At 39.7% G+C, this 72,089-nt stretch overlaps 1 non-coding gene across 1 annotated transcript; it reads left to right on the plus strand.

The window, feature by feature from the left end:
• The first annotated feature begins 40,602 nt into the window (after positions 1-40,602).
• Positions 40,603-40,709, plus strand: LOC141602823 (small nucleolar RNA R71). Its single transcript, XR_012524731.1, has one exon. It is a non-coding gene; the product is annotated as a small nucleolar RNA R71 (small nucleolar RNA).
• Positions 40,710-72,089: the final 31,380 nt, after the last annotated feature.

The following is a 72,089-nucleotide window of genomic DNA, read 5'->3' on the forward strand; positions in this document are numbered from 1 at the left end:
AATGGAAGATAAATCGAATCACTTCCTTTCGTTATCCACTTGATGCGCTTTTCAACCCCCTCAAGGGTTATCCAATGATGATGAATGAGAATAAGGTCTTCATTTATCCTCGTGTTTCCCGAAAGAGGAGCATACTCATTATTCTCATTGAACCTCGGATTGAAATGCTTTGCAAGCCTAGTAATGAGACCTCCATTCACAATGTGTTTCATCCCGTCATCATCACCATTCCTAAACTTTGCCCATTTCTCGAGTAACACTAGAGGTGCATTGAAGTGGTACACACTTCTTCCTTGAATATTGAGGTAGGATTCCATAAACACAAGGTCTAATTGGTTCTCGATCGCCGGATCTCGGCGAGCAAAGAGAGTGCCCGAGAGGAATCGGTAAGTAAGTCTCAAGATCGGATTTTGAATATGAAAAGCGAGACATTCCTTGTTGTGTATGAAATCCCGGCCGGTCATGGCCCTCCACAAAGGTTCAACACTATATTTCTTTGGCTTCGATGTTCGGGTAGGCGAAACATCGAGTCCAAGCACATTTGCGAATTCTACAAGGGTCATCATCCTTGAAACATTTTCTAACCTAAATTCTATGCAAATTGTTTTGTTCAAGGTTGTAATCTTCAAAAAGCTCAAAAACTCAAGCACAAGGGATCGATAAGTTTGCTCATGCATGTGGAAAAAGGTAGAGAGTCCAAATACTTGAAAGAGGGCTTCCACTTGGTGATAAATTCCAAGTTTCCTCAAAGTATCATGACATAAAAACTTAGTAGGGAGAATGTTCTTACTTAGAAGCCGGTGGAAGACTAGTCTTTGCACATCATTGATAAACTCAACATTTGAGAAGTCATCAAGTCTTGTAAGATCCACTATTTCTTCATACTCCCTTCTTAATGTGTTGACATGGGAGGTGGAAGAACTTCTCCTCATCCTTGGTCTCCTCCCATTCCTAAAAGAGGATCTCCTTGGTGCCATTCTTTGATTATTGAGCTGGGATTTTGATTTGTTAAAGAATAAAGATGCTCCTTGTAAATTGAATGTTGCCTTTGGAAACCCTAGAAAATTGGGGTTTTTTGATTTTGTGGGGTTAAAGAGTGATTTGGATATGCTTTGGAGTCATAAGGAGGTGGGTTTTATAATACAAGTGGAAGGAAGGGTGATGTGTCACTAAATGTGTGGTGGGGTGTAATTTAATTAAGAAAAGACGGGTCAAATCACCGCGGGAAGACGGGCAGATTCGAGCAGAAGACGTTCGGATTCAAGTTCCACGGGACGGGCAGATTCTGGGTAAGACGCCCGGATTCTGTCACAGCTAACTTTCCAAAAATATGACGCCACAAAGACGGGCGTCCCGAGCATAAGACGCTCGGATTCTTTTTTATCGGGACGGGCGGATTCCTTTGCAGGGATTTTTCTTGAAATGCACAGGTAGAAAGACGGGCGACTTTCTGCAAAGCCGGCCGGATTCTTCAGGATGAGCGTCTTCCCTTCTGAGACGCTCGGATTCTTCTTCCGTCCCAAAATCTTCAAATTCTCAGCTTAGCAGGACGGACGGATTCTTCCCAGGACGCCCGGATTCCAGCAAGACGGCCGGATTCCAGGGAACACGCACGTGTTCAAGCTGTGAATTCTTCCTTTGACTTCCTTTCCTCTCGTAGATGCTTGCCCATACTTGAAAATTGGTTCCTTCCTTCATTAAAATTCGTTAGTGACCCTCCCTCACTTACTCTCATGAAAAGAGTTTATGCTTATTATTAAAGAAATGCAATAAAATTATAAATACAAGTTAGAGGGTTAGTATATTTACAAGTAGTGGTTTAGGGAGGACTCCACCAAACTCTCCCTTTGTTGGTTCTTTCAAGGATGAGAAGGCTCGAGGTAGGTGACCTCGACCTCTCCAATAAACGCTCCTTCATAGTATGGCTTCAATCTTTGGCCATTGACCTTGAACTTGCTTCCATCTTCCGCCTTGAGTTCAAAATCTCCATATTTTCCAACTTCGGTTATCATATAGGGACCCATCCATCTAGAGTTCAACTTTCCCGGAAAGAGTCGGTAGCGGGATTTGAATTGAAGGACTTTGTCCCCTTTGTGCAAGGCCTTTTATCTAATCCTTTTGTCATGGAGCGATTTCGTCTTTTCTTTGTAGATCTTGGCATTCTCATAGGATTGTAGTCGGAATTCCTCCAACTCTTGAATTTGAATCATCCTCTTTTGATCACTTAACTTGAGATCGAGATTAAGAGCTCGAATTGCCCAAAAAGCTTTCTACTCCAATTCGATTGGCAAATGACATGCTTTTCCATAGACAAGCTTGTAAGGGGAGGCTCCTATGGGAGTCTTATAGGCCGTCCTATAAGCCCAAAGAGCATCATCAAGCTTTGTGCTCCAATCTTTTCGGGTCTTGTTCACAACTTTCTCAAGGATTTGTTTGATCTCTCTATTTGAAACTTCAACTTGACCGCTTGTTTGAGGATGATACCCCAAGCCGGTTCTATGTTGGACACCATACTTGGTCAAAAGAGATGCAAGTTTCTTTTCATGAAAATGCGTTCCTCCATCACTTATGATTGCTCTAGAAACTCCAAATCTTGGGAAGATTATTTTCTTGAAGAGCTTGATGACCGTTTTTGCATCATCATTTGGAGTGGCAATTGCCTCTACCCATTTTGAGACGTAGTCTACGGCCACAAGGATGTACTTATATCCATTGGATGTCACAAAGGGCCCTTGGTAGTCGATTCCCCAAACATCGAAGATCTCTACCTCTAGAATGCCCCTTTGTGGCATTTCGTTCCTCCAAGAGATATTCCACGTTCTTTGACAAGCATCGCAATGAATGATGTATTCTCTTATGTCTTGAAACATTGTAGGCCAATAGAAGCCCGATTGAAGAATTTTTGCATTGGTCCTCCTTGCTCCATGGTGCCCATCGTAGGGTGATGAGTGACATGCTTCCAAGATTCCTTGGACTTCCCATTGAGGGATGCATCTCCGGTAGAGCCCATCACTACACTCTTTGTAAAGGTTTGGGTCATCCCAAAAGTACCTCTTCACTTCAAATAGGAATCTCTTCCTTTGGTTGTGGTTCAAATTTGGAGGGAGTACTCTTCCAACAATATAGTTAGCATAATCGGCAAACCATGGGGTGATGTGCCTTTCAAGTTGTGTTTGAATGGCCATCAAAATATCGTCGGGAAATGAGTCATTGATCGGGGTTTCTCCATTTTCATCATGAAACCGGATCCTTAACAAGTGATCCGCCACTACATTCTCGGCTCCTTTCTTGTCTCTTATTTCCAAGTCAAATTCTTGAAGAAGCAAAATCCATCTTAACAACCTTGGTTTTGCCTCCTTCTTTATCAAGAGATGTCGGAGAGCACGGTGATCCTAAAAGACAATTACTTTGGATCCAAGCAAGTAGGAACGGAATTTGTCCAAAGCATAGACAATGGCAAGAAGCTCTTTCTCGGTGGTATCATAGTTCACTTGGGAGGGATCAAGAGTCTTGCTTATATAATAGATGGCATGAAGAGCTCTTCCTACCCGTTGGCCAAGAACCGCTCCAACGGCGTAGTTACTAGCATCACACATAATCTCGAATGGTAGTTCCCAATTTGGAGGTTGAATGATCGGTGCCGAGATTAGTGCTTCGTTAATTCTATTAAAGGCTTCAACACACTCATCAGTGAAAAGGAATTGGGCATCTTTGAGCAAAAGTTGAGTGAGGGGTTTCGCTATTTTTGAAAAATCCTTTATGAAATGGCGATAAAAACCCGCGTGACCGAGAAAACTTCTCACCCCTCTAACATTCACGGGACGTGAGAGTTTCTCTATCACCTCAACTTTAGCTTTATCGACCTCGATGCCCTTTTCCGAGATTAAATGACCCAAAACAATTCCTTCATTGACCATGAAGTGACACTTTTCCCAATTTAAAACAAGACTAACATCTTCACATTTTTGCAATACAAGAGAAAGATTATGCAAGCATGAGTCAAAGTCCTTTCCATAAACGCTAAAATCATCCATAAAAACTTCTATTATGGTCTCTAGATAATCGGAGAAGACACTCATCATGCATCTTTGGAAAGTGGCGGGGGCATTACATAAACCAAAAGGCATCCTTCTATATGCAAAATTACCATAAGGGCATGTGAAGGTGGTCTTATGTTGGTCACCCGGGGGTATAGGGATTTGGAAGAATCCCGAATACCCGTCAAGGTAATAAAAGAATTTGTTGGAGGCTAACCTCTCAAGCATTTGGTCAATGAATGGTAGGGGGAAATGATCCTTTCTTGTTGAGGAATTTAATTTTCGATAGTCAATGCACATACGCCAACCGGTGATCATCCTTGTGGGTATTAGTTCATTCTTTTCATTTGTCACTACCGTGGTACCTCCTTTCTTAGGTACCACTTGGACGGGGCTAACCCACAAAGAATCCGATATGGGATATATGATTCCCGCATCAAGTAATTTCATAACTTCTCCTTTGACAACTTCTTGCATGTGGGGGTTCAATCTTCTTTGAGGTTGAATGGTAGGTCTATGGTCTTCCTCTAGATGAATTCTATGCATGCAAAAATTCGGACTTATCCCCTTAAGGTCATCTAGACTATAACCTATAGCCTTCTCATGTTGTTTCAACACATCAAGCAATTTTCCCAATTGGTTCTCATCAAGTCTATCATTAACAATCACGGGTTTGGTCTTTGATTCATCAAGGTAAGCATATTTTAAATTTAGGGGAAGGGGTTTTAAAATAGGAGTTTGTACCTCAATTCCCTCCTTTGGAGTTTCATTGAGAATTTGCTTCATCTCCATTAGACATTCCATTCTCATAGCATATTCAACTTGTTCTTCATTCTCATCAACCTCATCATATTCGAATTCCATGATGGATTCCTCTTGCTCTTGAGCTTGTAAGATGTCTTCTAGGATGGATTGCTCATCTTCTATAGGTTGACATGCTTCCACTAGGATGTTATGCACCAATACCAATTGTGCATGGGTGAGTTCTTTGTTCGCAATAGCGGCCTCAAAAAGATCTACCTCCAATTCCCAATACATATTTTTAGCCTCACTTGCTTACAAGGCTTCCAATGCTTGCATGGGATCTTTGAAGAAAGGTATATTTAAGTGGACCTCTACAAAACAATCTATAAGGTCCATCTTGCAAAATATCAAACAACTTGAAAATAATTAGAACAAACCTTGAGGAGTTTTACTTCCTCAAGGTAAAGAAAGACACAACTAATAACAATATAAGAAAATCTAAATCAAGATAACACCGTCCCCGCCAACAGCGCCATTTTTTGGTCGGACTAAATCTTTTCGGTAACTTGTCGTTAGGAGCACCTAGACCAAATCGTTAGCTTACTTCCCTCTGAGTATTCTGTGGGATTTGAGTTGATAATTATATCCTTTGATCCCTATTCAATCTCAAACAATCTTCCTGTGTCAAGCTGTCTGATTCCTTCTGTCAGTCAGATCTATTTAATCAAGTTAAGTACTTAAAGTGTCACAAAAAGCTTGAAATTTTACTCAGAGTTAGTTTAACCATTTAACTAACTTGTCATCAAGTTTCATGATTTTAGCAGCTCATTTAGTAATTTTTATCCATCTCTGAAGTCAATAGCATTCTTGAGAGATTTCAGGAAATCCAGTCCAACTAAAGTTTGAGTCTTTGTGTCAGGCCTGGGGTTTGACATTGCAATTTGAGTTGCATCTTTATTATATCTATCTGCTTTACTTAGCTTAGAACTTAACAAATCTTTCAAAATGCAAGAGGCTGGTAACATGAGGTCGTTCTCCGGGTATACGACCATGATGGAGGCCTTCTAGAATTTGTCGAAGGAGGAGAAGGCTATCATCGATCATGGAGCCTTGGTGAGGGCCTGGCGTGAGATCAAGAGGAAGAAGATTCAGGCCAACATGTGCCTGAATCGAGCCTTCTTGGACCGCTTCTGTGACACGGCCTCGACTTTCCATATGCCTTTTGGATAGATCGGGGACACCTTTGAGGACTACGGCATGATCTCTGTGGGCATGGGCCACGTCTCGATCTGTGGATTTGGGCCACCTACCTGTCCGTAGTCACAAGCCACCTGCACGCCAAGCCAATCTGTGGACATGCAGCGGTCTTTTGAAAGCGACGCTCGGCGGCGTAAAGGTGCTTTCGACCGGATCGTTTTAGATCGGTCGGTTTCGTCTCGGTAAGGGTCTCGAAACGATTAGAGATGTTCGGAGTCGCCACCAAGCATTTGTGGTATGCCTGGAACCCGTTCGAATTCCACTTTATACCTCGGTCAAATCGAAGCACAAAGCAGCGTTTGACATAGGTACTAAAGATAAGGAAATCGTCCCTCTTTAGCATCCTATCTCTAGAATGACTCTCGCACGCCCTGGATAAGGTCATCCACTATCCAAAGTTTCTGAGTAAGAGGTGAAGGTACGTATTGGGAAGCCCTTTAATCAGACACCCAATCCCGCACGCGTTTAGTGGCCGCTACTGATCGATCTTGGTTGGTTGAATGCAAAAATTGATAAAACGGTTTAAATGCATGAATGCGCATCCAATGGTTTAAACCTAACATGTGAGAGCTTTCTAAGTCGGTTGAATTAATCCAAGTATCAAGTATAAGATGTCGAGTTGGATTAATGATTGATTTGCATGCAAGACGGAAATTAAACATCCATTTACTGTTTTGGGTTTAGGGTGCATAACATGATCCATTTGTCTTAGTAAGGCATTTTAAAAATATGGTTTGAATAGTCATCTGATCCGTCCTATATCCGGGTTAACTAGGGTCGAGATCGTCCTACACTAATGCTGGAAGGGAACAGGCCCTGTACAAAAAAGGCTATAAGTGGCGCGAGCCAGCCGGCGCTGTAAGGGGCCTCCCTATGGTTTTGAAAATGAGAAATGAGGAGCCTGCTTGAGGCGCGGGTTAACCAACGGTTGTATGCCGTGTTCTGACTGTTTAGAAAACGTTATAAAACGTGTTGAAAATGGGTGTTTGAACCCGGTTTGATTTTGAAAGGGTCGTTTAGACCGCATTTGTTGATTTGAAGAAATAGACTCGAATAATCATCATTATTTTATAATATTCGGTGTCGGGTTCGATTTGAGAAACTTGACATGAATAGTTTTGAAAAATGATTATGGACTAATTGTTTTAAGTCCATTTTGAATGTAATTAGTCGATACTCCTCATCTTACCCGGGTTAAAATCCGGCATGGTATGTAGAACCAAGGATGATTTTGTGTTGGTGACTAATATGTTTGCTTGAAAATGTAAAGAAATGAAATAAAAGGCTTTAAAATACCTTCTAAATATCATTAACCAAATATTATCACCGAAACACGGATTTAACCGTCATGGTATGAGGAACCAAGGTTGAAAAATGCTTTATGGTTAAAACATGTGAAATGAAACAAAAAGGTTTCGAAAATACTTGAAATGGTAAAAACCGATTACAAATATGAAAAATGGATTAAGGGAAATGACGAGAACAAACACGGTTAATCTCTGGTCTGAGTACCCCATTTAGGCGCGATCCTGTTGGCGACCCAAGCGACGTCGAGGTGGCTCGAAAGGATTCGGGCCAAGGACCTGCCGTCGGGAAGGGCGACGCCAAGGCAACTCGAGGGTACGAGTCAAGGACATGTCGTCGGGAACAGTTTAGAGTCTGTCGACTATTCGTGCGGGTCGTTTAAAGTCCGTTAGACTACGTACGAAGGCTCGCCAGCCATAGGAAGGAGTCATACCTGAGGCATCTTTGGATATGTCCTTGCATGTTTGCGGACAAAGGCTCGCCAGCTGTGGTGCGTATGTGAGGAGGGCTCGCCAGCCGCGATGCGTTGTAAGGCTCGCCAGCCAAGACAAGGAAATGTAACCGAGGCATCTTCGGGATGTGTCCTTGAAAGGTTGCGGACAAAGGCTCGCCAGCCATGGTGCGTATGTGAGGAGGGCTCGCCAGCCGCGATGCGTTGTAAGGCTCGCCAGCCGAGACAAGGAAATGTACCCGAGGCATCTTCGGGATATGTCATTGAAAGGTTGCGGACAAAGGCTCGCCAGCCATGGTGCGTATGTGAGGAGGGCTCGCCAGCCGCGATGCGTTGTAAGGCTCGACAGCCGCGACAAGGAAATGTACCCGAGGCATCTTCGGGATGTGTCCTTGAAAGGTTGCCGACAAAGGCTCGCCGGCCATGGTGCGTATGTGAGGAGGGCTCGCCAGCCGCGATGCGTTGTAAGGCTCGCCAGCCGCGACAAGGAAATGTACCCGAGGCATCTTCGGGATGTGTCTTTGAAAGGTTGCGGACAAAGGGTCGCCAGCCATAGTGCGTATGTGAGGAGGGCTCGCCAGCCACGATGCGTTGTAAGGCTCGCCAGCCGAGACAAGGAAATATACCTGAGGCATCTTTGGGATGTGTCCTTGAAAGGTTGCGGACAAAGGCTCGCCAGCCATGGTGAGGTCGGTTAATGGACCATGGGAGTAGCCGCGTCGATTGGGCTTGTTTTGAGAGTAGCGAACTCGTGATGTCGCTGGGGAAATAGTGAGTATGGATTCTCACTATCACTATTTTTGGAATGAGCGGGTTCCGCGAGGAAGCCCCCTGCTAATATTTGAAGGAATAGTGAATTTGGAATTTTCACCATTCGTCGGCTTGCATTTGCAGTGGCGGTTTTGATCGCCGTTTATTTTAATTTTGAAGGAAAAATAGCAAATTTTGAGTTTGCTATTGCGTTTGAAGTGACGGTTTATGTGCCGCCGTTGACATTTGAAAGAAATAGTGAATTTGGAATATTCACTATTGATTGAAGTGACGGTTTATGTGCCGCCGTTGCTATTTGAAAGAAATAGTGAATTTGGAATCTTCACTATTGATTGAAGTGACGGTTTATGTGGCGCCATTGACATTTGTTGAAAATAGTGAATTTGGAATCTTCACTATTGATTGAAGTGACGGTTTATGTGCCGCCGTTGACATTTGATGAAAATAGTGAATTTGGAATCTTCACTATTGATTGAAGTGACGGTTTATGTGCCGCCGTCTAAAATTTGGAGAAATAGCGGTTTTTTAATTTTCGCCATTATTTTTGAAATTGGAGGAAAATGGCGATTTTGAATTTTCGTTATTATTTTTGAAGTTGGCGGTTTTGATCGCCGTTTGCTTGAAATTTTTGAAAATAGCAGTTTTTGAATTTTCGCCGTTTGGTTTTGTTTGTTTTTGAGGAAATGACGACATTCAATATCGTCAACGAAAACTTTGGAGTTTGTTATGGGAAATTGGGCGAAAGCCCAAATTTCGCTGAAAAAGCAAAGGGGAGGCCTGGTTTACGCGCGAGCCATCTGGCGATGGAAGCCGGCTTCCCTATTTTCTGTTAAAAAGACGCGAGGTTGAGCTGCGGATGATTATTCATCTTCAACCTCAAAAACCTCGCAAAATCGCCATTGAAGGACCTTCTTGCGTGCTCGAGTTCTTGCCTTTCATCAACAATGTCATCTCAAGGTAAGCATTTCCACTTGAATCCATTTAAATTTGTTGATCCTTAGCTTGAATGAATTAGGGCGAATTTTACCCTAGAAAATCGAATTGGGCGTTTTTTATTGAGCCTATTTCGAGTGAAATTGATGTTAGCATAAGGTTAGAAACCTGTTTAAGAGTATAGGGGTGCTTTTAGTTTGCATTTTGGTCCCCGTTCCCGCTCCCTATGCTCGAAAAACGTGAATGAGGCGAGAAACCGTCTCATTTCACAATGCCAAGTTTATTTGCTTAGGTAGTGGGTCCCACTAGGTTGCATTGTAGTTGGGAAAACCCGTATTTGCCATCTAAGGACCTTCGTTGGATGTTCGTGGGCAAAATTGGATTTTTGCCTTTTGCGACGGTCTTATGTCTGACGAAATAAGCGCCTGTTTGGGCTTGAATTGAGTCAGTTTGCCTTGAAATGGACCTTATTGGTATCTTAGGTCACCTTGAGGCGTGATAAATTCACGTTTGCCTTTTTGCGGTCGTTTTTGAATTTCTGACCGGTTTGGGCTCAAATTAGCGTATGAATTGCCTTTTTTGAACCGTAGAAAAATCCCCATTGTGTTGGGAATGTAAAATCCCCATTGTGTCGGGAATGCATTTTGGGTTGTAGGCGGACCTTGTATGGGTCTTGAAATGCCGTTTTTGGGGTTTTGACTCGTCTTTTGCTTGAAAAGAGGGGCGAGTCGTTTTTGTGTTTTTTTTTTTTTGTAAATGGTTTGGGGCGGGGTTGCCCCTTGTTTTTTGTATTGCAAGTTGTGTTTTTTTGTTTTTATGATTTATCCATTTCATGCCGTCGTAATGCCGAAGTTTCGGCTGACGTTTTTTTGTTTGTTGTTTTTTTTATCACAGGGTACTGTTTGGGACCTATGGGGTCCGTCGTTGAGGCTTTGGAGGAGGAAGTCGATCTCGGGGGGGCTGTAGCGGCCTAGGAGGCTGCCGTATTCGAGGCGGTGGTGGAGGATGCTTCCGTGAGGAGGATAGGCGGCTGATATGGCCAGTTTGTCCTTTTCGTTGTGGCTCATAGACAGGGCGGCTGATGAGTGGGGTTCAGTATCGGAATGGTGCATCGCATCATGGTCCTTGGCCTCCTCATCATCCAAAGTCTGCAAGGCACTGTCTTCTTTTTTGTTATGGAGCAGGAGCGGAGGGTTATCCTCATGGTAACCTCCTCCTCTTTGTTGCTCTCTCTGTTTCCCCTGTTGCTCTCTTTCTTTTCCGTTTGAGAGGATAGAGAGTGCTTAGTTCGGTAGGTGGCGGATAGCCCCCAGTTCGTTGTCTTAGGCCAGTGTCTGTATGATAGACGTTTGTTTTAGGCCAGTGTCTGTATGATAGACGTTTGTTTTAGGCCAGTGTTTGTATGATAGACGTTTGTTTTAGGCCAGTGCCTGTATAATAGACGTTCGTTGATGTATTTCACGTAAGGCGGTTTGTATATATGTGTTTTTGGATTGTGGTTTATTTTGTGATTTTTGGCCTTTTTTGTGTTGTGTTTCGGAGGAGCGTTGTCGGCTGTTGATTCTCCTTTTGCTTTGCACCGGTTCTTGCATCGTTAGTGTAGAAAACAGGCAACAGATAGCACATACGCAAAAACGTTAGCACGTAGAAGCATTTGGTTGAAAACAAGTAAAGCATTTGTTTGAAATTAAAAATTAACCAAGATAACTTGAAGTTAAAATTTGAAATTTTGAAAATTCCGTGACAAATCGTCGCGTTTGGAATTCAAAAGGAATTGATTTGTAAATTTGAGCAGTTAACTCATGTCGTGAATTAAATTGCATCGAAATTTTGAAAATGACTCGAAAAATATAAAATTCAAACCGTCAGGAAAGAATTTTAGAAAAGGATTTTTGCGAGTATGTTTGATTTTTGATATCAAGACTCGAATTTGTGAGCGCATGAATTTTTGAGGAAAATTGATGTCGTGTTATCAATTTTCGATTTTGATTTTTGTTGGAAAATTGCGAAAAGGCGAAAAATTTTCGGAATTCGACTGACATGGAAATGATCCATCGCGGATCGGGGCGACTAGCCCTTCTCCCCTTAAAAAAAGAAAGAAAAATCCGTATGCTTAAAGCTGCGTCATGGAAACCGTGTCGGATTTCGTAAAACGCGAAAACAAGGAAATGTGAGTGTGAGGAAACACAAAATTTCCTGAATCATCCCGAAGAGGCGCGAGGTTCCTGGCGGGAGGTTTGAGGTTTCAGGACAAAACACATGTTGAAAGAGACAAGTCAACAGCGGGAATCCTGGGAAAGCCTCAAAGAGGCGCGAGCGTCTTGGCGATGGAAGCCGGCTCTCCTCTTTTCCTGAAAAATGCGCTGATCATTTTGTATAAATAGGGACATTTGCGCTTCATTGGTTCATCATCCGAAACACAAAAACATCTCTACAAAACCTCTTCTTCCACAAAAATATTGCATGGATGCTTTTGAGAATGCATTGCGACAATGGTGTCGTGATTTGTCGCTTCCCGAGAAGTATCAACTCGATTGCATGGCAGTTGGTCAATTGTTGGTGCTTCGTGAAGTCAAGGTGCAACCTTCGTTTCTTGACGCGTGTTCTCGGTTTTGGGATTCGAAACATCAAGTTTTTGTTTTCCCGAAAGGTGAGCTTTGTCCTCTTGCCGAAGAAATTGGAGTCATTGGTGGGTGGCCGGGTTGTGTTCCGGTGCTTCCTCCGACTCGGTTGTGCTACAAGGAGAAATTCCGTTCCATGTTGGGCTTGTCAACAAGCCAAGTCATCTTCCTTCTTGTTCCACATGGTGTGGATATGTTGGCTCTTATCAACATCTTCTCGAATCGGTTAGATGCTAATGTCTCGGAGGTTGCTAGGAGAAGGGCTCTTGCATTTTGCCTTGTCCATGTATACCTCTTTGTTGATGTCTTGAAGAAGGAGGGGCCGAGATGCCATGGTAGCATGACCCTTATCCATGTGATTGAGCAAATGGAGCATGGTAGAGATCCATCATGGTTGGTGCTTGGAGAGATTATCCAAGCTTTGGACAAGGAAGGCTCTTGTGGAGAAGCTCCCTCTTTTGGATCGCCAAGGATCCTCCAAGTATGGCTATTGGAGAGGCTAAGGTATGTAGAGCCTCCGGTTAATTCTTCTTCTTATTCCTTCCGTCACCTTACCATGAGAAAGAAGTTGTACCCGGATAGTTTTGCTTCCACCGAGGCCTATTGAGCCGCAAGATTGGCGGAGGAGGGTGGTCCTCATATTCGTTGGTTGGTGCCGTGGTGGCACTTGAGGTCCTTCACGGGGTTGCCCGCTTCGGGTGCTAGTCCTCGTCCTTTGATGGTGGTGGGTTTGAAGGTTGTTTCCTTCATTTATCCCGAAAGGCTCATGAGGCAAATGGGGCGTCAACAAAAGGTGCCCGCTCAAGATACTCTTGTCTAAGAGAATGTTTTCCGGAACTCCGAGCTTATGGAATTCTTTGAAAGGTGGTAGGCCACTCGGCCGCTTTGGGAGGTACCAAACCCCGTTGCCACGACATGGGTGACTCCCGCTTATGTCAAGTGGTCACGTGCTCCGTCCTTGGAGGAGAGATCCAAATTCCGTAAGGACGAGGTTGTCGACTTGAAGTACCGAGAGGTTGGCAAGGCCAACCGTGCCTTCTTTGTGGAGTATGTTGATGGAGCTACCCCCGATGTGATGAGACCACCTAAGAGGAGGAATTCCGGCCCCAAGAATATGGTGGGCCGTGCATTGGCTCGTCTTGAGTCGAATATGGGGTCTTGTGCTAGACCGGAGACCGTTGCCGTCTTAGATCCGTTTAGGATCCGTTCCGAGGAAGAAGTCCATGCTAGGCGGGCCAACAAGAAGAGCAAGGGGATGATGTACCCCGAGGGAAAAGGCAAGGGTAGAATGGAAGAGTGAAGACCTGCATTACCCACTTTATTATTATGTTGTATTATTGTTGTGAGTTTTTATTATGTTGTACTAGCTAGTTATTGTGTGTTTTGTGCTAGTTTTATTATGTGAGGTGTGTTAGTGGACACCTTAGCTTTGACAAGTAGTAGACTCGTCAAGCTTTATTTGTTGTTGAGGTTGTAATCCCTCCCATTATTAATTAAATAAGAGGATTGACCGTGTCGAAAATTTTGAACGCTTGTTTCTTCCATCCATTTTGGTAAAGGCAATTCGATTTGAATCGTCCTAAACGTTTGCACTTGGGAAAGTGGTATTTTGTGGAAAGGGAGAAAGGCTCATTTTTGTATTTTGTGGGGAAAGGGAATGGCTTTCCCTTTTCTTCTTCTTTTTTTTGGGATGTTTTTTTTTGTATGTGGGGAACGGTTGTACTTGATTGTGGGAATGGTTGTATCCTTCTTGTGTAAGAAAGGACTGCCTACGTATCCACCTGAAGAGGTGAAATCAAACCATGATCGTAGTTCGAAATGTTTTGTGAATTTGAATTGGGTTTTGTGGTTGTATACCTCAGGCATAAGAGGGACTGCCTACGTATCCACCTGAAGAGGTGATATCAAACCAACATTCGAAACGGGCAAGGTGCCGCAGCTTAGACTCGATAAAACATGCAATTTCAAATCAGAACGTATTGAGGTCGATGCTAGTTGTAAAACTAGGCTTGGTTGTTGGTTGATAGGGCTCAAGGGTAATATTTCTTTAGTTGGTCTAGGTTGGTCGGGTTTGTAAAGTCCTCCCCATCTAGGTCACTCAGTCTCACTGCGCCCCCCGAAAGTATTTTCTTGACCAGGTATGGCCCGGCCCAGTTGGGTTTGAATTTTTCCATCGGATCGACGGGTAATGGTGCTCGAACTGACTTGAGGACCAAGTCGCCCCCTGGATGTTTCCGGGTTTAACCTTCTTGTTGAATACACGTTGTATACGTCGTTGGTATAGCTGGACGTTGTGCAAGGCGTTGAGTCGCCGTTCGTCTAGAAGAGTGCGTTGTTCGTACCTTCGACGGGTCCATTCCGCCCCAGGGACTTGACTCTCTAGTAGGATGCGTAGAGATGGGACCTCTAACTCTACCGGTTGAACCGCCTCCATACCGTATGCTAGGTTGAAGGGTGTGGCGCCCGTTGGTGTTCGAATGGCGGTTCGGTATCCCCAGAGTGCGAATGGGAGTTTCCTTGGCCAATCGCGGTAGTTGTCTTGCATTTTCTTGATAATGGTAACAAGCGTTTTGTTTGCTGCCTCCACCGCTCCGTTGGTTTGGCGACGATAGGGGAATGATCGATGTCGTTTGATCTTGTACTTGTCCAGCAAAGCTTGAGTTTTCGCCCGGAAGTGAGAGCCTTGATCGCTGATGATTTCATGGGGTACCCCATATCGGCAGATGATGTTGTTTTAAATGAATTTGGCCACTTGTTTGGCGGTCAAGACTGCATATGACTGCGCTTCCACCCATTTAGTGAAGTAGTTGATGGCGACGAGGACGAAGCAATGCCCCTTGGTGCCTATCGGGTTGAGTTTCCCGATGATGTCGATGCCCCAGGTTGAGAATGGCCAGGGCGACGTCATTGTGTACAAAAGGGATGGTGGTATGTGTTGTATGTTGGCGAAGATTTGGCAATTGTGGCAATGTTTGACGTAGTTACGGCAATCGGCTTCCATGGTTGTCCAGTAGTAACCTAGCCGCGTGATTGTCCGTGTAAGCATCATTGCACTCATGTGAGGGCCATATTCTCCGTCGTGAACCTCTCCCATGACTTTTTTGGCCTTGTGATGGTCAATGCAAAGGAGGAGAATTCCTTGGGGTGTTCTTTTGTAGAGTTGATTTTGGTTTATCACGAATTGTGATGCAAGTAAACGGATGGCTCTTTGTCCTCTTTTATCAGAGTTGGGAGGGAATTCGTTTTTGGTTTTGTAATTGAGGATGGCTTGGTACCAAGGTTCATCATGGCTTTCCTCATCGTCGATAATGGCACAAATGTGAGCTGGTTCGCTCCGTCTTTCGACACATAGGGGAATCGATGTCATGTCGTCAAGTATGTTGACGAGCGCGGCAAGTTTTGCCAGGGCATCAACAAATTGATTTTCCTCTCGTGGCAGGTGGAAGTAGTCGATTTGGTCGAAGAATTCGGCCTCTTGATTGATCCCGAATGCACACTTCTGAGGATTTAGTCTCATATTATATTTCCGCAGACGAGCGAAGAATTTCCGGAGGGCACTGATGTGGTCGTCCCGTTCTTTTGATTTGACAATCATGTCATCGACATATACCTCTACCTCCTTGTGCATCATATCATGTAGGAGAGTGGTAGCGGTTCTTTGATTGGTCGCTCCGGCGTTGATGAGGCCGAAAGGCATGACCGTGTAGCAATATGTACCCCACTGTGTAGTGAACGCGGTTTTGTGCATGTCTTCCTCAGCCATTTTAATCTGGTTGTACCCGGTGTACCCGTCCATGAATGATAGGAGAGGCTGTTCGGCAGTGTTGTACACCAGAATGTCAACATGTGGCAAAGGGAAGTCGTCTTTTGGACTTGTCTTGTTCATATCCCTGAAGTCGACGCAAACCCGAATTCTTCCGTCTTTCTTCGGTACCGGCACAATGTTGGCCACCCAATCCGAGTATTCATACACTTTGATGAACCCAGCCTTGAACTGTTTGTCCACCTTTTCCTTGATTTTTAGGGTCCACTAAGGACGCATCCGGCGTAGCTTCTGTTTAATAGGTTTAGCCCCGGGTTTAATGGGTATTCGGTTCTCTGCAATTTCCCTGTCAATCCCAGGCATGTCTCTGTAAGACCAGGCGAATACGTCATTCTATTCGTGGAGGAGGTCAATGAACTGTTGTCTTTCCGAGGGGTCCAGGGTTGTCCCTATCCTAAGTTCTTGAGGTGTATTGTCGGTTCCTACGTTAATAGGCTCGGTTTCCTCAATGATGGGGGTTCTGGTTTCCCGCTTGTCAAGTTCTTTGGCTAAGTGCGGTGGGTAGTCACTCAAGTCAAATTCCTCATAATCATTCAGAATTGCATTGCAGTTAAATTGAGATGAGTCATAAGCAAACTTAGCGTTCATTAAGTTGACACGAGCGAATAGCTCGGAAAGGACAGACATCTCATGGTCAGTCAGAGGCGACACGACACAGGAAGTGGCCCCTGGAACAAGCTCTAGGTTGTCACCTTTCATGGGAGTGGGGGTGACCTTAGTAGACTCAGCCTCTGAATCAGCCACGACCTTGTGATAAAACAGTGGGAAGGGGACCTTGACTGGGACATCACGAGTGTTAGGAGCTATGACAGACTCTGACTCCGACTCAGACTCAGACTCAGATCCTTCTTCACTTCCCTTCTTGAACATAGGGCCTTCTCCAGTTATTATCTTGAGAATGCGGCCTTGACGATCGGTCCACTTGACGGTCTTCCTCCAGCCCCGGGTAGCCTTCTCCGGGTCAGTATCGGAGATCAAGGCGGTTGGATCAAATTGGTTGTCTTTTAGGGCGATGTTGATAATGTCCTCATAGTCGAGGTGTTTGACGTTATCTTCCCCAAATAGGAGTGTGACAGCTTGTCCGTCAAGGCATGGTGACGGCTTGGACTCAGTTGATGCAGCTTCGATGTTGTCAGGGATAAAGTAGCAGTCCTGGAAGACTTCCACTCCCGGGTATCTAGCCCTGGCCACAGAGTCATAGATCGGCTCTGGAAAGCCGTGGTAGAGTTCAGACTCTCCCTCGGGGACAAAGTATCCGTTGAGAGTCAGGTGGTAGGGACGGAGGATGACTCCGTGCTTCTTGATTTTTCGGATTAGGAGGTTCATCTCCCGGATATCTTCGTCAGTAGGTTCGTATCCCAGCCCAAAGGAAATGTTGGGGACCTTAGCCTGTTTCAAGGGAGGCAATGGGTCTTTTAGTGGATTGAGCGGCAAACCCGGAAAATAACCCTGACGCATCATGATACGGTTGATCGTGAGGTTGGTGAACGGGTCACACTCAGAGGTTGCAGGTTCATCAATTATGGCGTTCTCGGCTTGGAAACCCCGCATTTCATTGTCGTCCTCCACAATGGCTTGGGAGGCTACCCCTCTTCTCATGACTGCTTTGATTGGGGAAGCGGGGATCGTGATCGTTTTCCCGTTGAAGGGGACCCTGATCTTTTAGTGGAGCATTGAGAAGACCGCCATGACAGCTTGAATCGAGGGACGTCCCAGGAGCATGTTGAAGGACGCGTCGATGTCGACCACTTGAAAACTGGTTTGTCTTTCTAATGGCCCGGTTGCGACGGTCAAAGTGACTAACCCTGCGACCTTGTAACGAGTGCCGTCATAGGCGCGTACTCCTTGATTCGTCGGGATTAAATCAGATTCCTTGATACCCAGCCTGTGGGCAGTTTTGAGAGGAATGACATTCACGGCGGAACCTTTATCCACGAGGACCATTGGTATATTCTTTTGGAGGCATTGTACGGTGATGTACAGGGCCAGGTTATGATTGGCTCCGAACAGGGGAATATTCTCGTCGGAGAAGACGACCGGGTTGCTCAGATCACGGGCGTGTCTCGTCATGTGTGCCACTATCTCTTCTGGGGAAGAGGTGGAGGGCACGGTTAACTTTCCCAAGGCCTGCAGCAAGGCCTGTCGATGCTCAAAAGACGTTGCGATCAGTTGCCAAATTGAGATTTCGGCTTTTGCTTTCTGGAGCTGTTTCAGGATTGAGTTCTCGGGAGCCTTTTGTTGAGTGTCCACTTCCGGGACGATTTGGTCATTCGTTGTTGGAACGACCGCTGGGTTGCTCGGATTCTGATAGGGACGTCCGGACTGGGTGAGATGTCCGATTTCCTTCGTTCGCTTTTCCTTCCCCGGGAGGATATAGACATCCTCAACATCATCTCGGCATATGCCGTTAATTTCAGGGTCTCGAGGATACCTTGGAGGGGTATTCCTCGGTGGGGAATTCTTGTGGGGAATATTTTTGTGAGGGCGATTTTTATGGAGGTAGTTATTTTGAGGGTAGTTTTCATGAGGTCTATGCCAGAATGGTCGCGGGAGCAATCCATCCTGGGGTGGGTAGTTTTGAATGCTTGGGGAATTCTCCCTCGGACGCGGTGTTGGGGGATTGAAGATGAGTCGACGGTAGGCGTCGTTGAGTCGGGTGTTTCTCTCTGAGAGGCTGGCTACGGCCTGCTCAACCTGCTGAAACATAGTGAGCATGGTGGCAGCACTGAACACGAACACTCCGACTGAAGGATCCTTTTCCAGAACATTCACCTCGTCGTCAATCGGCAAGATGAGATGAGAGCAGTCTAGAGTCGGCTCATCGTCAGAGATGGCAGGAATTCCCAGGGGGTTCGTTTTGTTGTTCGGCTTAGTTGGTGGGGGTATAGGCAAATCTCCCTTCTCAATCATGTCTTGAATGAGGTGCTTGAGTTTGAAGCAATTTTCGGTATCATGCCCTTTCCCTCGATGATACTGGCAGTAGGCGTTGGGGTTCCAAAATCAGGATTTCTTGGCGTCGGCCGGGTCCGGGGTGGGCCCGATCGGTTGTAACTTCCCTTGGTCTATGAGCCTTTTCAAGGCACTTGCAGAAGTCGACCCTATGTTAGTGAACACTCTCTGGGGGCGTTCAGATTTCTCGGTAGATGGTTCGACGAGGTTAACCTCATCAATCTTGTTTGTCTGACCGTAAGGGCGAGTTCCGGTTGAGGTGGATCCTTGATAACCCCTGCCAGTGGTCTTTGCTAAGACACCCTTTCGGAGGTCGTCCTCAATACGGGTCCCCAGAATCCCCAGAATCAGAAGATCCTAAAAAGTCTTGATATTCTGATACCTCAGTAGGTTAGCATAAACCGGGCGGAGGTTGTTGACAAACTTCTCCACCAGAGTTGAATCACTCGGCTTACTGACCAATTGAGTACTCACCCTCCTCCAGCGGCTCCAAGGAGTAGTACCATTGGCGAGGAATCGGCTCCAAAGAGGATGGGAAGATCCTGGTAAAGAGCTCTTGTTTGACCCCTTTAATGGCCATGTAGTCCTTGAAAGCACGGATATGGTTGAGTGGGTCCTCCACTCCCTTGAACTTAGGCACATCACCGGGGTGAAGTTGTCGAATGCTGGTCCCCAACAGGTTCGAACCTTCGGTTGTTCTCAAGGTGGATATTGTTGCCCCGGGCTAGGAGTTGTTCTTCCAAGAGTTTTAGCCTCTTTTCAGTTTCAGTCAGAGGTGGGGTATTATGTTCCATAATTTCCTTGTTCTCGAGGGAGTCGATACGGGTCTCGACGCGATCCAGGGTGACCTTAAGAGCGGTAAGCAGGCTGGCTAGCTGATCAGTTGTGACATCTCTATTGTTATCATTGTTGTTGTGGTTGACAGACGAAGTTGAAGACGGGGCCATGGCTCTGAGGCAAAAAAGCGGCTCACATTAAAACACAATCTGACACGATTCCAAGACTAAACGCAGACAACACAAAGGACGAGACAAAGATCGACTCAACAAGACGGGGTGACCGTGTGTGGTCCCTCGGTGCTGACACGATTTATGACGTGACGGTGTTTGACCGAACCTTTGACACGAGTCCAACATGACGGCGTGACGCCATTGGACGGGTCTCGTGGTGAGACGACTCATAAGTAAAGACCCATAAGTACGTTTGCTTTGACTCCACAGACACGAGACGGTATTGGAATGGTGGACTGAAGTTTTCGAAAATAGAAATTTCCAAAAAGATTCATTTGTCGCTTTAATGGACGGCTTCCGAAGATAAAGATCTCCGCAAGTCGATCAGTTGAAAGGGTTGTCTTAAGTTTATTTGCAAAAGACGGTTTGACTTTGAGTCGGCTCGGAAAACAGTGTGTTGCTTCCCAAGACGGTTTTGAAATTCAAAATTGTATGTTTTGAAAATCGAGTTTGAAATGTTTGAAAAGGTCTCGGGGACGGTACATGGTCCTCGGGATCCCGAAAGTGTCTCGAGAAAAGGCGTGTGTGCTTTTCTCGGGTTTTGAAAGAAAGCCATTGTCGGCGCGAAACAGGTTAAAATCCGTGTCTAGACGCGGCGATTATAACGGCGTAAAAAGGTGATTTGAAATGGTTATACAAAACCGGGTTTGAAAATCGTCATTACGACGGCCTAGAAAGGCGTGTTGAAATGGTTATACAAAACCGGGTTTGAAAATCGTCATTACGACGGCCTAGAAAGCCTTGTTGAAATGGTTATACAAAACCGGGTTTGAAAATCATCATTACGACGGCCTAGAAAGGCGTGCATCGGTTGGCGAAAGACCGAGTTTTGAAATGGCCATTATAACGGCTCGAAAAGGGTGTTTTTGAAATTTTGAAAATGACACGGAAGGACTTATGATCAGATAGCACATAAGCACTCACAGTTCATTATATTATGCATCATGCTGACACGGGTTTTGGCTTAGAAGGGTGGGTTACACACCAAGCAATCAAACCCCGATTTGCGAGAGGGATACCAATCCAAACAAAATGTGTAAGGAGGGTGCCTAGCCTCGTGCTCGAAAGTGATGAAAGCTCTTTGACGAAACAGAAATGTGTAACGTCAATGGTATGCTTGACTCAACCAGGATTGGAAACGCGGGGATGAGAAAACTCACGCCGACGAGACGAGCCAATTGGTCGAAAAGGGTTAGGTTGTGGGGCCGGACAAGGAACCCGACCGTGACCGTAATATCAATTAATGCATTCCAACCAAGACCTCGTTCGAGTCTCACCATCTAGGGATCACAAAAACGTAAGTGTCCTAGTTTTCCCAGTGGAGTCGCCAATCTGTGGGCATGGGCCACGTCTCGGTCTGTGGATTTGGGCCACCTACCGGTCCGTAGTCACGGGCCACCTTCACGCCAAGCCAATCTGTGGACATGCAGCGGTCTTTTGAAAGCCACGCTCGGCGGCGTAAAGGTGTTTTCGACCGAATCGTTTTAGATCGGTCGGTTTCGTCTCGGTAAGGATCTCGAAACGATTAGAGATGTTTGGAGTCGCCACCAAGCATTTGTGGGATGTCTGGAACCCGTTCGAATTCCACTTTATACCTCGGTCAAATCGAAGCACAAAGCAGCGTTTGACATAGGTACTAAAGATAAGGAAATCGTCCCTCTTTAGCATCCTATCTCTAGAATGACTCTCGCACGCCCTGGATAAGGTCGTCCACTATCCAAAGTTTTTGAGTAAGAGGTGAAGGTACGTATTGGTTGGTTGAATGCAAAAATTGATAAAACGGTTTAAATGCATAAATGCGCATCCACTGGTTTAAACCTAACATGTGAGAGCTTTCTAAGTCGGTTGATTTAATCCAAGTATCAAGTATAATATGTCGAGTTGGATTAATGATTGATTTGCATGCAAGACGGAAATTAAACATCCATTTACCATATTGGGTTTAGGGTGAATAACATGATCCATTTGTCTTAGTAAGGCATTTTGGAAATATGGTTTGAATAGTCATCTGATCCGTCCTATATCCGAGTTAACCGCAGTCGGGATCGTCCTAGACTAATGCTGGAAGGGAACAGGCCTTGTACCAAACGGCTATAAGAGGCGCGAGCCAGCCGGCGGTGTAAGGGGCCTCCCTCTGGTTTTGAAAATGAGAAATGAGGAGCCTGCTTGAGGCGCGGGTTAACCAACGGTTGTATGCCGTGTTCTGACTGTTTAGAAAACGTTATATAACGTGTTGAAAATGGGTGTTTGAACCCGGTTTGATTTTGAAAGGGTCGTTTAGACCGCATTTGTTGATTTGAAGAACTAGACTCGAATAATCATCATTATTTGATAATATTCGGTGTCGGGTTCGATTTGACAAACTTGACAAACTTGACATGAATAGTTTTGAAAAATGATTATGGACTAATTGTTTTAAGTCCATTTTGAATGTAATTAGTCGATACTCGTCATCGTACCCGGGTTAAAATCCGGCATGGTATGTAGAACCAAGGATGATTTTGCGTTGGTGACTAATATGTTTGCTTGAAAATGTAAAGAAATGAAATAAAAGGCTTTAAAATACCTTCTAAATATCATTAACCAAATATTATCACCGAAACACGGATCTAACCGTCATGGTATGAGGAACCAAGGGTGAAAAATGCTTTATGGTTAAAACATGTGAAATGAAACAAAAAGGTTTCGAAAATACTTGAAATGGTAAAAACCGATTACAAATATGAAAAATGGATTAAGGGAAATGACGAGAACAAAGACGGTTAATCTCAAGTCTGAGTACCCCATTTAGGCGCGAGCCTGTTGGCAACTCAAGGGGCTTCTGCCTCAGACCAAAAATCGGTTTTGGCTCGTTTATTCCATGTTTTGGTTCATGTTATGCATGTTTTAGCATGTTAGAGTCATGAAACAAATGAAAACATAATAAAAGAAGATTTTTACACCCTCATACTTACAAGATTGGTTATGGCGAGTGACCGACGTAAGTGTAACAACTCGTTTGAAAGGAAAAAAACTCGGTTTAAAACCGTTTTGGTAAGTAAAAGAGTGTTTTAAAAGTTTAGTGATGGTGTAGTGGTCGAAGTGGTCGGTCAAGTGATTTAATGCACGATGACGGTACCAAACAATGTGTAAGGCTCGTGTTTACGATCGGTAGGTCGTAAATACGCGTCGGATTGTGACTCGGCCACCTGTGCTGACACTCGCGTAACTCTCAAATGGGTGGCATTTGAGGGGTATTTACAGGAGAATGAGTGGTTGTGTGAGTTTTGCGCGACGTGGCCACCTGGGCTGCTCAAAGAGGCGCGAGCCACGTCGCGGGTCTTCGAGCTGTGTTGTCGCTTTCACAACAAACGCAATCATGATTTGTTCTATCCTAGGATTTGTAGTCACATGTTTGGTACTTGACCAACATGAATCCAGGAAATCTTAGCATAGAAGGCTTTGAGATATTTTGGTTTTTGTGTTTGACTCGGTTTGACTCGTTGTTGGAGTCGGGATTTGAAATTTCGAGTCGGCTTTTGGTCCGGTGCCGGTTTTGACTCTAGTAAGTGTCATTGCGACCCCGTCGTCGTGAATTAAAAACTCCAGGTATTTTTGAAATGTTTTATTTTCGAAATCGTTTTAATTTTTCCGACGTAAAGTTGTACACAAACTGTCGATCAAACGCTGCGATCCCAAAACATATTGTAGTCCGATAATCATCGGGTGTTTGTTGGAGTCTTAGCAGATACTGGGTATCTACAATCTCCGGCTTGCCTTACTGAGAGGAGTCGTTAGTGTGGCCTACGACGGCCATGAGAGTGGATTCGGCTGAGGCTAGGGGTTTGATAGGGTGGAACCCGGCTAGAGCCGCGGCTAGGGTACCCGGCCTAGTTCTGAGTTCTTACGTCAAAGATTACTTTGACGGTAAGGTTCCGGCGAGGGTGAAGATGACTTCATATGGTGGCACGGTGCCTCCTCCACCGTGTACAGTTGAGCAGCGAGCCCGTCTGTGGCTTTGGTGGTTTCTGTCTTCGAGTTACTTCGGAGACAAGGGGAGAGTTTTCGACGAAGCATCTTCCTTTTCTTGCTGACTTGAGTCGCCTAGGTCGCCTGGACTGGGTTACTCCTAGCTTCGCGGTCCTCACTTGGTATATGAGGGCCATGGTTCGTCCCGAGCTGATGGAGAAGGGGACTTCTTCTGCTAATGTTGGTCAAGGTCTCATTTTAGAGGTATGAACCTTCCTTTTTATTTCTTTGCCTTTACAGAATTAGAAATGATAGATTATTTAACAAATGAAATATCATTTAGAAATAAAATGAATGATCATTTAAAAATAAAATATATTTTCAAAAATAGAAAATGAAGGATCATTTGAAAAAAAAATTAAAGGATAATTTCGAATAAAATGAATGATCATTTTGAATGGAATGAAAGATCATTTCAAATAAAATGAATGATCATTTTGAGTGATTTCTTATCTTCAGACATGGGTGTACTCGTACTTCCCCAACTTTGTTCCTACGAGGGCCGCGGATGTGGCGAGAGAGTACCCCATGGTGAGAGACTGAATCATGTGTCGGCAGCAGAGTCAGCGGTCTTCTTACGACACCTTCAGGAGGGGTGTCAACGCTTTGCAGTTGGATAGTGAAATCACTCTACTTTTTCTTTCAATTTCATTTGCTTTTGTTGATTAATAACGATCATATAAATGACCTCTGGTATCCATTTTAGTGGGTGCCGAGACCCTGGGAGGCTTACGCTGACGCACCAGCCTTTGTGGCCGACGTTCTCCGACCTAGGAGATCGAGTAGGCTGCTTCTTATGACGCCCATGGGGCCTGTGTGGTACCTGGGTAAGCGGTTGGCTCGATAGTGTCTCCGTGATAACTTCGTGGTTCCCATCGATCCTCCACGGATGATGTTTAGCGAGACTTCAGATGCTGAAAGAACGGCTGAACTGGAAGGAGCGAGCGGTGACGCCCTATTCCTTCCCGACCTCGAGTACTGAGAGTTTGTGCGGAGAAGCCTAGCGTACTGGCCGATCGTGGTGAGTACACTTTTTTTCTTGATTGCTTGAAATGATGAATTATTTTTAAAATTGCTTGGAAATAAAAAACTTAATTTGGCAGGAGATCGAGGTTGCGGGCGTCGAGCCCCCAGCTTTCCCTGTGACGCTGGAGTACCCAGGCCCAGCTTTTACGAAGGTGTCCATGGAGATCCCGTCCTTGACCGAGGCGGTGACAGAAGCTGGACTCGATAAGCTTCAGCACGTCGTGAGGAGGGTAAGACAATAGTTTACTCTGTCTTGTCTCTTTTGAAATGATCGTGTAAGAACACGATATTAAATATTGTTTTTGAAAATGGGAATGCGGGTGTCGTCATCGAGGCATGTGGAGGTGTGGAGGATGGGCAACCGGCTACGAGCACATTTGCGAGCAACGGCTGCTGAGGCTCTTTTAGGTGGCCCGAGACAACAGTTATGAACCTCCCTTTCTTTCTTTCTTGATATGCGTGAATATTTCGAGGTATTTTCAGAGTACTTGTCTTTCTATGCTTTGTCATTAATCAGTCTTCTTCCTTTCAGAAGGAGCGTGACCTAGAGCGCGAGCTGGAGGAGTCGCGAGAGGAGACGACCCGCCTGTCGAGGGAGCTGGAGGTTTGGATGCTGACATCGCTATTCTCGAGGCGATGGTGGCAGAGTTGAGGGGTCGTCTAACTGATTGTCGTAGCTAGATTTGTAGTTTTGTACATTTTACTTTGCTTTCGGGCGTGAGCTCGAATTTTGCTGTATATATTTACATTTTGCTATGTATATATGATGGCCTGCGAGATACTTGCTAAGACTAGGTGTAAAATCTATCGTACCTGCAGGTTAGCTTGGAAACAGGTTTGTCATATTGACGGTTTACGTCATCATGCTGTCGAAATACACGTAGAAAATCGCAAACAAAAGCACATATAGCAAAGTAAAAAAAATTGGCCTAAACAGCACAAAATACAACTTGACGAAGTCAAAGAGAATGTAGAAATAAAGAAAATGTAGAAAAGAAGAATAAAAAGTGCCCCATAGTGAGCAAAAATGACTCAACACGCGACGGACAACAGGAGTGCTTCCCCCTAAAAAAAAAGAAAATAAATAGAAAAATGGTAAGTGTAAAAAAGTTGAAAATAATAATAAAAAAAGTGAGGGAGCGAAATAATTCCCCAAAAACAAAAAATGAAATGAGTAAGTGTGCTTGGGACTAAATGTGAAATGACGATATCGTCTCGAAAAGTGAACCCGCGTTGGAATCGGATTCGGCAACGAAAAAGGAGTAGGAATTTGGTAAGGAAAAAAATTTCTGAATTTTACCAAATATATCCCTATAGGAATAGGAAACATTAACTAACAAACGCTTCCAAAGGGCACATCTGTTGCCGGGTTTTCTCTTTAAATGGTCTCTTCCTTAGCAGAATTAGAAAAGGCCGGATAGTATAAATAGAGGCATCGGGTTAGCTTCTGTTCTCACAATTCTCCCTTCTATTACCCCGTAACTCATCAAATATATACAATTTCTCTCAAAATAATATTTCAAAAAAAATGGATGCTTTTGAATCCCGACTCAAAGAATGAACCAATGAGTTTTCGAACATGGAGAAGCATGACCTAGGTATTTTCGGATCGATCATCAGTTTTAAGCAAGTAAAAGTGGTAAGACCATTTCGTGATACTTGTCTTGAATATTGGAACCCCAATTAACACGTGTTTGCCTTTCCCAGAGGCGAAATTTGTCCGTTTCCCGAAGAATTTGCAGCGATTGGAGGGTGGGATATAGAAAATCTCCCGGCCTTACCAACTAGCTCCCAAGGATATAAGAATAAATTTAGGGACCTTTAGGACTGACCAAGGCTGAGGTGGATCGACTTGTGACCTCTAAAGGTGTACGAATGTTTGACTTTATAGACCGTTTCATAGATAGGGAAGACCCTTCCATTTCTTATGCTGCGAGGCACAGAGCCTTTGGATTTTGCCTTCTTCACTGCTTTGTCTTAAAGGGCCATGTTGATGCGGAAATGAGAGGTGACCCGCGATTCTTGGGTATTATCGAGCAAATGGAACTGCGCAAGAGCCCAGCCTGCTTGGTATTAGGAGAGAACATCATAGGGTTGGATAACCGAAAGGCGAACCGTGAGCTCCTGTATCTAGGAAGTCCTATCATTTTACAAGTAAAACGATCATGTCTTTTTCCTTTTCCCGGTTTTTTGCTTTTTTCGTTTTTGCTTTTTTTTTCTTTTTTTTTTTCTTTTTTCTGCGTTGAGCACGTAAGACGGAAGAGTATTAACATTTGTCCCTTTTTCTAGATTTGGCTGATAGAGAGGCTACGATTGATCGAGCCCCCAGTTAACGTGCCTGGATATCGATCAAGATCGATCGTGATGAGGACGAAGTTATACATGGTGGACTTCACTCAAGTGTGCAACTATTGGGAAAACTAAAGAGCGAAGGCCGCCCCTTGATCAGATGGATCATCCCTTGGTGGTTGTTGGAGTATGTGTCCTCGACAATAGTGCGATCACATCCTTAAATCTCAAATTAAGAATACGTAAGGGATGATTCATTTATATAGTCAACTGATCAACATTAATCAGTAATGATTGGCTAACTAGAGTTTGACATTACCGTCGTTTGATGGTGGTGATCAGTTGATCCCATAAGGTCACACCTAAAGGACAATTCACTTAATAGACAAATTGATTAATTGTATGACGATACAAGTTAATCAATTCCTTAAAATTGAACAATTCAATTGTGAGAGAGAATATTTTATATCTTATTGTAATTTGATTAAATAAGATTTATTTTAGTAATTAAAATACTTTATTACTAAAATTGATTATTGTTTGTGAAACAATTGAGATAGGAATGAATGGTTAATTATAATTACAATATGTTGTGAATTATAATTATATGACCCATTTTATTTATGTGATCAAGAATCACTAGTCAATTTATAGTATGTAATTTAATTAATATATAAAATGATATTTATTTGATAAATCTGCATTAAATTAATTAATAACATGTAACATACTACATGTTACATATTGTGGGACAAGTGACAAATTGACAAAATAAAATGGTAGTCCATTTTATACATATGGATCGAAATGGAGGGTGTAGGGTGTGAGGATGATATTATTTTATGAGATAGATAAAGTGCATATCATCATAGCTATTGCATACTAGCTTACATACCTACATTTTGATAAGAGTAAAAAGAAAAAAAGATGCCATTTTGGACTTACTCCACCCTGCTCCATCCTCCTCTTTTAATGAGAATTTGTTCTCATTTTACATCATCATTTTTCATTCATTCATACTACATGCAATTTTGCTCATCTCTCTTACAACTCTCTAAAACTTGTTTTAGAAAAATAAAAGTTTGTTCATCAAAAATTCTAATCACAATATTAGATTACTAGTGTAGTAATAAGAGTATTATTAGAATTAATTTAAGAATACTACGATATTAATCTAGTTAATTAATATAATACTTTAAGGGACTTGTCTTGGTGCAATCAAAGGAGGATCTCTACATTGGGATTTTGGAGGATCATCCATTACATTTTAGCTTAAGAACAAATAAGGAAGGTGACCTTATATGTGCCCTTATTTCGAGCCACTTAACTATGTAAGGGACATTGTTTTTCATATTAATCTCTTATTTAGTTATGCATGCACTAGATCTAAAGAACACATATTAAAAGGTTAATTAGTTCACTATTAGAAGAGTCTAATAATAGGTATATGAACCTAACAATTAGTATCATAGCATAGGATGTTGCATGCATAATCGATTTATAGTTTTTTCGAGTTATTAGTAACTTAATTAAAACTAAAAATTTGTGATTTATTAGAATAAGTCACGAAATCATGATGCATATTATATATTCTGGTCATAAATGTTTTTAGGTCATTTTTATGATTTATGGTATTTTATTGCTCATTTTTATGATTTTTGGTGATTTTATTACATTTTTATGATTACAATGGAAATTAAAATGATAAAAATAGTTAAACTAAGTTTCTGACCTTGAATTGTTTATATGACCTCACATGCATATTTTACTTATTGCATGTAAAATTTCGTATTAATGTGATTAATATTGCGTGATTTATGATTTTTATGAGATAAAAATGGATTAAAAGGAGGTAAAATGGTTAAATAGAGTTAAACTTTGAATCAAGCCATGATATTTTAATATGTTGTCACATGCATGTTTTACTCACTGTGTATAAAATTTGAAATGAACTTGATTCGTTTCGCATGATTTATGAATTTTTAGAGTAAAAATGGCATAAATAGTGACTATTTTAAAATAAATAGCTAAAACGAATTGCATGATATGAGAAAATTATTTTATGTTTCATTTATATCCCACTATTCATATCTAAATTTTTAAAATTGATTGGATTAATTTTTGTATACTTTAGATGTTTTATTTGATAAAATAGATAAATCACAACTCTATTTTTATCGAAATAAATTCGAAAATTTTAAACATAATTTTTGACATTATGAGTGTCATGGAATTATTCCATAATGTTAAAAATTTTAAAATTCAAAATTCAAAATTATTGTAATTTAATTTGGATTTATTTCAGAAATGTTATGATTTTAAGGTCAAAATGAGCATACAACTAAATCAAGTTGAATTATTGTCAAAAATTGTGTGATGACTAATTTTTGAGTCCTAAGAATTTTAGGATAATTAACTTGGACTAAAATTAGATTTTAGTATTATTTATCAATTTTAATAAGTTAAAATTGTGCATTTCCATAAAACCGGGTTATATAATCGATATAAGTTTAATAGGGCGATTTTGCACATAATTTGACATGATAGACACATATTCTAATGCTGCATATTTCAATTGTTGAATGTCTTTTTATTTATATAATTTTGAATTATGTAATTTTATCTTAGTATGGCCTTAGTTTTAATCGATATTACCCGTAATAAAAGGGAATATTGATTCGGTTGTAATTTAATGTGATCTCGTATCACTTTTATTTTTTTACTAGTTTAATTTTACAAATGTATAATAGGAATATATTTGTATTTTTATTATTATTTGTAACCATGGAGTTTCTTCAAGACGGTGCCATACGGAAAGGCTTTTCGACAAAGACGGTGTTCTAGGGAGGCGTGCCACTTGAAGATTCAAGGGACCAAAGGAGTTGGTTTATGAATATGTAATAGATTATTTTATTTTCTATTTTAGGTAGGCCATACTAGGGATTTATTATTGTTTTGCATTTGTTTTAATATGTTGCATGCATTGCCAAATCGCCATAACAACACATGCATATCATATCGAGTCATCGACAGTGTCAATTATAATTATCGTAGTTCACTGCTTTAGTTCACTTAAAACGTGATAGATAATAAATTGACAAGACCTTTCACTAAATAATAATTGAGAATTAGCCTTACCAAATAGTAGAAACCATGAGTCCCAATTTCATAAGGAAGTAGGCTCGGCGCACCGGGGTGCTAAACTTGTTACGTTGGGTAAGTGGCTAATAAAATGTTATTACATCAAAATTTGGATTGAGCTCAACAGAAGTATTCGTGACCGTAGTTGCATGTGTTCCGGGCTAAAGATAAATATTAAAGTAATTTTATCGACCAAGATTTCTACAAGTAGAATCTATTAAAGAGTTAATCCACTGAGTTATATTGATAAGGGATGAATCGGCTCACCGTGCCCGAATTGATATGAATTCGGATCTCGGAATCATTTATAATAGTTGGGTAGAGGTCACTATATAAATGCTTAAAGCTTGTTTAAAACATTTACAAGTATTATTAAAACGATAGATGTTTAATTTATTCCTTCACTTCCTATTTTGTAGTCAAAACTGTTTTCTCAATTGCAATGGCAACTCCAATTTCATCCGCAACCACTAGCTCAAACACTCTCACCAATGTTTCATGGCTCCGATCCTTCCATGGATCGTTGTAAATTAGAAAAGAATGTGTCCAACTTCACTGATTGGGACGCTCAACTTCGCTTGGCCGCGGAGGGTGACGACAAGCTTCGTTACCTTACCGAGGCTTCTCCCGCCGAACCTAATGCTAGGTCTACCACCGCTGCTAGGCAAGACTATGAGACTTACCAAAAGGAGTCGATCGCGATAAAAAATATGTTGATCTTCTCAATGAAGGCCGAACTCCAAAGGAGTGCTATAAAGATTAGCACCGCCTATGAGATCTATACGAAGCTTGTGACCATGTTTTCACGAGCTCTGAGGATCATTCAATATGAAGCGGCATCCATATTATTTGATCTCAAAATTATGGAGGGCCAAAAAGTTAGCCCTCATGTGCTCAAGTTGATGGAGCATGTTGAGACTCTAAAATTGCAAAAGGTAGAGATTCCTGAGGAACTCGTCATTGACCGAATTTTTCATTCCTTAAACAAGGTTAAGGCATATGTTCAATTCAGGGTGAATTTTAATATGCAAAACTTGAAAGTTTCCCATGATGAATTGCATAAAATGCTTGTACAATCCGAAAGGGACATGGGGCTAAGTGTTAACACCACCAAGGATGTGCTCAACGTTAATCAAAAGAGCAAAGGGAATTAATTTCAAGAAAAGTGGCAATAAGGGAAAGAAGATAAGCCCAAGAAGGGTGCCCCGTCCGGGGATAAATGTCACTATTGTAATGGTGTTGGGCATTGGAAGAGGAATTGTTCAAAGTACCTTGGCGATATCAAAGCTGGAAAGATTGTTCCAGTAGGTAAATAACTGTCCCTATCTTTTATGTTTCGATCTCAGCTTTGGTATTTTGATAAAAGTTGTGATGATTACCCTTTTTATTGTAATTAGGGTATCCTATCAAGGACAAAGGTAAGGAAATACAAGCCTAGAGGATCTTGAGGGAAGCTAGATGTAGCCGCCCATGGTGCTAGATCTTAGAAGCTTGGCTTTGTTTTGCTTTGTCTTTATTTTCATCTTGTATTTTGAGATTTTAGAACTATTTTGATTTCCTCGTTCGACTTGGAAAGTTGGTTGTTTCCTTAAAACAATGGTTGTATTTTGGATATTGGTGACTTGGTTTGCAACCCAAGTCACTCTCTTTATCATATTATTTGTCCTAAAATTTATCATCATACACTACTTGCAACGGAAAACATAAGATTATCGACTTAAATTGATCAAATAGAATGATTAGATAATTATATGTTCATAAGCTTTGAATTCAATTCTCACTTATGCTTTCATGACTTAAATGTCACGTCTTATTTGATATAAGAAGGATTGATCATAAAGTCAAAGAGGAGTTAAGAGAACTGTAAAAGGGAAAATTTATAAACCAATTGGCTACACCATTTATAAGACTCCATATGAGTTATGGGAGGGCTTATGACTTCAAGTCTATTCATTACATGGACATGAGTCGATTTGAGTTGTCAAACTCACTTTTGGGAATTTACAATCCAAAATGAACACGTTATTTTGGAAGGTCACCAAGGAGATACCTGAAATAGAGAGTGTATTTAACAGATGACATGGATAAGGCTCGCATATTACATGAATCAAACTGCCATAAAAGAGCTGGTCTTTTATGAGCTAATGCGTCAGTCTAGAGAAACTTCTAATACCTCACCATATATGTTTGTAACTCACAAAGCTATCTCTTAAGAAGATAGATGTATTTCTAAGAGATAAAGTGGGAGTAGATTAGATCGTCACAAACATGTCTTATAGTTAATATGATACTTTTTGAAAGAAATGGAACTATAATCTATTAAGATAGAGTGGGAGTATGGCTTAGTGGGAGTTTAGCGCACATGTCTTGTTGTTAAAATGTTGATTTTTAAAAGTAATATGACCTTGTCCCAAATCGACTTTGTTGTATACAAGCCATAGCATTACAATCCTTAAATTGTTACTCAAGAGTAGATTTACTTTAAGGCGAGGGTCTCTTTAAATGTAAATAGAGCTTTAGAGTACCTAAGAGCATAGATTGACATGAAGATGTTGATCAAAATAAATCATGTTAGGAATTGCCACATTTCATTTTGATGATGAATGGCAAATGATATTAATGATTCGTTTTTTCTAAAATGAGAATTTAGAAAAAGAATGTGTATGGAACACAAAATCTTGGATAAAGATTTAAGAATCCTAACATATTATGCAAAGCTTACTTAAGCAATACTATAATGGTCTTAAGCAAGCATTAAATGATTATACTTTTCGTTCATGTGATAATTGAGAATGGTTTCATCACATGATTGAAGAATCATGATTATACATGAAGTTAAGTGGGAGCAAGAATTACTTTCCCATGTCTTATATGTTGAAGACATATTACTTATTGAGAATAATGTACCAATGCTCTCTTTTGTGAAAGAGTGATTGGGAGGCTGGAAAAAGGTGAGATATATTTTAGATTTATGAATCTATGTGAGAGAATATTGGCATAGAGTCGAGAGCCTTATGATGATAAGATCTTTCATATCTGTTAAACATCAACAAGGTTGAGTAGGTTATTCATGTTGATGAAAGTGGAATTGCTATGACAGAGTCATAGTCGTTCACTGAACCTAATAAGTTGATGATTACATGAAATCGATTTCTAATGTTTCTGCCATTAGAATGATCATGTATGCCATTAAATGCACACGCCGTGATGAAGCATATGCTTGGAGCATAATTAGTCAATAACAGGTTAATTCATAAGATGGTCTTGTGAAAGCCTTAAAGAACATCCTTTGAGATTCTTGAAGTGAATTGAGGATTCGTTCATATGTTTGGATGATATACTAAGTTAAATGTAGAAGGGTTGCACTAACTTTTGTTTCCAAACCAAAAGGATTTGTCGAAATCCTAGGCTGTTTTATTGACTTAGGAGTATGAGACTGAAAAATATTTTAGTTTCGATCATTGCAAATTCTACAAACAAAATCTAAGTAAATTGTGATAAGATGGTCAACGTAGGGAATGAGATTAGATTAATCCCCCAAAGACTTTATCACAAGTTATATGATAACAGTGGGAGCATCTTTCAAGCTAAAGAGCCCCAGTCTAGTAAGAAGACTAGACATGTACTTAGATAAATTCATGTTATTAGAAATAACATTGAATAGAAGGAAATAGCAATTTGTAAAGTTAGAATATATGGATATATGGTATATCCACTTGCTAAGCTTTTATTGCATTTCACTTAGTGTAAAAGGTACACTATAGGTTATAAGATATGAAGTATTAATAGTGTATTCACAATTCCTATATGATAATCGCATTTATCGTTTGAGTTTCTTTAAACTCATCCATTACTTTGTTAAATGCAAATGGGTTGTTGAGACAAATTGAACTCCATTAAAGTGAACAGGATTAACATAGTATTCGCCCCTAGTTACTTATAGAAGCTGACGTCTCAAAGTGACTAGAGTGTGATGCGATTGATGGCAAGTTCAAGTGTCATAGAGTCATATGCGATGACTAGTCGATCACATAGACGGACTGTATGGGACACTCTGTCGGGCAGTGACCGCTTATAGAGTTCTGGTAATGCATAAAGCCTGGTTGTGGGAAGAGCTACTATAGTATTCTTACGAGTCATTTCTTTTCACTAGAGACTATTCGCCCAAGTTGGCACAAATTTCTAAATGGCTTTGATTTATGTTCTACGACTGTCGTAACTGAGGTCAAATGAGTATATTTTGGGTTATGATGAACTGTAGTGATACGAAGGGAATAGTGCGATAGGAATTGTCCACCCCCTTGTCACGGTTATTTGAAATCTCAAGGCCACTCAAAGAGTAGTGTACTGAAAATGCGTGGCCACGCTCGGAAGGTATCTACGGTAGATAATTCCGGTCAGACAGTTACTCTCCAGATCGAGAAAACCACTCAAGATATGATCAAATGCAAGTACGACCTGCGAGACACCTTGAATCGTGTGGGAGATTGTAATAGGACAAGAGAATTGGTGACGCACACTTGTCTCGGACAAGTGGGAGATTGTTGGAATATGTGTCCTCGACAATAGTGCGATCACATGTTTAAATCTCCAATTAAGAATACGTAAGGGATGATTTACTTATATAGTCAACTGATCAACATTAATCAGTAATGATTGGCTAACTAAAGTTTGACATTACTGTCGTTTGACGGTGGTGATCAGTTGATCCCTTCAGGTCACACCTAAAGAACAATTCCCTTAATAGACAAATTGATTAATTGTATGACGATACAAGTTAATCAATTCCTTAAAATTGAACAATTCAATTGCGAGAGAGAATATTTTATATCTTATTGTAATTTGATTAAATAAGATTTATTTTATTAATTGAAATACTTTATTACTAAAATTGATTATTGTTTGTGACACAATTGTGATAAGAATGAACGGTTCATTATAATTACAATATGTTGTGAAGTATAATTATATGACCCATTTTATTTATGTGATCAAGAATCACTAGTCAATTTATAGTATATAATTTAATTAATATATAAAATGATATTTATTTGATAAATATGCATTAAATTAATTAATAACATGTAACATACTACATATGACATATTGTGTGACAAATGACAAATTGACAAAATAAAATGGTAGTCCATTTTATACATATGGACTGAAATGGAGGGTGTAGGGTGTGAGGATGATATTATTTTATGAGATAAAGTGCATATCATCGTAGCTATTGCATACTAGCTTACATACCTACATTTTGATAAGAGTAAAAAGAAAAAGTAATATGCCTTTTTGTCCTTACTCCACCCGGCTTCATCCTTCTCTTTTAATGACAATTTGTTCTCATTTTACATCATCATTTTTCATTCATTCATACTACATGCAATTTTGCTCATCTCTCTTACAACTCTCTAAAACCTGTTTTAGAAAAACAAAAGTTTGTTCATCAAATATTCTAATCACAATATTAGATTACTAGTGTAGTAATAAGAGTATTATTAGAATTAATTTAAGGATACTACTATATTAATCTAGTTAATTATTATAATAGTTTAAGGGGCTTGTCTTGGGTGCAATCAAAAGAGGATCTCTACATTGAGATTTTGGAGGATCATCCATTACATTTTAGCTCAAGAACAAATAAGGAAGGTGACCTTATTTGTGCCCTTATTTCGAGCCACTTAACAATGTAAGGGACATTGTTTTTCATATTAATCTCTTATTTAGTTATGCACGCACTAGATCTAAAGAACACATATTTAAAGGTTAATTAGTTCACTATTATAAGAGTTTAATAATATTTATATGAACCTAATAGTGGCATCTCAGAGTATTGACAGGAGTATCATCCCTCGATCCTACTCGATCTATTCGCATCCCGAGCTTGGAGTTCATGGTTTGCATATTCCCCAAGAGGTTGATGAGGCAAGTTGGTATGAAGCAGAAAATGTGGATGCTTCACACTGTACCGCAGACAGCACTGCCGCACACCTCTGAGTCTTGTCGCGACTTGGCACTTCACTGGGCCCAAAGTAACATGTGGTTTATACCTGTCCTAGTTGGTTCGTTGTGGGTGTCGGATTCTTACTTGCAGTGGACGAAGGCTAGCACCTTGGAGGAGCACGAGAAGATGAGAAAGCATGAGGCGATGGACTACAAAATCCGCGAGGTGGCGAAAGAGAACCAGAAATACTTGACCAAAGAAGAAGAACAAGATAGATTCCGAGTCGTCCGCCCGAAGAAAAATCCAAGGAATGCTCCTGTTGAGAAGATGGTTGTGGATCAGAATAGAAAGAGTAGGCCTCGAAAAAGACCATTGGTGATTAGGTCAGAGATAACGCAAGAGCGCCCCCTCGAGGTCGAGATAAGAAGTATGATAAAAATGGCAAAGGCGAAGGGAAGATGGAAGAATAGGAATAGCCTAAGTCTTTATTAGTATTTATTATTATTATTATTATTATTATTATTATTATTATTATTATTATTATTATTATTATTATTATTATTGCAATAAACGGCGGGGCTTTTCGAATCCTAGCCAAGCCTTATTTCAGCATTTATTAGTTGATGTATTATTTGGCGTATTATTAATAGATGAATAAACTGGTTGTTTTAGTTATAAACTATAAATCAGTTCCCTTTATTTATTCATTTGAGTTCTAAATGCCAAAACAAATGTCCTTATATTTACATTTTGAATTAAAAGGTTGGGTTGCACCTTTTGAAGGATTGCCTACGTATTCATTGGAAATGAAATCAATCCCAGAACGTAGTTCGAAATAAAAAATATAAAGGAATAAATGTTCGAAGCAAGAGCTTGTAATGAACGCAAGGAATAAGCATGGTGCTTTACTTACTCTCAATAATGCAATTAAGTTATTCGATGATACTGAGGATAAAATAAAAAAATGTCAAAACGCAAGAGCGAGGTGACACGAATTTTGAGGCCCGCTGGGGCCGTGTATTACATGTCACATGAGTGGCAGGTGGATCTCGCGTGGCGCGTTTAAAAGGTCTAATATAAGCGTAATATCGCTTAAATTGGTCTAGATTAGTCGGATTTGAAAACTAATTCCCGTCTAAGTCTGTAATTCGAGCCGCACCCCCTGAGAGTATAGATTTGACTAGTAAGGCCCGGCCCTATTAGGCTTGAATTTCCCTCTTAGGTCGACTGGTAGAAGAGCTCGGACAGATTAAGCACTAGATCTCCCTCTTTGATGTTTCGGGGTTTGACTATTTTGTTGAAGGCTCTTCTAATTCGTGCTTAATATGTCTGAACATTATGCAAGGCGCGTAATCTTTGTTCGTCCAAGAGGACGAGTCCTTCGTACCTATCCCTATTACATTCTGCTTCCGGGATTTCGCTTTCGAGTAGAATGCGCAGAGACGGGATCTCTAGCTCTACTGGTTATATGGCTTCCATGCCATATGTTGGATAGAAAGGAGTAGCCCGAGTGGGCATCCTGACAGAGATTCGATATCCCCATAACGCAAAGGATATCTTGCTAGGCCAGTCACGGTAGTTGTCGATCATTCTCTTGAGGATCATGACGACATTTTTGTTTGCTGCCTCTACCGCACCATTAGTCGAGGTCGATAAGGTGAAGAGTGATGATGCTCGATTTTATACTTGGTCAGCAACAACTCAAATTCAGCTTGAAAATGGGACCCGGTATCAATAATTATTTCATGTGGACACCCATATCGACAGACGATATGGCTCGGATCCTCTGCAGACGGGCGGATTCTCAGGAATCCGCTCGGATTGGTCCTTGTGTACACGGATTCAGTTCCATCCGTGCACCAACGCATTCCCTTATCATTCTTTCTTTCTTTCTTTCAAATCTTGTGTTCTTCATTGTGGGGGCACTACTAAGGCATGAATAGCCTAGGCAATTGCCATCCCCACACTAAGGTAAAGCACTACACATCAATTAAAATTGTTAATCCCTCCCTCACTTCTCTCTTTTCATGACAATTATTTTGATCAAAGTAAATAAATCCAAAAATGACAAAAAATGCAATACAAAAATTAAATGTAAGTTAGGGAGTTAGAAATATTTACAAGTGGTGGTTTAGGGAGGACTCCACCAAACTCTCATTCTTGATGAGATGTCAAGGGGGCATGTTCAAGGTGTTGTTGATGTTGCTCAACACCTCGAAGAAGTAATTAAAAGCTTGTTCATTGTTGTGGTAGAGGTCCTCAATAGACCGTGGCCCTTGTTGTTGATCATGATCGATGGCATGCCCAATGTAGGGATTAAAGATCCCTTCAAATTCATCGTCCCAAAGACCACAAACTTCATTGAGTTGATCATTGAAAATCTCTTGCTTGGATGGAGACAACTCTCCCAATTTCTTCTCTTGGCCAATGAGGCCATCATCTTCTTCCTTGGTTGATATTGATGAGCTTTGCAAGCTCTCCTTTTCACAATTCACTTGCTCTTTGAATGGAGCATCTTCAACTTTCTTCTTCCATTGGAGTTCCGATTTCTTCTTTTCATCTTTTCGGCTATAATGATCAATCATGAAACATGGCTCATGCAAACGAGGAGCTCTCATGGTCTTGTCAAGATTAAAAGTTATGCTTTCATCTCCCACTTCTAGAGTGAGCTCTCCATGTTTCACATCAATCACCGCACCCGCGGTGTGTAGGAAAGGTCTTCCTAAGATGATTGGAATGTTGGAATCTTCCTCCATATCAACAATGACAAAGTCCACCGGGATGAAAAACTTCCCAATTCGCACGGGGACATCTTCCCATATCCCTAGTGGTGTCTTCGTCGATCTATCGGCCATTTGAAGAGTGATATTGGTACATTTAAGCTCTCCCATTCCCAACCTTTTACTTACCGAGTACGGCATGACACTCACACTAGCCCCTAGATCACATAAGGCTTTGTTGATCGTTGTGTCGCCAATGGTACACGGTATTGAGAAGCTTCCCGGATCCTTTAACTTTGGAGGTGAACTCCCTTGAAGAATTGCACTACTCACCTTAGTGAAGGCGATAGTCTCAAGTTTCCGGATTGACTTCTTCTTTGTGAGGATATCTTTCATGTACTTTGCATAGGCCGGAACGTGATTGATTAATTCCGTAAAAGGAATTGAGACTTCTAAGTTCTTCACAATTTCCATGAACTTTCCAAGTTGATCATCAAATTTAGGCTTGGCTTGACGACTTGGAAAAGGAAGTCTAATCACAATGGGCTCCTTTTCTTTGGCTTTGTCTTCATTTTTCTTTGAACTTTCTTCTTTTGATGATTCCCCTTCCTTGGGACCTTGCACCACAACTTCATTCTCACTAGCTCTCACAACTTCATCCTCAACTTGCTTCTTCGGTGCCTCATATCTTGTACCACTTCTCAAGTGAATGGCACTAACCGTTTCATGTCTAGGGGGATTACCTTGAGGTGGTAATTGCCCCTTTTGTCTTTGTGAGTTTGAAGATGCTAGTTGGGTCAATTGTGTTTCCAACATCTTGGTGTGAGCTAGAATGTTGTTGATGGTGGTGTCTTTTGCTTGGCTATCTTTTTGCATTTGAGTGAAAAATTCTTGTTGATTCTTTTGCATTTGAAGGACCGCTTTTTGGACATCAAAACTTTGGTCATTTTGGTGATTGTATGGATTTTGATTTTGGTAGCCTTGGTTTTGATTGAAAAAGGGTCTTTGATTTTGATTTCTCATGGGTGGTGGAGTGTATGTTGTTTGAGGGTTTTGGACATTTTGGCTTTTGTATGAGAGATTTGGATGAAACTTGGTGTTTTCATTGTAAAAATTTGAATAAGGGGTACCACTTTTGTAAGCTTGGAAAGCATTGACTTGCTCGGTTGTTCCCCTACATTCACTTGAGTCATGACCCAAGGTTCCACAATTCTCACATATCCCGCTTGGGATTGATGAGGATGCCGTCATGGCATTGACATGATGCTTTGATGACTTTGAGCTTTCCTCAAGTCTAGCCATAGCTTGTTCAAACTTCAAGTTGATTGTGTCAATATGAGCACTAAGTTGAGCACCCAATTGAGTAACGGTGTCCACTTCATACTTTCCTCCTCTAGTAGCCTTGCGAGGCCTACTATATTGCGAATTATGGACCGCCATTTCCTCAATCTTGTTCCATGTTTGATTGTCATCAACTTCGGTGAACATTCCATTTGATCCCATATTGAGAACGTTCCTTGAATCTTCATATAAACCATTCCAAAATTGTTGCACTAAAAACCATTCGCTAAGTCCATGGTGAGGACATGAGCGACAAATACCTTTGAACCGCTCCCAAGCTTCATACAAAGATTCTTCATCCCTTTGCTTAAAACCCGTAATTTGAGCTCTTAGCATATTTGTCTTTTCCTAAATTGGGTAGAATTTTTGTAGAAAGCTAGAGCTAGCTTCTTCCAAGAATCTATTTCAAGGGTGGCCTTATCAAGGCCCTTCAACCATTGCTTTGCGGTGCCGATTAACGAAAAAGGAAATAAGACCCATCTTATTTGGTCTTGAGTCACGCCCGTTTGAGAGATAGCTTCACAATAATCACAAAATGTTTCCATATGAGAATGAGGGTCCTCACTAGGCATTCCCCCGAATTGGCTCCTCTCAACTAGTTGGATGAAGGCGGACTTGGCAATAAAGTTTCCGGTAAGATGTTGTGGGGTAGGAGTACCATTTGGTAAATCCTCCTCGGTGGGTATAGAGTGTGACGAGAATTTAGGCATTGTAGGTGGATTTTGTGGGGTATTGTTTAATGGGTTCTCTTCTCCTTCTATTGCGAAAGGATTGACAAACTCACTAGTGGGTTGAACAACTTCACCAACACCTCCCAAATTCCTCCTAACAAGTCTCCTATTATTCGTCAAAGTTCTTTCGATCTCAAGGTCAAAAGGTAACAAATTTCTTTGTAACCTCCTAGACATGCAAAATATCAAACAACTAGAAAACAATTAGAACAAACCTTGAGGAGTCTTACTTCCCCAAGGTGAAAAAGACACAACTAAAAACAATAAAAGAAATCTTAAATCAATTAAACACCGTCCCCGGCAACGGCGCCATTTTTGATCGGAGCCATTTGGTGTTCACAATTAAGCATATGTGGTCGTTGGTCAATGGTCGATACAAAACACAATTTATACTTCACAAACAACTCTAAAATTAGTAAAGAGGCAAGTAAAGGTCGGATCCCAAGGGACGGGTATTGAAATGAAGATTCTATTGTAACTAGTGGTGTCTAGGGGTGTCACAAATTGGGTTGATGTAGAAGGTCACTAAACTAAAATAGCAATGAAAATAAACTAACAAGGTAAATTAAATAAGGGTGTAAACAATTGATTAAAAGCACTAGGGTGTCATGGGTTCATAGGGGAATCATGGGATATGATCATACAAACATGTTCTCAAATTATAAGCAAGCAATTATTGTTGTGATGGATTGAGTTGGGTTATATCTTACAATCCTAGGAAAGTTTGGGTCCCGGAGCCGAATCTCTTGGATTGTACAACACCTACAAGTCGACTTAATCTTCCCTACTTAGCACATGCATGGTCTAACAAGACTCGAGTTGGGTTATGTCTTACAAGTCAAGTTGAAAGGATAGAAGATGATAGTAAATGCAAGGATTCATAGGCTTAGCATTTCATCAAATATAACATGTGCATGTATTAAGATCAAAACAAGCAAGCAAATAAGATATGAAAGCATATTAATTTAAGCATGAATCATTCCCCATGTTGGTTTCCCCTAATCACCCATTAAACCCTAGCTAAGAGACTACTCACTCATTATCATATTGATCATGCTAGAAAGGTTGTCAATCATACTAACATAATGAAACATGATGAATAAATGAAAGTAATTAGCAATAATTAAAAAGGGATTAAGAGATTATACCTACTAATGATTCCAATAATAAAGATGCAAAGAATAATAGAAGAACTTGATGATTGATGGAAGGTTGTCAATCTCCCAATAAACCCAATAATCTTCTAATTACCCAAAATAAAGTAAGAACAAGAGAGAGATTGAAGAACTAAAACTTGGATTAAAACTTGATTAATATTTGATTACAATATTGAAGAGAGATTTGATTGATATTAACTACTCTAACTATTGATAAGAAGAACATCCTCCTCTAATTAGACTAATGGGGTATTTATAGTGAAAATTAGGGAGGATGCATTAGGGTTAACTAAGGGCTAAACTAGTAATTACACTTTTTAAGTTGAGCAAGGAGCCTCCGGGATTATCCGAGAGAAGGGCTTCTCCATTTCGTATCTTGAAGAACGAAACTGTGCTGTGCTGTGATCCGTGCGGCTGGGAGTCGGGATGGCCGGATCTGGGGTGGACGATCCGAGCGGATCAAGGAACAAGACGCTCGGACTGGGCATGAGGAATCCGAGCGGATTCCTGGTGAGGACCCTCGGACTGGCGAGGACGGACGGATTCTCTACAATCCGTTCGGATTGTAGTTCAAAGACTTTCCTTCCTTCTTTTTTTCTTCCCTTTTCTTCATGAATTCCTTGGGGATTTCCTTGGGGGCTCAAGGATCCTTTTCTCAACAATGCTCTTCTACTATGCTATGTACAAAGGCCTTCTAGTCTTGTCTCTCCTTGATGCTTGGTCATTGAATATGATCAATTTAGCCTTGTTTTGCCATGGAAATGCAAGATTCTTACTCCTTTCCTACCAAGGGATCAAAATCTCAAAGAATATGCAAAACAAAGAACTAAAGATAGGAAATGACCCAAATAGGCTAAAAAGCATGGAAACAATGGTAATTCGGGGGCTAAATATGCGCCAATTATGGTCGCATCACATACCTGGCGTAACAGTGCTGTTCTTCGACATAACTCAATAAATTGAGTTAATGTGGTCTTTATACCTGCAATTGCACATAATAACGCGCCCAAAAATTGCGCAGCCTAAAATTATAGTCTATAGTCTTTAAAAACCAAGCACACGACTAAGAGTTTTTATTTCTAAACAACTATGAAGTTTTATTCAAAACAAAAACAAAACACATCCGGGTAGCCTCCCGGCTAGCGCTGGTTTCAGACAGGTCCCGCTCGACCTCCTTTCCGTCAGCCAATTACTCTAATTGAGCCCAATCAAAGCAGCTCAAGGCTCGCAGCAACCTGTCAAATAGCTGCGCATGTGCTACACAAAACTGTTGGTAGCACCATAAGATAGTAATAACATAGGAAATTAAAATGTAAAATCGTTTAAGTCTGACAAATTTCCTATGACAGCTCCCAAAATTGTCCACAAAGCTATTCTTCCCTCCAGCTAAGGGCGGAATATAAAAGCTCAAGTTAACCACAAGTGGAGAATTAACGAACTTAGGTGCATTCGACTCAATAATAACGCGAGTAGAATTAAAATACTCTGACGGGTATTAAATGTGAGGTGGAGGAGTCTGGTTAACTAAGGGAGAAGGTGGATAATCGTCCCAAATGCATGGGATAGTAAAGTCAAATGAGTCAATGGGGTCTCCTAAAATAGGCTCATCATCGATATCATCATAAGTATCCCATTTAACCTCTAGGCTATCACTCTCCTCATCGCTAGACTCGTCAAGATGGAGGTTCTCAAAGAGAGCCTCCAAATCGTCCTCACTAACAATGAAAGAATCATAAAGGGGTTCTAGACTATCCTCATAAAAGGGATTGTCAACCACGCTAATGGTCTCCTCTACGTCTCCGTCGGTATTTCCAAGATTGGTTTCTAAGGTCTCACCCACCCCCTCATCTGAGTCAACATGAAGAGAAAAAGTAGGTTTAAGAGATTCGGTAGCAAACCAATTAAAGAATTCTAATACCTCAATTACGGGGATTCCTTCGAAATCCCACTTACCTATAGACTCGAGGTATGCTCGCGTAAGGTCATTCATATGCCGGAAAATAGTGCAACATATTTGGAGATCAGAAAAGGCATCTCGTCTGGGCTCAATAAACTCCCAAAGTCTTGCTAAATAAGCACCAAAGATTTCATCCTCTTCCTGTGGAAAACTCAGAATATGAAACATGAGAACGGTCTCAAGGAACCGAAGTTCCCTGAGACTAAAGAAAGAAAGACTAAAATTAAAAACAACTAAAACTAGCGCTGCCTCCCCGACAACGGCGCCAAAATTTGATACCTGTCGATGTGAGTATCAAAAATAATATTTATAATTTCCAAACTACAAATAGCAAGCGGTAGTAAGGGTCAATCCGCAGGGAGGTAAGGAGATAATAGTTTCTTTTAATTTTAGTCTAAGGTTAACAGTTTGAGGGGGGTTTTGATATGAATTAAATCTAAATCTAATAAGGTAAACTATATAAGCAAATAAAAGTAATGAGGGATGTAAACGATGATAAAAGAAATGCTAAGACGGTCGGTTCACTATAGCTGTGATGGCACAAAATCCTAGGTAAGTCCGAAATACAGTCGTGTAGGATGGGTAAAACAAATCCTCTCGGTCCAAGTTAACTAGTAGCTCTTTTCGGCCTATGCTACTAGCCCCTAAGTCTCACTAATGCAAGCTCTCGCCCTGAAAAATGATTCCTAAAGCCTAAATTACATTATCTCTCGATCTCAACAATTTAGTCGTCTCAACTCGTTAATTAATGCCCTTCCCTATCTTTCGATCTATGGGTTGGTCAAAACTAAGCATCTAACAAGTCTCCTCTCGGTCTCATTGTTAAATATTGAACTTAACGAATTATACGGTGCTAATCAGACACGAAGTCAGTCGACCGACCAGCTACCCCAGTCGATCGACCAACCGGCTCAGTCGGTCGACTAGTTAAGCCAGTTGATCGACCAAGCCCTAATGCGGGGTTACACCTATTCTAATGCCATCTACGCCATAGATCCCCTACATCTTAGCAAGGGGTGTTCAGCTACTCATACTTACGCAAATAACAAGAACTAATTTGATAATAGGCATAAAGAATTGCATAATTGAAATAATTGATGAATAAATTCGCATAAAACTATAACTAGGGCTTTGGGATTCTATCTAGCAAGAATTAAAACTACTGAAATGTAATAACAATATAGGAATTAAAAGATTAGCATTACCGAATCAAAAGAACAAGATGGATCCGAAAGCAAAGTACGAACTTTATTGAGAATTATAACTACGAGTAACTAATGTATTATAGGAACTGAAATTAACGAAGCTAAAGAATGATAGATCTGTCAAGCAGCAGGTAAAGTTACGTTATATAGGAAAAATAACGTAACCTATTCCTAAACCCAATTACAATGGGCTTCCTCGTCTTTTAATTTGCGCCTCAGCTCGTGGGGTGGTCGATCGACACCAGTCGATCGACCACAGGCGCTGTACAGTAACTTCTGATAAATTCTGCAGCGTGCACTGATTTTAAAACAGCTGCCATTTCTTCGTTACTTTGTCAAATCAGGCGTTCTATGCGGCGTTGGAAAGCTAAGAGGATAAGATTTCACCTCCAATTGGAATCTCTCGATTATCAGATTTAGAATTGGAGATATAGCCATCTGAATAAGGCTGCAATGTCGAGAAGCATTTTGACAGTCTATATACCATGTAGGTCAGTCTATAGACTGCTGTAGCTGGTAATCCGCTTCTAAAACTCTCGTAAATACATCTTTTAGGGCTTGAAATGCGCACCAAGTTCGCTTCTTGAGTCTCTACTCCATGCCAAGTCCTATGATAAATACTCGGGGACGGATTCGGATCATTTTCCGCTGAATTCTTCACATTTCTGCAATATTACACAAAAACACAAAAGTAGACGGAAATAGGGAAAATAGTAGCATAAACTACATAATTGAGCTCTGAAATACGTGTGAAATAGGGTGTAAAACATCATATTTAGGACACGCATCTACAAGCTCTTGCTTCGAACATTTATTCTTTTACATTTTCTATTTTCGAACTACGTTCTGGGTTTGATTTCATTTTCAATGAATACGTAGGAAATCCTTCACAGAATAAAACCCAATCAATTTCTAATAAAAAATGTAAAAAGAAGGACATTTGCTTTGGCATTTGGAATTCGAAAGAATAAATAAAGGAAACTAATTTTAAGTTCCTAACTTAAAACAATGGGTTTATTCATCTATTAATAATACGCCAAATAATATAAAAATGCTGAAATAAAATGCTAGGCTAGGATTATAAAAATCTCGCCATTTATTACAAACGATAGTTAATAATAATAAATAATATAAAGACTTGGGCTATTTCTATTCTTCCATCTTCCCTTTGCCTTTGTCATTTTTGTCATACTTCTTGTCTCGACCTCGAGGGGGACGCTCTTGCATTATCTCTTACCTAATCACCAATGGTCTTTCTCGAGGCCTAGTCTTTCTATTTTGATCTATAATCATCTTCTCGACAGGAGCATTCTTTGATTTCTTCTTCGTGCGGACGACTCGGAATCCAGCTTCAGCTTCTTCTTCTTCTTCGGTCAAGTATTTCTTGTTCTCTTTCGCCACTTCGCGGATCTTGTAGTCAATTGCCTCATGCTTTCTCAACTTCTCGCGCTCTTCCAAGGTGCTAGCCTTGACCCACTACAAATAAGAACCTGACACCCACAACAAACCAACTGGGACAGGCATAAACCACATGTTCCTTTGAGTCCAGCGCAAAGCCCAGTCACGGCAAGTCTTTGAAGTATATGCCAAAGCCACCTGCGAAATGGTATCGAGCTTAGGGATTTTCTGTCTCATGCCAACTTTCCTCATTAGCCACTCCGGGAAAATATGGACCATGATTTCCAGGCCTGGGAAGCGAAGAGATCGAGAAGGATCAAGGGATGATACTCCCGTCAACACCCTGAGGTGTCACCAAGGGACGGTCCATCTAATCAGTGAACCTCCTTCATTCTTTAGTTTGTTCTCCGAGTAGTTGCAAACTTGAGTAAAATCAACCATGTACGGCCTTGTCCTCATCACAATCGATCGTGAACGATATCCAGGCACGTCAACTGGGTGCTCGATCAATTGTAGCCTTTCATCAGCAAAATATGCAAAAGGAGACAAGTATTAATGTCCCCGTATATCAAAAAACGAAAAAAGAGACAAAAAAAAAACAAACATAAAAAAAAAACGAACGAAAAAGAGAGAAAATGACGGGAGCTTTTTACCTTTAAGATGATAGGACTTCCAAGATACGGGAGCTCATGATTCATCTTTCGATTATCCAATCCTAAGATAGTCTCTCCTAATACCAAGCAAGCTGGGCTCTTGCACAATTCCATTTGCTTGATAATACCCAAAAACCGCGTGTCACCACGCATTTCCGCGTCAACATGGCCTTTTAAGACAAAACAATGAAGAAGGCAAAATTCGAAGACTCTGCGCCTCGCAGCATAAGAAATAGAAGGGTCCTCCCTATCTATAAAACGGTCTAAAAAGTTGAAAATCCGTACACCCTTCGAGGTTACAAGATGATCAACTTCAGCTTTGGTCAATCCTAGAAGGTCCCTAAATTTATTCTTATATCCTTGGGAACTAGATGGTAAGGCCGGAAGACTTTCTATATCCCACGCTCCAATTGCTGCAAATTCTTCGGGAATAGGACAAATTTCACCTCCAGGAAAGGCGAAAACTTGATCATCCAGGTTCCAATATTCAAGACAAGCTTCAGGAAACGGTCTTACCACTTTCACTTGTTTAAAACTGATGATGGATTCAAAAATGCCCTTGTCATGCTTCTCCCCTAGCTCGGTTTCCTGCGATTTCCGTGAGGATCTTTCCTAAACACGATTTTTGCTTAAACTTTCCTATTCTTATAGGAGAATGTTTAGTGATATACGGAAATTTTTATTTCCTTACTATTTTTTATTCCAAATTCGTTGCGGAATCCTATTTCGGCAGGGGTTCGCTTTTCGAGGCGATATCGTCACTTCACATTTCGTCACAAGCACACTTGCCCATCTTTTTTTAAAATTTTTGAGGACTCATTTTGATCCCTCACGCATCTTAAAATTTTCCAAAATTACTTTCTTTCATTTTTTTTAGGGGGAAGCACACTCGTTATCCGTCGTACGTCGAGCCATTTTGTCGAGTCATTTTTTGCTCACTAAAAGGGCACTTTTTTTTTTCTTCTATATATACATATATTTTACTGCTGGGTAAAATATATATTGACTTGATCAAGTCGCATTTTGCGCTATTTAAGGCCAATTTTTATGCTATATGTGTTATATATTTTTTTTCTATGTGAATTTCGGCAGCATGACGGCGTAAACCGTGAAAATGCCAAACCTGTTTCCAAGCTAACCTGCAGGTACCAACATATTTCACCCAGCAGCAGCAAATGGCTCGCAGGCCATGACATATATACAACAAAACATTCATATGTACAATAAAATTCGAGCTAATGCTCGAAAGCAAAATAAAATGTACAAAAATATAGGTCTAGCTAAGACGGTCAGCCAGACGACCCCTCAACTCTGCCACCATCGCCTTAAGAATGGCAATATCGGCATCTCGAACCTCCAGCTCCCTCGACGGGCGGGTTATCTCCTCGCGTGACTCATCTAACTCGATCCAGTCTCTAACTACGGGATACTCTCTCGCCACGTCCGCGGCCCTCTTGGGAGCGAAGCCAGGGAAGTACGAGTATACCCATGCCTGAAAAGCAAAAATGATTACAATAATCTTTATTCAATTTCAGAATTTTAGTTCATTCGCTCCTATTTCATGTCAAAACAAAATGATCCATCATTTCTATTTCTACTTGATCTTTCAATTCAAATTCAATTCAAAATTCAAAATTCAATTTTCAAGTTCAAATCAAAAATTTCAATTTTTAAAATTCAAATAAAAAATTCCCAAGTTCAATTCAAATTCAAGTCAAACTTCCAAATTCATTCAATTTCAAATCAAATTCCCAATTCATTTCAATTCAAATCAAAGTTCCCATTTCAAATCAATTAAAAATGATCACTCCCATTCCAATTCAATTTGTAATTCATTTCAAAACAACCTCTTATTTCATGCTTCTGAATGATCTCTCAATAATTAGCAGTTCTGTCATTTCTAAGAATCAAAAGGAAAGGTAAAGGAAGGTTCATACCTCCAAAATGAGACCTGGACCGACAGTAGCAGGAGAAGTTGTTGGGAAATGTGTCCTCAACAATAGTGTGATCACATGATTTAAATATCATTATTAGATCTCATTTGAAGAACACATGTGGGTTGTAATATTTTACAGTCAACTGGTCCACACATATCGGTAATGATTGGCTGACTAGAGTTTGACATTACTGTCGTACGACGGTGGTGATCAGTTGATCCCCTTAGGTCATACCTATAGGGAAATACTCTTAATTGATTATTTAATTAATCGTATACCGATATGAGTTAATTAAATTGCTTAAAATTGACGGATGATTTTTGTGAGTATAATTTACGTATCTTATTGTAAATATGATTAAATGAGACACGGTCTAAGTAATCGAATTGTTTCATTACTTAGATGAAATTATTGTTTACAGAAACAATTGAAAAGGAATGAATAAATTGTTATAAATACAGAATGTTGTAATTTATAATTTGGAAACATTTTTGGTACGAGTAATTACGAATTACTAGTCGATTTTGTAAATGACATATTTTATGAGTATGTTGATTTTTAATAAGTTAAAAATACATTACATTGTGACATGTCATGTAACATGTTACATGTGACAAATTGACAAATGACAAAATAAAATGGACCATCCATTTTATAATGAAAGTGCCGAAATTATGGAGGGAGTTAGTGGAGAAATTGTGTTAATTGTTTAAGTGGAAAACACAATGATGAAAGCTAACAAGTAACCATGCAAACCTAAGCTTTTGAGAAGAGCAAAAATAAAAGGCATTGGGCATACTACCCAAGGCCAATTTTTCGGCCAACCATAGAAGAAAAGAAAAGAGTTTTTCTTTTCAATTATTCATTCATTCTCATCTTCTTATTTTTCTAGGGTAAGAAAATCTATCTAAAACTCTCTACAATTTATGATAATTCTAGAGAAATAAACTCACAAAAATTACTCCCTCTTGACCGAGATATTCAAGAGAAAAACACAATTTATTTTGTGTCAATTTTATAGTAAAACTAATATTATTACTAGATCTAAATAATGTTGGTTGTTATGAGTGTTCCTTGGGTATATGTCTTTGGGAGAGATTCTACCTTTGAATCTTGTTCATCCATAAGGAAAGCTCAAGAACTAAGTAAGGTAGGTGACCTTACTAGTGCCCAAATATCCAAAACATGCAATGTAAGGAACCGATTTCTTCTTTAAATATTGATGTTTGCATGCATAAGATCCACCATTTAATTTTATGACAAATTAAATTAAAACATATATGAATATGTTGAGTATATAGATCTACTTTTCCTTCAATCGGTTTCAAGAGCCTTGGTTGTTTGCATGCAAATCGGTTAAAAGTTTTTCCGAGTTATAAGAATAACATATAAAACTTATTTAATTTGTGTTATTATGATATATCACGAAAATCATCATGCATGTTAAAATTTCTGGTCCTAAAATGTTTTTAGGATATTTTGGTTAATTTATGGATTTTTATTTTTCATATTATACAATATTGGCATTAAAATGTGATTTTTATGATAAAAATGTCATATTTAGACGAAAATTAGCTAAACTTCGAATTTTCAGGTGGTTTTTAGATATGTTTTCACATATATTATTTTTAGATGATCTGAAAATTTTCATAATTTTATGAGTTCTTATGCTCGAAAAATGGATTTTTCATGATAAAAATCGGATTTAGATGAAAAATAGGTTAATATGAGAAATATTTTGAATCTGGTCATAGAAATTTAGTATGTTGTCACATGCAATTTTACAAGATTTGTGTAAAATAATAGGCTATAATGAAGTCTTCATGCATGATTTATGGATTTTTGATGAAAAATAGCATAAATAGTGACTTAATTAGTGAATAATTGCTAAAACATACTTCATGACTAAGGAAAAACGTCACATGTTGCTTTTTATTATCTTTTTCAGATATAAAATTGAAAAGTTGATGAATATAATTTTTCTCATGTTTTTATGATTTTTATTGATAAATCCGATAAACCGCAACATTGTTTTTCCCGATAACTTTCGAAATTTTTAACCTAAGTTTTTGAACATTATGAGTGTCATGGTATTTTTCCAGAATGTTCATGAGTTTAAATTTCAAATTTCAAATTTATTTGAAATTTTGTGATTTATTTGAAGTTTATAGCTTATTTTTGTAATTTTTGGTCCATTAATGAACAATTTTAGAAATATGAGTTAATTATGGTCAAATAATTAGTGAAGACTAAATTTTGAGTCCTAAGAGGTTAGGGTAATTAACGTATACATAAATATGAATTTATGTAATTTTTGTGATTATAAAATGTTGAAATCACGCAAATCCGTAAAAACCGAGTAATATACGATATTGGCTAATTAAAGGCGATTTAGCATAAAATTGGGCATGTTCATACATATTATAATGCTGCATTTTCTTTATGATTGTCATAATTTTATTTTATGTAATTTTTGAATTATGTAATTTTTACTTAGTATGGCCTTAGTTTTTAATTGGTATTACCCGAAATGTATGGGAATATCGATTCGGTTGTAATTTATTGTGATCTCGTATCACCGTTTTGTAATTTAATAGATTTATTTTATTTTAATTACAAATGTATAATAGGATATTATGTAATTTGTTATGTAATTTAATTATTCCGGAGTTCCTTGACGGATTTCTTCAAGATGACGATACATAAAGACGGTGTTACCTCGAGATGCGTGCCACAACCGAAGTTCAAGGGACCAATGGAGTTGGTTTCCGAATGTGTAATAGTTAAATAGTTTTCTTTTTTAGGAAGGCCATACTAGGATTTTTTTTTATGCTTTGCATTTTATTTATATGTTGCATGCATCGCTAAATCGCCATAACTAAAACATGCATCATCTTTTAATCGAGTATATCGACTGTGTCAATTATAATTATCGTATTTCACCGCTTTAGTTCACTTAAAACGTGATAGATAATAAATTGACATGACCTCTCGCTAAAACAATTAATTGAGACATAGCCTTACCAAATAGTAGAAACCATGAAAACCTATTTCGCGAGGGAGTGCACTCGGCCCTACCGGGGTACAAACCTTGTTACGTAGGGGAAGTGGGTGATGAATGTTTATCCACCGAGTTCATGTTAATGAGGGTTTCATCGGCCATACCGTGCCCAAGTTGATGTGGATTTGGATCATGGACACATTTATTCGAAATTTGGATTGAACTCAACAAAAGTTTTTCGATAAGGGTTTTATCGGCCATACCGTGCCCTTGTCGGATGTGTTTTGGGCTATAGATAATTATTAGAGTAATTTTATCGACCAAGAGTTCTAAAAGTAGAATCGATTAAAACGTTAATCCACCGATTTATATTGATAAGGGTTTCATCGGCCATACCGTGCCTAAGTCGATATGAATTTGGGTCTTGGAATCATTTATCATAGTTGGGTAGAGGTCACTATGTAAATGCTTTACTTGTTATTTACAAGTATTAATAAAACGATAAATGTTAAGTTTTCCACTATTCCGTTTTTATATTGTTCTATTTCTTTACCACAATTCATATACGATATCATTTCGATTTTGATACAAATCTCCATTAAAACAGCGTAACTAAAGACAAAATTTGAATTTCCTTCTAAAACCTCAAACGAACCATTGCTAAGGATCTCTTGTAAAGAGTATAGATTAAAGTTATTCATTATCAAACAGGTTTTTGATTCTTGACTAACACTTCTACTTACAATGGATTATGTTTCATATACTTAATTGAATTAAGTACCTTGAAGCGATAAATTGTTCTGGTGATTAGATTTTCAGAATTCATAATTGACCAAAATAACGCAACCACTTCAATGAAAGTTTTAAGACTAAAACGAATAAATGAAGAGTAATCTTCATGAATTCAATTTTGCTTCTCAAAGCAAAGACTCATTGAAATGAGTGGGAGCATTCTCTTAAACCGTTAAGATGAGGACAAGGTTCAAGAAGTAAAGATTATAATGGAATTGATACAAGGTAATGTTGAAAGTAAAGTTGTTGAGAATAGCGATACTAAACCTATCAATCCCGACCGATAAAGTTTCCATTGTCTTAAATGTTGGACACAAGAAAGGAAACTACCCCAAATTATTGAGGAATCAACAAGTTAGTTGTGGGACATCTAATGGGATCTTCTTCTTTAAATGTTTATTTGATTAAACATAAATTTTGCTAGTACCACTTCGTCAATATTAGAAACCAGTGGAGGTTTTCATCATTGTATTCGACACATAAGATGATTAGAATATGACGACTAGCAACAATAATGTCGAGAGATAGAGTAATTGTGTACTCAATCTAGTTTTTGGATTTAAAGGTGTACTTAATTGTGACTATTAAGTGCATAAACTCTAAATAAGAATATAAACTTGTTAAGATACAAAAGAGGTTTTCACTTTTGTGACCCTATACACCACGATTTGATGTATGGCTAGCCCATTGTCAAGGTGATTATATTCTAAACCAAACTAGATGATGTAAGATTCAAATTGGTAACCCAAGATTAAACCATAAATTTTGGAATGATGAACGCAAAGAGTTATCGAGTACTCTTGAAACCATTAGATTGTATATGCGTATCTTGTATTCAAAGCAAGATGTCTCGTGCCTTTTGGTTGAAAAGGAGATCGAGGTTGTAAATCATCGATCCAAAATAGGTTGATCATTTTCTTTTACCAATGATTTAAGTTGACGCTAATATGTTCACTTAATAAGGAAAATAGAAAAATCTTTGAAGAAGTTTAAAGAGTTCAAGGAATCACGATTTAGTCGTGATGGGATTATCAAAGTGAAGAACTTTGATATAAGCCAAAGGAAATGTGATAAAGTATCACAAGTTAACCTCTCTTAGCACGCATTATAGATTAATGTGTGGTTGGATAAGAATTCAAACGCTATTCGATATGGTTTGAACTTCAATCAAGTTACTTTGAGTTACTTGATCCTTTTGGGGATTTTATCATTTTTGTCTAAATTATTTTTCCACTAAATCGAATCATATGAGATATGAAATGGTAAGGGTACCATGTTTGTAAGTTTTCACAAGAAATAAATGCTCATTTTTCCCTTTTCAATTATCACGAGTACGACGGGTTTGCGGCTCGTGAAGCTGTCTTTCTAAAATACAAGTTTATTTCTAGAAGACAGAGTGGGAGAAATTATTCAAGAGCCACAAAGAATGCCACAGAGAATGTTATGTCGCAAGAAACTGGTCTTTCTTGGCTACATGAGACGTTTTGTGTAAGACATTGTTTCTTCAAAACCTAGGAGGTTAAATTCGTCACTTGTTAAAAATGATGCATTCATGCTACTTTTAAGAAAGTAAAGAGCTTATAACTTACAAAAGAAATTGTTTGATTCAAAGTTGATTACTTCTAGAAAGTAATGAACATATGACTTACATAAGAGTGTTTAAGTCACAACTCAATACAAGGCTTAGAGCCATGAAAATCCGAAATAAAAGGCTTAATTAGTGACAAAGGGTTTTGCACTAATAAAGAGAGATTTCAAAGCAAGATTGGTTGCAAAGGGTTTTGCACTGGTTGAAATGCTTAAGTCTATTTGGATCTTCTTAGGGATTGTGTTTCATTATTATGAAATACATAGCGAGTGAATCTAAAACCCACTTCTTCAATTGGAAGGAATGTATTCAATACATGTCATGAGTTTTATAGATTCTTACAATCCTAAGATAATGTGAAACTTAAGAGAGAGTCTTAAGTAGGACATCAATGAGTTGGAATCAACATTTTGATCATGTGATAAAACATTTCTCGATAAGTCGAGAAGTTGTTTTTATACATGAAGTTTAGTGGGAGTTACGGAAATTTTAATTAGTCTTATATGTGGATGACATATTGATCATTGAGAATGATTTAAGACTTTTGGAGTATTATAATACATCTTTAATATCCGGATTTATGAAGATAAATCCACATGATATTAGCGTCAATAAGAAGTCTTACGTTGATAAGATTCATGACTAGTTCAATTAACTTGAACATATTTGATTGATTACATTTGCTTCCGCTGCCGGATCAATTAAATAAGTAATGATGTGTAACACTTCATATACTTTGAGTATGATGAATTGTTTTCAAAATCGAATTTAAGTAATCTTTACCAAGTAAGCCATAAAGATTACCCTTACGTGCTTGCAGAAGCATTAAGGCTATGATGCAAAGTGTTTATGATGCAATTTTGTGTAAGGGTGTTACACAAGTGACAATTGACAATTGAGATTGCGCATGGTTTCCGACAAAACCATAATCAAAACACATTAGGATGGTTAAGATACCATTGTGGCAATGTTAATTAAGAAGTAGATTTTCTAGAATCATTCTAAGCAATAAAGAACAATGAGAGATATTTATAACGGAAATTGAGTACACTTGCAATCATGAGATGTGCAAGAAGGATGAGTCCCGCACACTGTGGCCTATGTCTTGATTGGATCTGGACACGTACTCAGAAAGTTTTGTAATGCAAATGTATACATTACAAAGGAAAACGAGTATGTAGTAAGATTGAGTAAGGTACAAGAAATTGATAAAACCTACTAACCAAAGCCTTCTCAAAGGCTAAACATGATGAGTCATGTCATTTCAATTGAATTGAAATGAACAACTACGTACAAGATCAAATTAGATTATAGAACATGAAATAGTAATCAGGCATTGACTATTCATATGTGATAATCGCATTTGTCGTTCGAGTTTTACTTTAAAACTCTTTTATTATACTTTGTTATATCCAAACGGGTTGTAGAGACAACGTTGGACCCCGTTAAAGTGAACCCGGATTAACATAGTATTATCCCATAGTCGCTTGTATGAGGTGACGTCTCGAAGTGACTAGAGTGTGATGCGATTGATGGCAAGTTCAAGTGCCGTAGAGTCATGTGAGATGACTAATCGATCACATAGGCAGACAGTTAGGAACACTTTGTCGGGCCTTATGACCGCTTATAGAGTTCTGGCAATTTATATAGCCTGGTCGTAGCGAGAGCTGCTATAGTATTCTAATGAGTCGATTCTTTTGACTAAAGACTGTTCGCCTAAGATGGCACAATTTCAGATTAACTTTGATTTGTGTTACTACGACCTTCGTAAATGGGGTCAAATGGGCATATTTTGGGTTATGATGGCTTTGGCTAGTCGAAGGGAATAAGTGCGATAGGAATTGTCCACCCCCTTGTCAGGGTTAAAACAATATCTCAGGGCCACTGGAGGAATAATGAACTGGAAATGCGTGGCCACGCTCGGAAGGTATCTATGATAGATAAATCCGGTCAATCAGTTATTCTCCAGATCGAGGAAACCACTCTCGATATGATCACTTGCAAGTACGACCCGAAAGACACCTTGCATTGAGTGGGAGATAGTAATAGGACAAGAGAATTGGTGACGCACACTTGTCGATGACAAGTGGGAGATTGTTGGGAAATGTGTCCTCAACAATAGTGCGATCACATGATTTAAATATCATTATTAAATCTCATTTTAAGAATACATGTGGGATGTAATATTTTACAGTGAACTGGTCCACACATATCGATAATGATTGGCTGACTAGAGTTTGACATTACTGTCGTGGGACGGTGGTGATCAGTTGATCCCCTTAGGACATACCTATAGGGAAATACTCTTAATTGATTATTTAATTAATCGTATACCGATACGAGTTAATGAAATTGCTTAAAATTGACGGATGATTTTTGTGAGTATAATTTACGTATCTTATTGTAAATATGATTAAATGAGACACGGTTTAAGTAATCGAATTGTTTCATTACTTAGATGAAATTATTGTTTACCGAAACAATTGAAACGGAATGAATAAATTGTTATAAATACAGAATGTTGTAATTTATAATTTGGAAACATTTTTGGTACGATAATTACGGATTACTAGTCGATTTTGTAAATGACATATTTTATGAGTATGTTGATTTTTAATAAGTTAAAAATACATTACATTGTGACATGTCATGTAACATGTTACATGTGACAAATTGACAAATGACAAAATAAAATGGACCATCCATTTTATAATGAAAGTGCCGAAATTATGGAGCGAGTTAGTGGAGAAATTGTGTTAATTGTTTAAGTCGAAAACACAATGATGAAAGCTAAGAAGTAGCCATGCAAACCTAAGCTTTTGAGAAGAGCAAAAATAAAAGGCATTGGGCATACTACCCAAGGCCAATTTTTCGGCCAACCATAGAAGAAAAGAAAAGAGATTTTCTTTTCAATTATTCATTCATTCTCATCTTCTTATTTTTCTAGGGTAAGAAAATCTATCTAAAACTCTCTACAATTTATGATAATTCTAGAGAAATAAACTCACAAAAATTACTCCCTCTTGACCGAGATATTCAAGAGAAAAACACAATTTATTTTGTGTCAATTTTATAGTAAAACTAATATTATTACTAGGTCTAAATAATGTTGGTTGTTATGAGTGTTCCTTGGGTATATGTCTTTGGGAGAGATTCTACCTTTGAATCTTGTTCATCCATAAGGAAAGCTCAAGAACTAAGTAAGGTAGGTGACCTTACTAGTGCCCAAATATCCAAAACATGCAATGTAAGGAACCGATTTCTTCTTTAAATATTGATCTTTGCATGCATAAGATCCACCATTTAATTTTATGACAAATTAAATTAAAACATATATGAATATGTTGAGTATATAGATCTACGTTACCTTCAGAAGTCCCCTTCTCCATCTGCTCGGGATGAACCACGGCCCTCATGTAACGTATGAGGACCGGAAAACTAGGAGTAACCTAGTCCAAATGACCTAGGCTACTCAAGTCAGTAAGGAAAGGAAGAATCTTCAACGACAACCTCTCCCCCTTTTTTCCGAAGTAAATCGAAGACAGAAACCACCAGAGCCACAGTAAGGCTCGCTGCTCAGCTGTACACGGCGGATGAGGCACCATCCCACCACCTGCAGCCATATGCACCCTCGCCGGAGTCTTACCATCAAAGTATTCCTTGACGTAAGAATTCGGAACTAGGTCGGGTACCCTAGCCGCAGCCTTGGCCAGGTTCTAGCTGATCAAACCTCTAGCCTCGGCTGAATCCGCTCTCATGGCCATCATAGGCCACACTATCGGCTCATCTCCATAAGGCAAGCCGGAGATCATGTCGTAGTCCTCCAAAGTGACCCCGATCTCTCCAAAAGGCATATGGAAAGTCGAGGTCGTTTCCCAGAAAAAATCTAGGAAAGCTCGAATCAGGCACATGTTGGCCCGAATCTTATATCCCTTGATCTCTCGCCTGCACCTCACTAAGGATCCGAAGGCCCCACCCTCAATGATCACCTTCTCCTCCTCCGACGGCTTCTCATAGGCCTCCATCATGATCGTGTACCCAGAAAAGGACCTTATGTTCCCGGCCTCCTGTATTTTCAAAGTTTTATAAGCTTCTTAGCTAACTAAAGCTGGCAATGTAAAAGATTTAGCATGACGCAAACAAGATCATAGCTTACCATGCTTCTTGCCGCATGATACGACAAGTGACTCTCCGCTGCTCAAATGAGACGTCGGACATCCCATTTATCTGCCCACTGAGGCGCAGGCAGAAGCGGGCGCCCTCTCCTCCTCACGTTGACCCTTCGGGCCACCTCATCCTCCACCTCCATTTCCTTCGCGTTAACCACCATGGCCATGAGGGGATCAACATCTACCTCTATAGCGTCTCGCCCCGACGTGGAAGGTACATCCTCTGCGATAAAGGCAAAATCAAAGCGTTTAGAGGTCGTTTTAAGCCGCTTTCAAACCATTTCTCAAGCCCTACAATCAAGCAAGTCGACGAAAGTGATAAAATTACGTTCCTACATAGCTAAACTAAGCTTAGTCATGGCCACGAGCCAAAAATTCGGCAAGTGGCTTTCTCTACTGTAAGCCTAAACCCATGCAAAAAGTGTCCCGAAAGACCTGTCACAAATAAAAATTTCGATATGGTAAGAAGTTTATCTATCCTCCTAGGATTCCAAAACATCAGATTTCATCAAAAATCGACAAGTTTAACGCCATTTTCGATCCCTTTAAAGCGGTTTAGCAAAGATCGTCTTATTTTGGTCTTGATGCGTGTCTAATATATGATGTTTTGCACCTCATTTCACACGCATTTCAGAGCTCAATTAAGTAGTTTATGCTACTATTTCCTCTGTTTCGTGTATTTCTTCCTTTTCGTGTGATTTTGTAGGAATGTGAAGAAAATGGCGGAAAATGGACCGAATCCGTCCCTAAGTACTTAGCATTGCATTTGACATGGAGTAGTGACTCGGGAAGCGAATTTGGTGCGCATTTCAAGGCCTGAAAGACATATTTTCGAGAGTCTCAGAAGCGAATTACCAGCTACAACAGTCTATAGACTGACCTACATGGTCTATAGACCGTCAGAATGCTTCTCGACATTGCAGCCTTATTCAGATGGCCATATCTCAAGTTCTAAACCTAATAATCAAGTAATTCCAATTGGAGGTGAAAGCTTATCCTCTTTTCTTTCCAACGCCACGTAGAACGCCTGATTTGACCACGTAACGAAGAAATGGCTGCTGTTTTAAAATTGGTGCGCGTTGCAGGAATTATCAGAAGCTACTGTACAGCGCCTGTGGTCGATCGACTGGCCTCAGTGGTCGATCGACACCTCCACAAGCTGATACGCAAGTTAAAAGATTGAGAATAAGAAAGCCCAATATATTCTTAGGTTTAAAAATAAGAACTACGTTGTATTCCTATATAACGCAGCTTTAGTTTTCAGAATAATCATCAAGTTTTTATCATTAAGTTCTTATCATTAGTTTAGGGAAATAATTAGGGTTTGGTTTTCGAGTTTAATCATTTAATACAATTCCTTTCGTTCATGCTTTTGATCTTCTTCCTGTAATTCTTCTAGTGGCATTCTTTTGTTCCATAATTTCAGTTTTATTGCTTTATTTCGTTCGTAGCTAGAATTGCTAGAATAGTTTCCCATAAGCCAAATTATTGTTTTATGCTAGTCTTTTGTTCAGTTAATTTAAGCATGAATTCAATAGTTTATTTCGACAATCTTATTGTTGTTCTTTTCATGAGTATGAGTATCTAAATCACCATTGCTAGGATGTAGGGGAGCTATAGCGTAGATGGCATAAATTATAGGCGATTTCGATTCACGATATGGTCGATCGACCGGTACCCGTGGTCGATCGACTGGTTATGCGTCTGGTTTTGCTTTGTTTGTTTCGTTAAGTGCTCTATCTTTCAATGAGACCGAAAGGAGACTTGATAGATGCTTAAACTTGACCATCCCATAGATCGAGAGATAGGAATGGACAATAATTAACAAATTAAAACGACTAAATTGCTAAGATCGAGAGATAACGTGATTTAGTTTGCATTAGGAATCATTAATCAAGAACGAGAGTTAAGTATTAATGAGACTTAGGGAATAGTAGCATAGGCCGAGAGGTAGCTACTGTTTAACATGGACCGAGAGGACTTGTTTTCCCCATCCTTCGCGACCGTATTTTGAAGTTACCTAGGATTATTGTGCCATCGCAGCTATAGTGAACCGACCGTCTTAGCATTCCTTTTATTATTTTTATCTGCTATTTAGTTTATATTTCTAGATTTAGAATTATTAACAACTAGATTTAGAATTTTTATCTGCTATTTAGTTAAGTATCATTGTTTACTCCCGCAACTATTACCCTTAGACTAGAATTATTAACAACTATTATCTCCCTACCTCCCTGCGGATCGACCCTGTTACCACTAGCTTCTGTTAGTTTTAATAGGTTTTATAAATTTATTTTTGGTGCACACAACGATGGGCATCAGGTCTCATTTCATCAAAACTCAACGAAAATTCAAAATACATGGTTATCCTCCTAGCATGTTCAGTTACGTATTTATAATGTCAATTTCAAGGGACAAATTTATTTGGGACGGAACCCCCAAAATTTCGACTATTTTGGCCATAAAAACCTAATTTCTCTATTCAATTCAAGCTACAAGTGCAATCTAAATCAAAGAGGAGATACATACCTGGATTAGTCATGATCTATGACAAGTTCCGATCAAATTTTTGTGAAGTTTAGTTCGGTTTTCGGTGTTTGTCGAGAGGAAGAAGAAGAAGAAGATAGGTTTTATTTAAAATAAAACAAAACTCGCGTTGAGTTCTGTTTTACGCAGGCACGGACGAACTCGGGAGAAAACGTAGGAACTGCTGCGCCCTTTCCCCTGCTCATGTCTCTGCTGCGCCTCTTCTCTAGCAGGTTTCACAACAGCTCTTGCTTTCAAGTCATTATAAATTCGCTATCGGTGGACCCCAGCACTATATTTTCCCGCCTTTGGATATTTCCTCTAGTGCTACGGGTATTTTTACTCCGTATGTCTGCCACGGGTATATTTTTCACCCATTTGGTCTACATTCTCCCCAGCGGTTGCAATATTTAATTCGTCAGCGAGAGTTCGTTACCGCTACACAGCCCATGAATTTCTTTAAATACGAGATCGATGCAAATTAGCTATCCACGATTCTCGGAAAGTCTCATCCTCTATCAAATGAAATAAATCTCAAGCCAATTCTTATCCAACAGTTCTCGGAAAGATCCACCTCCTTCAAGTCAACTATTCTTCAGCGATTCTCGGAAAGTCTCGCCTCCTTCAAATCAAGTTTCGTCAGCGTTTCTCGGAAAGTCTCGCCTTCTACTCAAGTCAAATATTCTTTGGCGTTTCTCTGAAAGTTATGCCTACAACCAAAATAAGTATTTATTCGTGGCTCTCAAAAAGTTTCGTTGCTTCAAGTATTCTCGGAGACTCTCGCTCTTCTAAAAACGTCAAGTTTGCGTAGCGGTTCTCGGAAAGTCCTGCTCTTCACCCCAGGTATGATTTCTTCTTAAGGCTGGCGAGCATCCTTACGTAGTCGAATTGACTTTAAAATTCCCTCCATGATAGTCGACAGACTCTAAAATGTTCCCGTTGACAGGTCCTTGGTTGAGACCCCTTGAGCCGGCTCGCGTCGTCATAGTCTTTAGGTTATAATGTTCGAGTGACCTGGAGGCTATAGTTTGACTTTTGCCTTGTCCAAGCCTCAGTCAAAGTGGGGGCTCTATAGACACCTCATTTCTGCACCTCCCGCCAACCACCCAGTGATGATTGGGACGCTTGTTTAATTATGCGGAGCGATTTATGACATTTCGTAAGTTCGTCGGCACGTGATAGCTCAAACAGTCGAGTCAACCTAATAGTCGTTATCTACGCGCCAATACGGTCATTTTGTTAGTAACTACAGTACATTTGGAGTCCGGGTCAAAAACCGCTTCCATTTTCTAAGCCGTCTTAAACCCGAGTCGTAATATTTTGAAATTTTCCGGAGTAATATTCCCAAATTTTATCTATTATCACGAAAAGATCTACCTTGCGGAATAAGGAAGCCTACATCTTCCCTAATTCCTAAAACCAGCCACGGAAATCTTTCTTGCTGAGGAGGAAAGTGCTCAAGAGAGAACGCAGCAGGTACTGCGCCTCTTGGAAAGGTCGCAGTTCCTGTTGCGCCTCTTCCTGGGCTGCTTTTTCTCCTTTTTTCAAATTTCCTCCAGATTTATTTCCTAATCCTACTTTTTCCATAATTCCTCCGTGTGATTAGTATAAATAGAGGCCTCTGCCTCACATATTATTCACGTGAGTGTCCGCCCTTCTCTTCTTCCTTTACATTCTAAGACCGAGCTCTTGCTTTTCGACGCCTACGTGCTTGATCTGCAAAACCACGTAAGCTCATATCATTCTGAGTACCAGTTACGTTTGCATGACCGATAAATTTGACCACTACACTTTAATCAACTCAATCAATATCTTCTAAATCCTCTTTAGAGGGCACTTTCATATTACATAGAGTCGAGCAATTACTAATACGACCACTTAGTTAATCTCGCTTCGTCAAACATGTAAGTATGAGGGTGTAAATCCTAATTTTATTTATTGTATTTTAATTTGTATTAATTAATTTACGATTTTATATCACAAGTACGCTTAAAACCGTTTTCAAAACCCTTCTTTCAAATCTATTTTTCAAAACGAACTGAAAGACGTCCTAGAAGAGACGCATCAGCAGATGCGCCTTCTGGAAGGATCGCAGTATTTGCTGCGCCTCTTCCAAGGGTTGCCTTTATACTGCTGCCTTTCTTCTTCTTCCTCTAGTATCTGTTCTTTCTTTGTCTTCCGTTTTCTCTTCATCTTTCATTAAAAATTCTTATATTTTCGTTTCATAATTCGTTTTTGTTAATACTTTTCAGTTATTTCCGAATTAAATCCCTTATAACCGATATTTGCGGGTTTTCTTCATTAAATTCAAACCCGAATTTAAGAGGCTCGACTTGTTCATATCAAGTCCCTTGAGTTCGTCTTTGACATATGATTTTGACTCTGTTCCTTCATCGATCTTTATCTTCAAATTTCCGTCACTAACTTATGTTTTGTATATAAATCCGTTTCCGACATCGCACAATAACTAACTTGTAATATTTCGTTTCAATTCGTTTTAATCGCTTTATGATAGTTCTTAATGCATGAAATACAATTAAATCACTTCCACTCGAGTTATATAATGATAATCAATATTAATCAATCAATGAACCATAACAATTCAACAAGATTGACTTTCACAGTCAGAACCCAACTCAAGAACAGACGCACGGTCTGATGCACCTCTTCTAAGGGACGCAGCAGGTGCTGCGCCTATTCTGAGATGGATTCTGCCTCTGAACTCATCTTGTTCAGACACAGACTTTCTAGCTTGGTTTTAATCGACTATTATTTGTATTATCGCAAACAATTCGACATATTTTCATATTTCCTTTAATTATTTCATTTTCTTTTACCTTTTGTTATTTCCTTTCTTTTCAAAATTTTCTTTTTTGAGCGTACTTGTGACGTAAATTCAAGTTATCCAATTCAATTCAATAGTACCTTATTTCTTTTTGTAATCTATTTATTTATTTCGTATTATGTATGATTTATTTACTTGGCAATCACATGTAATTAATCTAACCTCCAACTTTAACATAATTAATTGCTAAAATTGTTTGTCAAACCGACTTAGTCTAATTCTCGCATGCTAGGTTTAAAATGTGGATGTTGCATTGCATGCATACAATTGACGACATATCAAATATAAACAACTTCCTTGATCATTAGTAGAGGCCGCTATCGAGGCGGGCGGGATTAGGTGTTCAAATAAACGATCTTCCTAATACGTACCCTCACCCCTTACTCAAGATCTCTGTGAAAATCCGTGTTCATTGGCATCACGAGAGTCATTATACACATAGAAGGCTAAGGATAACGAATTTCTTAGTGTTCATGTCACTACTTTGTGTCTTAACATGGCATGAAGTATTCGAACGATTCCAATTTTCCATAAAAATTGGTGGGGACTCCACAAACGCAGGCTTGTCAAACCTTTCACCGGTTTCAATGCCTTACAAATCGGTAATGACCCATGATGTGCCTCGGCCACGCGCCGGAGTTCCGTGGAAGAAGTGTCACCGCCTCAAGACCAACGAGCGGGTGCGAGCGGCGCTGGTGGCTGTGTCCAAAGGGGGTTTTGAGGATTGGTTATGCGATAGATTGTGATTATGTGATTAATTGATTATAGGAGGTGATTTCGTAAAAGAAGGTTTTTGATCCGCTGCATTTGGTTCATTGTTGGTGATTCCTTCTCAGGAAGGGTTTCCCTACTCAGTTGACTGTGTAAATATTATAAGTTGTCATGGTTGTTTGATTGCCATAATTGTTGTTATCATACGTTGGAATTGGCATGTTTTTTTGGTAGGGTTTTTTTGTCAAACACACCCTTATAAAAACTTTTTTTATTCAACCACCACCTTTAAAAAGAAAGTTTGTAAAACACAACCTTTAATAATTTTTTTTTTGTTAAACACGACATTTTGGTTAAAGTTTGAACACTTGCAATGGGGTGACTTTTAGCCGATGTTTGAGATAGCAAACGAGGTCGGTTTGAGGTGTTTTTAGACTCGTTGGAAAGGTGTGAGTACAAGCTTTCCAGGAGTTATCAATATGGCGGTGATAGGTGGCCTTATGTGGGGTCTATTGGTGTGTAAATTAAGGTTGGTCAAGGAGTGAACTCGTGTTTTTATGATTTGTTTTTACCTCCAATTCACTCCTTGACCAATCCTACTTTACACACCAATAGACCCCACATAAGCCCACCTATCACCACCGTATTAGTAACCCCTGGAAAGCTTGTATTCCCACCTTTCCAAAGTGTCTAAGAAAACCTCAAATCGACCTCGTTTGCTACTTTAAATATAGACTTAAAGTCACCCTAATGCAAGTGGTAAAACTCTGGCCAAAATGTCGTGTTTTACCAAAAAAAAAAAGGTTATTAAAGGTTCTGTTTGACATAAACCCTTGTTGGTATTGTGGATTAGTTGATTATTTGTCTGTGGTTCGCGAGGTGCGCCCTTGGCTGAGTGGAGTCATTTGTGGGAGTGGCTTCACGCACTTGATTCGCCCCTTGTACTTCCCGTCACAAGGGGATGTGCACATTAATGGACATGGGTTATTAGCTCTATGGTGTTGAGCGGGGCTTGGGTGGTACGGCTGCGGTCCCTACTGACGGTGTGGAATATCTGTTGCGATGGATATTTTGGTAGAGCTACACGCTTTAGTGTATAGTCATATGTTTGGTGATGTGACGAAGTTGGAGGAATGTGATTGTGTAATTGATTGTTGTTATTGGCTTATCTTGTTTATACAGTAACTGACCCCATTTAAATGTTTTGAAAACTGTGGTGATCTATTCGGGGATGATGAGCAGTTTATTAGCAGGTATATCTTGGATACGCGCGGGATCTAGCTGGTAATGGAGTCACCACGTTTCAGAGTCGTAGTCTTCTACTGTTTTGTCATAACACTTTTTGCTTTGGTTAGTTTGCAGTTTTGAGACAGTTGTATTTTACATTTCAGTTTTGGTTTTGATGTACGCACATTAAAACTTATACTTAAAATACGTTTCTTGTTGGTCACTTTTGATTACTATGCCTCGGATAACCGAGATGGTAGCGTCACCATATACCAGGGTGGTCTTGGTAAGGCACCTTGGTTTATGGGGATATTACAAGGTGGTATCAGAGCGACGATTTTGGAACGTGTAACTAATGAACTCAATGAATATAGAGAGTCAACTTAAAATGAACCGGGGTATGAGTTTGTTACGAGCTATGGATAGGCTTGGGAGACGTCCTAAAGTCGCGAACTCGCCCTACAACGTTGAACCGGTCACTATGGGGTGTCATGGGATCGCTACTTATTTACTATTGTTCGTATGCATATGTTGGATGACGTGTGTAGTTGAAGCGCATGAATTGGTTGGAAAAGATGGAAGTAATTGCATGAGAATATGAATTTCGTGATTAAGAATATGTTTATGTGACGAAGTGGATTTATAATGTTTTGGTATTAGTAACATGTTATTAGGGGATGCATATTTTATTTACATGATATTGTTTTACGTAAGGTTATAAAAGCATGCGGGTACTACGTATCGTGAGCATGACTCGATGGAGTGGGGGAAACTCGATCGAGTAAGGTGGACTCGATCGAGTGAGCTTGGCTCGATCGAGTGGGTATGTGTACGTGATTGGGCAGTAGCTAGTGGAGTCGTGTTACTCAATCGAGTAAGGGGAGTACTTGATCGAGTGTCTGGTACTCGACCGAGTACGTAAGTGACTCGATCAAGTATGTTTTATGTCAGTTCTGGACATCATCTGGAGTTGGGGTACTCAATCGAGTGTGTAGGTTACTCGATCGAGTGACTCCTACTCGATCGAGTATGTGTGGTTACTCGATCGAGTAAGTTCTGGTGGTGGATCATATTTGCTTTGAGCCGTAGGCTATGTGCTTACGTTTATCTCCATTTTATAGCTCAAAGATATGCCGCCAAAGAGATCAGCTATGTATGCTAAGGCTCAAGAGATGAGCATTGAGGACATTGCCAAAATGCTTGAGCACCAAGACGCGCTAACTAAGACCCTCAAGAAGATGGGAAAAGATAAGGAGGCTGGGGTAGACTTGGCCAAGATGAGCACTACGATATCTCGCTTCAACCCCACTAACTATGTTGGTACAGGTGCGCCGATTTTGCTTGACAACCGGCATCGTGAGATGGAGAATATCCTTGGGGTGGTGCATTGTCCAGAGGAGTTTAAGGTTGAATAAGCTGCGTTCTACCTAAGGGATTTAGCCGAAGAGTGGTGGGATATGGTGAATTACAGTACCTTAAACATGTATCTAAAGCAGGGTAAGACTGTTATATCGTGGTCCAAGTTCAAGAGAGCTATGATGCAGGAGTTCGTCCCGGAGCATGTTTGTAGTAAGCTACGTGGTGAGTTCGATTCTTTTAAGATGACCGAGGACATGATAGTGACGGAGTACTACCACAAGTTCAACGAGAAGGCAAGGTATGATGAGGATATGGGGCTAAGTTAGGAGAACTTAGCACTCCGTTTTGAGAAAAGGTTAATTTATCAGATCTTGGAGAAGGTATCGGCGGGGAGTCTTACCGATGGCAAGGAGGCCTATGAGAGGGATGGATGGGCTGAGAGGTTGGTCGAAATGCCCAAGGAAAATAAGGAGAAGGGCTAAAAAAAAGAGGAAGTCTGAGAGTGATGGCGGTGTCCAATCTGGTTTCAAGCGGGGTAATGACAATCAAACAAGGGCTCACTCTTCTGGGTCGGGCTTTAGTGGAGGATCTTCTTATGGTCATGTTCGTGGAAGTAGCAGCAACTAAGGTATCACGTGTTTCAACTGTGGTGGTGTTGGTCAAAAGAGGCATAAGTGTACTAGTGGAGTGACGAGGGGCTTTCAAAGACAGTATCAGGGGAGCTTTTCCCAGGGACCGACACAAAGCTATGCTAGTAACTGGCCACCTGGGTCGTGGAACAACAAAGGAGGTCAGAGTAACAACAACGGTGGTTCCACCCGCAATGGCGGTAATTCTTATCAGAGACCGGCGGCTAATACCAATCAGGTGTCAGCTGCCAAGCCTTCTACATCGGCTAGTACAGTGCAAGCGGGAGGACAGAAGAGTAGTGTCAAACTTTTCATGATGGATATGTAAGGTGCTGAGGATGATGCTCACGTGATCACCGGTACTTTTCTTGTTAACAATATCTCTACCTTTGTTTTGTTTGATTCGGGGGCGTCGCATTCGTTTGTATCGTCAAGTCATGTTAAGTCTATGGGTTTGAGAGAGTTTAAGTCTGTAAAAAATGATGTTTTTATACCATCTGGGAGTCAGTGTCTTGTGGGGAACTGTATAGAGGGGTGTCCATAGTTATTGGGCAAGTTGATCTTCCAGTTGATTTGTTGGAGTTTTTTGTGGATGGTTTTGAGATGATAGTCGGGATGGACTGGTTGGGTAAGTACAAGGCTAAAATAGACTATCACCAAAAGAAAGTGTCTTTGATAGGTGCTAAGGGGGGTAGTGTGTCTTATCGTGGGTTTGTTATCAAACCTAAAGTCAATGTGATTGCAGCGGTGACATTGAAGTCTTACATGAGGAAGGGGTGTTGTGACACCCTGCGATAATGCGGAAAATATAACTAATAAATTTAAGCGGAAATTATGATATTTTAAAAACTTCTTATTATTAGTTAAAGTCTAACATGCGGGAGTCACTATCAAAATAAAACGAGTGCAACGATAAGTAAAGTTAGGTTATTACAAACCAAGTCTAGCAAAAAAGGGGGAAAAGATATCCCACGAATAACAGGTCTAAAGGCGAGTCTAAGCATAACAATAGACAAAAATCCAATGGTCAAGGTACTTGCTAGATCACACATGTCTTCACCCCATAAATGCACCAACTAATACGTGTAATTCATGTAAACATGAACGCCACAATCAGTGGGGGAGTAACTCAAGCTTCTCCCAGCCACATTATATCAAAATGAATATAACAAAGAACTCAAATAAGGTAAGGCATAAAGAATACGGGATACAATTCACTTGAATAAATAAGCATGGGATCATTCATGTTAGAACAATAAGAGAAAGCAAGATAGAATAGCAAATGAGCATGTCATAGGCATATTTAAATCGCTAAAGTAAAGAAAAGAACATGGATACAGTTAGTTAATCACAAGCACGAATTCCAATTAAATGTGACATATACAACTATCTGAATTATACAAGACTAATACTTAAATCATGTGAGATAAACAAACGAGTGATCAATCATCGCAATACATGTAGTTGAAAATCATAGCCATTTCTTTGAAAACCTTTTAACAAACATTGTACAGGACGTGGCTACTAATGTCACATTCAGACTTATGGCTTGCATCTCACCATAAGAACGGACGGGAGCATCAATCCCGGCGATCATATCGCAACTAGAAGGCTTGCATCTCACCTCAAGTATCCGATAAGACCAAGACTCTTACATCCAATCAATATAAGACGTAACTCTTGCCATGAATGACATATGCCAAGAACTATAACCAAGCAAGACCTTTACTACTCATTAGATATAATTCCCTTAGTAGGACGACAATAATGATTATAATAACTCAGTCCTAGTCTAAATCTGGCTAGACTCTCGGGACAGAATAGTTCCCGATTCGACATGCGGCAGAACAGTCCGCATCCAAGACTCGATCGACAGAACGGAAGTCGAGTACCCACATTCGGCAGAATGGCACGAAAGAGGCGGAATGAGCATAAATTAACTAACTCCCGGCAGAACGGCACGAGAACGCCGTAAACCAATATTTGGCAAAACGGCACAAGTAAGGCGTAAAGATGGTCAAGCTAGTAACACGGCATAATGACATTCCTATAAGAGTACGACTCATTACAAGTAGATGTTCAAGATAAGCATTCCATACTTGAAACTCGATAAAGATTCGACCATGAACGAGTAAGAACTCATATGTGGAGTATATAATACCATTTCAATCTTATATAACTTGAATAAACCTTAAATTTCATATTTATATGTCACTTGAGCTCAAAATGGAACAAGTGATAACAAATGACTTAAGTGATACGAAACATGTGGCAAAATGTACACAAATGAATATGAACTCAAATATGAAGCATAGAGCATCATTTCATACTTTTCTAACATGAATAAACATTATACTCCATATTTAAATATTAACTAAAAATAGTATAAATAAACGATAACAAATGAATTAGGTAATGTGAAACATTAGGAAAAATATAAACAAACCCAAACCGAACCGCATTTAAGCTTGACAACCAAAACCGATGTTTAACATGTTAATGAGACATAAGAAAGGGGCTCCAATGATAAAAAGTTATCAATACACCATACACAAGCATTAGAACCAAGGTTAAGATGCATACCCAACAAGAAACATAAAACCCAATTTATAACAACAAGTTTAGTACTCGACTACAACCAAGGTCAACTTCAAACGGACATAACATAAGTTCTAGACATGAGAATGAGGTAAAACTAATTGAAAGTGATATCTTATCCTATTATGGTTCTAACGGTGGGTTATAAGCCCAAAATGATCAAGAAACGAGGAAGTTATGACCATTTTACAAAAACTGGTCAGGCTGAAACCGTGGCTACGGTAACTTCCCACGACACATACAAACCACATATTTATCCCCAATCAATCTTATCTTATGATTACAATCCAATTGAATAATAACATATAATTAACAAGGAATTTCATATGTATACTTGAGACGGAAATCAATAGTTTACATATCCAAGCAACCAACTTTACCCAATTGTTCTCAACTCAAAGTTTACAAACTAACAATTTCATGTCCTAATAAAACACAAATATTAAGCATGAATAAGATGGTTTACTCATTAATTCATCCATGTAACAAACCCAATTCATCCTTGTAAACACTCATGTAACCAAAAGACTAGAAATTTCTCAAACAACCATAAGATGGTTTCACATACAAATTTATTCAACAATAAACATGTAAAGATTCAAATTTTAACACACATATGAGTATCCTACAACATATAAACACACAAAGTTGATGTAATGTTGAGTAACCTATCATTGTTACCTTTTAGTACTTCAAATAACACGATTCCGACTCAATACTACTTCGGAATACTAAAGCTTTCACCTAGAAACAAGTTTAAGACAAGTTTAAGATTTTTCTTACATAGAAAGAAGGAGGAGAAGGAGAGGAGAAGATTGGTTTAAAAATCATAGGATTTCGTTGAGAAATGAAGAAATGACATTCGTCTTAAGCTTTGAGTTTTTGAAGGTTTAATGGTAGAAATCTCATTTTTTCTAAGGAAGAAGATGAAGAAAAGTTGCTGAAAAATTAGAAGGGAAACCCTAAAAGAAGGAGTTTTTGTTGTTTTAAAGATGGTCAATAGATTTGTTTTGACCCAATAACAAAGGCACTTGGTTTGTGACTCGGTTTTGCACTAAAAAGACTCACACTTCGACTTTTAAGGCATTCCGGGACCAAATAAAACCAAATTAATTTTTATGAAACGAAAACACGTTTTTGAAATTATAAAAGCAAATAAATAATATACTAATTAAAATTGAGTATTATTAAATTAACGATTTTAATAAATTACCATTAGGTTAAATTCGCGGG

This window comes from Silene latifolia, chromosome 9 (genome assembly GCF_048544455.1).
Source record: "Silene latifolia isolate original U9 population chromosome 9, ASM4854445v1, whole genome shotgun sequence".
Taxonomy (NCBI): Eukaryota; Viridiplantae; Streptophyta; class Magnoliopsida; order Caryophyllales; family Caryophyllaceae; genus Silene; species Silene latifolia.